Source organism: Loxodonta africana, chromosome 3 (genome assembly GCF_030014295.1).
Source record: "Loxodonta africana isolate mLoxAfr1 chromosome 3, mLoxAfr1.hap2, whole genome shotgun sequence".
Lineage (NCBI taxonomy): Eukaryota > Metazoa > Chordata > Mammalia > Proboscidea > Elephantidae > Loxodonta > Loxodonta africana.
Genome location: NC_087344.1, coordinates 50,985,463 through 51,055,522, shown reverse-complemented (window position 1 = coordinate 51,055,522; position 70,060 = coordinate 50,985,463). Strand labels below are relative to the sequence as shown.

General features: G+C 53.9%; 1 protein-coding gene across 2 annotated transcripts; it reads left to right on the top strand.

Moving 5' to 3' along the window:
* Nucleotides 1–22,226: 22,226 nt before the first annotated feature.
* EPHA2 (EPH receptor A2) lies at nucleotides 22,227–51,934 on the top strand. Of its 2 annotated transcripts, XM_003413448.4 has the most exons (17): nucleotides 22,234–22,424; nucleotides 27,087–27,154; nucleotides 29,030–29,699; nucleotides 38,100–38,255; nucleotides 38,375–38,707; nucleotides 39,917–40,032; nucleotides 40,470–40,623; nucleotides 41,384–41,483; nucleotides 42,011–42,066; nucleotides 42,327–42,452; nucleotides 42,546–42,731; nucleotides 43,291–43,352; nucleotides 43,464–43,673; nucleotides 43,894–44,043; nucleotides 44,895–45,088; nucleotides 45,687–45,842; nucleotides 50,938–51,934. In XM_003413448.4, the coding sequence occupies exons 1-17, from the start codon at nucleotides 22,334–22,336 to the stop codon at nucleotides 51,041–51,043; spliced, it is 2,934 nt and encodes a 977-aa protein (XP_003413496.2). In that variant the 5' UTR covers nucleotides 22,234–22,333; the 3' UTR covers nucleotides 51,044–51,934. The 2 variants fall into 2 exon arrangements, with proteins under 2 accessions (XP_010591384.2, XP_003413496.2); XM_010593082.3 differs by lacking the exon at nucleotides 45,687–45,842 and having other exon boundaries at nucleotides 22,227–22,424.
* The last annotated feature ends 18,126 nt before the right edge of the window (nucleotides 51,935–70,060 follow it).

Genomic DNA, 70,060 nt, shown 5'->3' with positions numbered 1-70,060 from the left:
CACAGGCAGCTCTAATTGTTTACTTGTGAAATGGCCTTGGACTTTGGGGCTCTCACTTCCACCAGCTCCGGGGTCCCGCTTGGGCAGAGCTGGCTAGTGCCCCAGGGATAGGGCACCTACATCAGTGAAGCCTGGGGTGTGGCTGGGGAGTGGGCACTGCCGGGGCTACTGGCCGAGTGTGGCTGGGACTTGGCAAAATCCAGCCTGTCAAAGAGGGCACTAGGCGAGGCTGCTCTGGGGAGGGCACTGCCAGGGCATCAGCACAGGGCCTGCAGGCTGGGAGGTCTGGCCACCTCTGGGGCAGCTCCGGGAGATGGCCCCTGGCCAAGGAGCCTGTTCTGGAGGCTTAGTGCCCACACCCTGGCTCTGGCCTTAGCATGTCACCCCTTCTGCAGACAGCTTCTGTTTGTTTTGTTTTGGGTTCTGGAGGAATTAATAAAATTGTTAGAGTAATTAGCAGCAGGATGGGTATTATTCAGGGTTGGCAAAGGGGGGCGGGAAGGCAGGGAGGAGAGGGCCTGGCACACGAGGATTGCTCAATAAATGGCTGGCAAAGAGGGAGGTGTGTGTAAGTGAGTGGTAGATTGAATAAGGGAGTGAATCAGTGAATGAATAAGTGACTGAGTGAATTAATGAGTGAGTAAGCTAGTCTAGTAATACTTTCAAACACTTCCGTAGCTCTCACTACGTACATAGCCTTGTTCTAAGCACTTGTATGAATTCATTCAGTCCTCACAAGATCAGCTCTCAAGAGCAGCTCTTGAAGTGGGCAGTTTTATTAACCTCCATTTTACAGATAGGAACCTGAGGCACAGAGAGGTTAAGTAACTTGCCCATAGTCACACAGCCGGTAAGCGAATGACTTAGGACTCAAACGAGGCAGATTAGCTGCAGAGTTCCTGGGTGCCTAGTGGGAGCATAGTCCCAGTTAATAGCCAAGAAGATAGGAAGATGGGACTCCTTTTTTGCAGTTTGTGCTGTGAGACTTCACATTAGTCATTCATTCATTCATTCATTCCATGTATCTGCTGTTCACTCACTCACTCACTGAGTGCTAGCTCTGGAGGAACAACATTAATAAGATTCAGCCCTGCCCTGCCAGAGTTTACCCCTGAAGGCTCAGCTCCAGTGCCACCTGCTCCAGGAAGTCTTCTCTGACTTCCTCTGCAAAGGGGCTTTCCTCAGTATTATCTGCCACTGTGCCTACTTCCCCCACCAGCCAGACAGTGCTTTTTTTCTCTGAATTCTTGGTACACTGTGGGTATTCAATAAATGCCTGATGAGGCATCCTGTTGGCGCTGGGCTTCCTCTTGGGTCCTCCCAGCTTTCCTTGCTCTCTGCCCCTTCCTCTCCTCACCCAGCCAGGGTAGTCTGGTGTCTGGGAAGAGCCCTAGGGGTCCCCACCTCCCACTGGCCTTCTTATCCCACCAGTGGAGTGGAAACTCCCAGGCGCCCTTTCCAGCCAGGGTCCACGGTCATGGGGCTGGGATTCACCCCTGCCTTTGGAGGGAGAGGATTGGGCCCGCCTGGGCTCAGCAACTGGCTCAGCAACCGACAACAGCCTCTTCCTTCCCTGGCTAAATGTTTGTTTTCAAATTCCTGAAGCCTGCGTCACCCCCACCCCATCCCCGCTGGCCCCTGGCCTGTGCTTCCTTCCTCCGCTTGCTTGACCAGGCTGGTCTGCTGGGTGGGGCACCAGGCCAAGCCTCTCCCTCCCTGTGCCCACCAGCTAGGGAGAGAGCCTGGAGCTGGCTGATGGGGAGCCTCAGAGGCTGTCGGGACATGGAATGGGGCACTCAGGAGCCCTCCTCAGTCCCTCTGGATAGAGCAAGGAAATACTATCTGTTTTTGCTCTCCAGGGAATAGGCTGGTAACGAACCATGGGCTGGTGGCTGGAACTAGTTATCTTCAAGGCTGGCTTAGCTGGACTGGGAAGTCCTGCAGGGTGGGCACACTCCCCCAAGTGGCCTGTCCAGGCCTAAGAGGCCCGAAGAAGGTCAGACCTGATTCAAGCTCTCTTCCTGGCTGGAAGCCTTGAACAAGTAGGGCTACAAACTGGACCTCTTGTGCATCAAATCACCAGAGGACCCTGATAAAAATGCAGACTCCCGGGTTCCACACTCCGAGGTTCTGATTCAAATCTAGGTGGAGCCTGGACACCTGCATTTTTAGCAGATGGGGTTCTAACCCCAGCTCCACTGTTTACCTGTCATGTGACTTTCTAGAACTGCACTGTCCAGTTCGGTAGGCACTAGCCACATTTAATTAATTAAAATTAAATTAAAGTCAGTTCCACAGTGGCACTAGCCACATTTCAGGTGTTCAATAGATGTGTGTGGCTAGTGGCCACCATATTGGACAGAGCAGATACAGAGCATTTTCATCCAGCCATCATTCCACCACAGAAAGCTCTAATATAATCACCATGAACGTAGAGATATTTATCTGTTTTGTCCATTACTGTATCCACAGTATCCACCCCATGCTTGGAACAGAGCTGGGGATCAATAAATATTTTTTAAATGAATGATCTTGATCAAGTCACTTCCTCTCTCTGGGCTTTAGCTTCCTTCTCTACAAAATGGGTATCATACTAGTTCCCTCCTCACAAGTTTGTCCGGAGGATTAAATGAGACAATGTGTGTGTTTAGCATAGGGCCTGGCACACAATACTTGCTCATCAAATATTAGCTGTTACTGTATTATTACCCCATCAGGAAGTCTTTCCTGAGTATCCCATACTTCCTTGTTCTCTGAACTCTGTAATGCCCAGCGTGTGCCACATTTGAGTCAACAGAAACAGACCGCTGAGTGAATCACACGGGCGTGTTCTGTCTCTGGGGCGTAAACCATTGCTGGTGCTTTGTGTCCCCAGCAGACTAGTAACCTTGATGACCATCGCTCCCAGCTTCCAGAGTGCTTTCACCAATGGCCTCCCCGGGATCCTGCAACACCCCCTCGAAAGGAACGCTTACGTATGATGTCATCGTACAGATGGGAAGACTGAGGCCCAAGTGGCATGAGAAGCCAATGGCAGAGCCAGGACTCAAAGCAGGGATCCTGATGGTAGTGTCTTTCTAAGACATCACCTGGCACGTAGGAATCACTAACTGAGTGAGTGGATGGATGAATGAATGAAACCGTCAGGTTGACGAGCCCCATTTTACAGCTGAGAAAACAGAATCGGGGAGGCTGAGGTACTTTGTAAATATTTATGGATTGACTGCAGTGTCAGGGCGCAGGGCAGGATGGCCAGGGCTTTGCACCCTGTAGTACCTTTACCCTGTCTCACTGGGGAGGTCAGGACAGTTTCTTGCCCTGGACTGGAAGTTATCATGGTGAAATAGAAAGAGTTGGCATTTTGAGGGAAGGAAGAAATTTTTTTGGCTTTGGAGTCAGACAGCCTCAGATTTGTCACAGGTCCTGAGACAAGGGAGGCGTCTTGCTAAGCTCTTAAATTTTCCAGGCTAGGGACCCTTCTGAGACACTGATAAAAGCTGTGGCCTGTAGCCAGTGGTGAGCTGGTAAAAGTTTAAGAACTGACTCTCTGAAAGGAAAAAAAAAAAAGCCCTGGTTTGTATCATTTGCCAACTGCCGTGGTGTAAATACTCTCACCACAATTGGTTTCAAGCTACTGAGGAGACCCTGGCTCATAAAATTCCTGAAAATTTAACAGTCTACTTACCTTGAGCTAATATAAGCCAGCTGAAACACACCACTAGGTCTGTGTAAACTCAGACAAGCCTCTTCCCCTGCCTGTGCCTCATTTTCCTCATCTGTAAAATGGGATGCTAATGGTTCCTACCCACAGGGCTGTTGTGAGAATGAGATGAGTCATGTCCAGGCTGATCCAGGTGGAGGGGCTCAGCTGAACCAATGGGAACATCTTTCAGCCTTTGACTTAGGCTGAGGAATAGGGGGTGGTCCCAGAGGGCAGAAACCAGTAAGGAGCATCAGACTGTATGGGGGCTGGTGCCTCATCACTTTCTTGGCACTGGGACCATGGGCAGCTTGTTCTTCCTTCCTGACTCCTGACCCAAGGGTCCCTGGGTTGCCCAATGGAGGTGACCACATAGCACCCCCAGCCCTTCCCTCCCCTCTTGACCACTTCAGAAGCCAAACTGGGGGTGAGGGGGAGAGGGCAGAACAGTGGGTGCTGATGACAGAGTTTGCCCAAACCTGGAAAGACAGGCACACCTGCCTGATCACACTCATCCCCCTCATTTACCCTGGCTTAACTCCTGGCACTGTGGTAGAGGGGAGGAATTCCCTTCCGCCTCCCAGGCAGCCCCTCCTATCCCTACCTGAGCCTGGGTATGACCCTGGACACACAGGGGAGCACGCCTTCGACAATGGGGGCATCCCCACTCTGCACCTCTCCTCTTGGTTGTGGCATCTAGGGCCCTTGCACCCAGAGGACAGGGTACCTGGGAGGTAAGGGGAGTTGGGCATATTGAGGAAGGTCTTTCTCACCTTGGGAAGGTCCTTCTCACCTTTTTGGCCAGATGTTGCAGTAGTTTCCTCACCTGGAAGGAAAAAGAACACAACAACATATTAAAGCAGGAAGGTGCTCAGTGCCAAAGGCAAGCCTTCTACTAAGAAGACGGGGAAACTGAGGCCAGAGAGGGGAAAGGTCATGCTTATGGTCACTCAGGAACTCAGAGGCTGAGCGGGACAAGGACCCCCTCCCTGGATGGTCAATGAGTGGTAGGAGGGCCTGGAAGGTGAGGGCCCAGCAACATGGCTGCACTGGGGGCTAGCCAATGGTGGAGAGTTCCCAGTGGGTCCCTTGTGCTGGGTGACCACCTCAAAGGAGGGAGTATTACCCGCTAGGAAGCAGACCATCCTTCTGGAAGTCCCAGGGCCTGAGAAGTCTAGGGACTGTGGATCTGGGGTGGGATACCCTCCTTCCCAGGGTGTAGGGATGGTGCCTGGGAGCTGGGGACGCGGTTCTGTCTGGCTTTGCCCCTCACATTCTGCGTGGCCCCCTTGGCACTGGCCTTCCTGCTTGCAGAATAGGTGGTTTGGACCAGATCAGTATTTAAAGTTGTTTTAAGCTGCAGAATTATGTTCTAGATGCCTGGTACAGAAAACAGACACAAGAAGGGCAAATCTGGGGTATGCTGGGGCTGGGGATGGGGGGCAGGGTGGGTTTAGAACCTCAGCTGCTCAGACACTCCCTTTCCCAGAGAGACTCCTAGGGCTTCCTGGGCACTGTGGGAGGACACCTGAATGGAGCGGTGACACCTGAGGACCTTCCCCCGCCCGCCTGGGCCCTGACAGGATTTGATCTCCAAGGAGGGGTAGGATCCCAGGGCCTGAACCATATCCCGAGGGAGGGAGTCTGGTACCACTCCTGACCCTTGAAGGCTGGGGAGAAAGGGATGTAAGAGAGAGACAGAGAAATGGAGAGACAGAAAGACAGAGGCAGAGAGAAACAGAACAAGACACAGAGAGAAAAATAAATAGAGAAACGGAGACCCCAAATGAGAGAGAAATACATGAAAATGAAATGGAGAAAGAAAGAAACGGAGAAGAGGAGAAAAAGAAACACATGTTTCCACTCAAAGTGTTTTTTTGTTTAAAATAAAACCGACCCAACAATCTCAGTGGCTGATGGTTGACCGGAGCCCAGGCCCCAGCCAAGTGTGACCACAGACCTCCTGGCCCCTTGCCTGGGAAACTCGAGTCATTGGCTGCCTGGGGCCCTGCTCTCAGCCACCTTAGACAAGCGCTTTGTCCCCTGATGCTGGCTCAGTTCTGAGGGTCCCAGGAGAGACCCAGGAGCAGGCGGGGGGCTGCACCCAGGCCAGGAGAAGGAATGCACTCAGCACCCCCCAGATGCAAAGAGGCCCTTGGCCCTCTTTATCCTCTCTAGGGACGTACCCAACTGCTGTAGCCCCAGGCTCAGGGCACTTGGCTGGGAGTGAGACGTGTGCCATGGGGACTGTGGAGGGTGTGTGTGAGGAAGAAGCAGGCATATTAAAGCATCAGGAGCCTTGTCTCCCTGCTCTCCTGGTCAGGCTTACTCAGAGCGCCCCATATCTCCCTTCCTTCCTCCTTTCCTTCCTTCCTCCCTCCCTCCCTTCCTTCCTTCCTCCCTCCCTTCCTTTCTTCCTCCCTCCCTTCCTCCCTCCCTCCCTTCCTTCCTTCCTCCCTCCCTTCCTTTCTTCCTCCCTCCCTTCCTTCCTCCTTCCCTTCCTTCCTCCCTCCCTTCCTTCCTTCCTCCCTCCCTTCCTCCCTTCCTTCTGACTTCTTTCCTTCCCTCCCTCCCTCCCTCCCTTCCTTCCTTCCTTCCTTCCTCTCTCTCTCTTACACACACACACACACACACACACACACACACACACACACACACACACATCATGCATTCATACCCAAGATTTGATCGGGCCTAAGCCCCACATATCCAGGCAAGAATGCAGCCAGTCTGCGGAAAACAGTCTGGCAGTTCCTCAAAAAGTTAAGCATAGGATTACCAAATGATCCAGCAATTCCACTTCTAGGTATAGACCCAAAAGACTTGAAAGCAGCGACACAGACAGACCCACGTGCACCAAGGTTCATTGCAGCCGTATTCCTAATAGCCAAAAGGTGCAAACAACCCAAGTGCCTATCAACAGAAGCATGGATAAGCAAAACGTGGTGCATACAATGGAATATTAGTCAGCCACAAAGAGAAATGAAGTTCTGATACATGCTATGACATGGATGAATCTGGAAAACATCATGCTGAGTGAAATAAGTCAGTCAAAAAAGACAAACATGTGATTCCACTCACATGAAATACCTAGGATAGGCAAGTGTCTACAGATCTGAGTTTATTAGTGGTTACCAGGAGTGGGTGAAAGAGAGGGGGAAAGAGGGACTCACTGCTTAGGGGACACTGAGCTTCTTTTATCCAAAAAAGCCCCACTGCCATTGAGTCGATTCCGACTCATAGCGACCCTATAGGACAGAGTAGAATGGCACCATAGAGTTTTCAGGAAGCGCCTGGAGGATTCGAACTGCTGACCTCTTGGTTGTAGCACTTAACCACTAAGACACCAAGGTTTCCGATCTTCTGTTAAAGGAGATGGAAAAAATGTGGAAACAGATAATGGTGATAATTGCACAACACGACGAACACAATGTCACTGAATTGTTCCTGTGAAGACTGCTGGGAGGGCACATATTTTGTTACGTACCTACACAGGTACATATGTACGTAAAAGGAACAAACCTCGTCTAAAGCGGCCATCTGCAGAGCACCTCCCAAGCACCAGATACACCGTCAAGCATCATCTCATTTAATCTTCATGCTCCATGAAGTTGGGGCTATTATAATGCCCACTTTACAGACAATGAAACTGAGGCTCAGAGAGGTTAAAAGCACTTGCCCAAGACTCATGGTGAATAAGATGTGGAATTTGAACGCAGGTCTGCCCACCCACCACAGCCCCACACCCTGGGGAGCCTCTGGGGTATTGGGCCACCCTCCCCCATATCCCAGGGCCCATAGAGGGGGCACAGCCCACCCCCGGGCCCAGGGTCCCGTCCCTTTTGGAGCTGAGAGAGGCAGCTCTGAGAATAGTCGATGCCCTAGTTTTGTTCTTGGCATAAAGGCACCCGGATCCCTGGCTTAGTGGTAAATGGCAGAGGCCCACACTGCCAGTGAGCCCTTGGTTTCCTATTCAGAGCCCTGGCTCAGCCACTGGCAGGAGTATCAAAGAAAGGTGGATCTGGGGGATTAAAGGAGGCAACGGGGAGGTGGGGGAGTGTTGGGACACTCACGTAGGACTCCCATTTCCTGAGGATCTACTATGTGCCAGGCACTTCATGGTCTCCCTCACGGCCACTTGCAGTGTAGGTAAAGATGGGAAAAAGAGGGCCAGGGAGGAGAAGGGACTTGTCCAAGGTCACACAGCAAGTCAGGGACAGGACCAGGGTAGGAATTCAGGTGACCTGGCTCTCAGTCAAGGGGTCTTTTTCTGAGTTTCCTCTGTGCTTAAGACTCATCTGTGCAGAGGACTATTCCTGGGAAGAAGAGACAGAAAGAGACAAGGGCTGACAGAGAGGAGAATGAGACACCAGCTGGCAGGGGCAGACACAGAAAGAGGGAGGTGGGTGTTGGGGCCAAGGCTGGATTGATGCAGCCCCTGCTCTCAGCAAAAGAGCAGAGGATGGCAGGGACCCCCACTTGGAGCGGGGCCAGAAAGAGGGAAGACGGAGCCCCTGACCAGGGTTTCCCCGCCCCGAGCCTCCTAGCCAGGTCTGCCCCTAGGCCAAAGTAACGGGGGGAGGGTGGGGGTCCTCACCGACCTGAGACTTAGATTTGTCCAGGAGGGAAGGCAGTGTGAGTCTGGACTGGTGAGGGCTCTGGGTGGGTGTATGGGACTGGGGCAACAGCACCACTGGCAGTTGGGTCCTGGGGTCCAGCCCGGTTGTGTGGCCTCAGAGAGGTGCAGTTCCCTCTCTGGACCTCAATCACCCTCTACAACCCTGGAGCCAAAAGAGTCCCTTCATTCTGTATTGGGGATGTGGGCTTCCTCTAAATCCTTGGCCTGCTTGCTTTCATCCAATCCTCACTGCAATTCCACAAGAAAAAAAAAAAACGGTTAATTCCTCTCCACTTTACAGATCAGAAAACTGAGATTCAGAGAGGTCTTGTCCAAGGTCACACAGCTTGTAAAGTGGGGGGTGGCTGGATTTCAGAGCCTGATGGCCTCTTCCCCTCAGAATACCAGGCACGGGCTATGGGATGGGACTTCGCAGGCTGCCCCCAGGGCCAGGGCGGCTGTGGGGCCAGGACCCTCACGTGAGGGCTCCCTCCTTCCCAGTGCCAAGGTGGCAGAGGAAGGTGCCTACCTGCCCCCTTCCCACCCAGTGGCAGGCACAGTGCCAGGACTCCCAGGAATGCCAGTTGCATTCCTGTGGTGGGGGTGTGGCTGCCTGTGGCTGTGTTTGCCCGAGGCCGCTGCTGTTGCTAAGGGAGCCCTAGCTCTGGGTGCTGAGTCAGCAGGCTGGGCAGCCCTGTCACTCCCAGCAAACCCCTTCACCAGGAAGGTGGTGGCAAGAGGGGAGCAGGAAGCTCTACTTCCCTGGTGAGGGGGCTCCTCAGGGTGCAAACATGGGGACAAAGTCTGCAGGTGATGGGGGTCTGGGCAGAAGAAGAAAGATAGCCCCCTTCAAAGAAGTTGGGTGGCACCGTCTTTGGAGGCCAGTCTGAAGGTTTCAGACCGGAAGGAATCCAACTGCCCTTGACTGAGCACCGTCTATGTGCCAGGCGCCGTGCTGGCTACGGTGCATGGCTCTCTTATCTCATATAATAAATTCGACTCACTGTCCTTGTAATCTGCTGTTTGTATGGGAAAACCGAGGATCATACAACATTTGTCCTTTGTGACCAACTTATTTTACTCAGCATATTTGCACTTGATTAGGGACAAGTGACTTCCCCTCGCTTGGTCTCACCGCTCCTGCCAGTCTTTGATCTCCAGCCGTGCCTCCACCTTCAGATTTCCTTATCTTTATGGGCAATGCCCTGATCGTCACCCTCACTCCCCCACCCCACCTTCCCTGACGCTGGCATCCAGAGGGCAGAGAGGGGCCTGACCCCAGGAGAAACAAGAGTGGTAGGTTAGGGGCCTGGGTCAGGAGGGGCCCGGGATTCAGGAAGGGGGGAGAAGGTAACTCTTCTGCTCCCCTCTGAGTCTTTCTTGAAACAGAATTGGTGGGTTAGTGAGGACTTGGTGCCAGGGGTGGGGCAGGTGGGGTGGGGTGGGGCGGGGTGTGGGCGTCAGGGAGCCAGGAGTCTCGATGACTGGTTTTGGTGGTTTTTTTGATAAGAGAACCAAGGGGCGGTCAGAGTCCACGGGAGAAAAGGCTGGGGGTGGGGTGGGGCAGGCAGCGAGCCTGATTCCCATAAGTCTGCCTAGCACTTTTTGCCCCACCGCCCGGAACCTCAGACCTGCTGCCCCCCTGCTCAGCTCCCCTTCTAGGTAGGGGAGACTCAAGCAGATGACAATGATTTGGGGGGTCAGGGCCAAAAGAGGCAGTGTCTGTTGTATGGTCTCCCCTCCCCTGGGATGCACACCCTAGAGCTGATGGGTTGGGGGAGGTCCCAGTCTGATGGGGAAGGCCCAGCCTCTGCCCTGGGAATATCTGAGGCGGGAGACCTAGCCTCGCCCTCAGGGAGCACCAGTCTGATAGGGTAGGCATGGCTTCTGCCCTGCCGAAGCCCCTGCTCTAATCGGGGAGCCATAGTGCCTGCCCTCGGGAAGCTCCTAGTCTGATGAGAGAAGTGGGTGTACACTCAGGTCCTGGAAAGCCCCCCAATCTGCTGGAGGAGGTATTACCCTTTCCCTTGGGCAGTTTGCAGTCTGAGGGCAGAAGCAACTAACTAGCAGGACAGAACAGAGTCCAGGCCCTTCACCCGCTGGGTCTGGTCAGGCCAGTTTGGAGTTGAGAAAGGCAGGGCAGGGCCCAGAGACCCCCACTCCCCCACCCCGGCCTTCCCTACTAGGGATCAGCCTGGGGTCAAGTGGCCTGGCCAGGCTGCCTGGCTGGGGAAGGGGCTCTCTGGTCAGACTGGCCCCAAGGCACATTTTCAGGCTCTGACATGAGGCGGATCCGCTGTGCAAAACAGTCATTACCACCCGCTCCTCCAGCCTGGCGAGACAGGGAGGGTCTATTACAGGGTTGGAGCTGCAGGCAGCCCTCCCTCCTCACCCCACCCCTCCCTCCTCACCCCACCCCTCCCTCCTCACCCCACCCCTCCCTCCTCACCCCACCCCTCCCCACCCTGCTCACCGCACATGCACACATACCCAGAGTCACAGACACACACACACCAGTTGCATGATTTTGAGCAAGTTCCTTTACCTCCTAAGCCTCAGTTTCTTCATCTGTAAAATGAGGATAATAATTGTACGCATATCTAGGTATACGACATCTGCATATACCAGCCCTTTCCTTGCTCCCACCCTTCCCTTGCACTGGAACACTCAGACACTCAGACATGGGCACACATGTGCCCAAGGAGCCCTGCTCAGAAACCCCAATCACTCACAGGCAACATATGTTCACATGACCTTGCACCTTCACACAAGTGCACACATGCTTGTATAAAGTTAGGGGCTATGCGAGGGTCCCCAGGACCCCAAAGGGGGCCCTCACCACCTCTCTCTCAGGGTGCAGCATTCTCTCTCAGGAAGGACCACAAAGTCAGCCACCCCCAAGTCACTAAGGTAAGGTCTCCAGGCTCAGTGCCCCTTGCCCTCCCTCCCAGGGAAATGCCAGTCTGGCCAGGAGGAGAACACAGGTGTGAGAGCCACGTAGATCTGGCTTCAAATACCAACTCTGCTCTGTACCCACCCACTCCACCCACTGCCGTCGAGTCAATTCCGACTCATAGCGACCTTATAGGACAGAGTAGAACTGTACCAGTCATATGATATTGAACAAGTCCCTTCATCTCCCTGAGCCTCAGTTTCTTCATCTGTAAAATGGGGATATGAATACTCATTGAGAGGCCACTGGGTGGGGAGGGATTTCCTATGATGATCTATACCAAATGTGACGTGTATAAAGTGTCTGGGACATAGTGGATGCTCAGTAAGGGCTGTTGGATTGACGTGGAGAGACAGGACCTGGAGTGTGGAAGGGAACAGATATTATTATCAGGTGCATTCACCAAACCTGTTATGTTCCAGACTCTGCACTGGGTGCTGGGTCCTCAGATTAAAAACAATACAAAACAAAATTCTGTTCCTCCCTTCCTTCAAGATGGTTGCCTGATACTGGGGACTGATGTGTGAAGAGCCAGTGACAAGTTAGTATTAAGTGTGCTGGGAGACAGAAAGACGGGGGAGAAAAGGGCTGCCACTTAGTCAAGTGACTTTCCCTTTTTGAGGCTCAGTTTCCCCATCCATAAAATGGGAGTGAAAATAACCACCTCATCGGGCTGTTGACCACATTTAAGAGGTGCCCGGCGTGTGGCAGAGCCCACTGATCAGAAGAGATGATGATTCTGGTGAGATGGTTCCTGGGCCCCCTTCCTCCTCTTTTGAGTTTACGCTGGTGTTGGGAAGGGGACTGGGGGACTGGGGAGATGTGGTCTGTTTCCATGGCACAGCCTGTGGTTTCCCAACCAGGAACCCAGCCCCCCGGAGCCCAGATCTCAGGGTGAGGGCTAGAATGGATCCCTGGGATGGGCTTATCCGTGGGCAGGTGTCAGCGACCTCAGGCCTGAAGAAGCAGCAGAGATGTACCAGCCCTTAGGAGCGCCCAGTCTGATGGGGGAAGCACAACCCTTCCCCAGGAGCATCCAGTCAGAGCAGGAAGGCAGTGGAGCAACTCACACTTACAGTGACCTAAGACTCTTGGGGATGTAAGAGTTGTGAGGCCCCTTAGAGATAGTCTCTTGAATATCCAGGGGCTTGGTGCAGAGGGACCCACTCGTCATCACAGGGGTGGGACTGGGAGGGGGGTGCTGAGTGTGATGCAGCAGGCACAGGGGCAAACTGTAGCCCGCATACACCAACTACCAAAGCTCACCAAACCCTACCAAAACCGTCATAACTCACCAAACCCAAACAAGCCTGCAGGCCAATTTCCAACCCTTGGTGTAACTCTCCCTTTTTACAGATTGGGAAACTAAGACCAGAGTGAGGTGATTTTTTGTAGCTGTGAGCTCTTGGGCAAGACAGCCTAATAGCTTTAGTTTTCTCATTTGTAAAAGGGAGAAGTCACCCCTCCATCCAGGGTTGGTAGAAGGATAGCAAAGGATGAATGTGGAGCACGGAGCCCATGCGCAGAGACAAAGCTTCAGCAAGTACCAGCAGTGACTGCTATTATTTAGTTATTATTATTATTACTATGAAGTGCTAACGGGGCGCCAGCCAGGCATGGTGATAGTGGCTGTAGGCTTGCTGCAGGAGGTGACTTGTGTGTGTGTGTGTGTGGTGAAAATATACCTAACAAAACCTTCACTAATTGAACATTCCCACACGTCCGATTTGGAGGAAGTGCCTTTTAAAGGCAGGGGGCGATGGGTTTGCGCCGAAGGGCGCAGAGAGGAATAGCTCAGTAGGGCTGGTTGCGACTATTGAGGAATCACCTGCAAACGGTATGCAAATACGCAGCGGGCGCCCCTCGCCCACCCAGCTCGGGGCGCCCGGACGCCGGGACGTTCTGTCGCCGCCCGCAGAGCCGCCCCTGTTTCCATGGCAACGGAGGCCGCCGCTTCCCCGGATCCAAACACTTTCTAGAGGCGCAAAGAACGCTTCTCGCAGCGGGGAAGGGGCTCGGCGGGGCTGTAAACTGCACGCGGCGACCCTCAAAGGCGGCACCTGCGGGGCCGGAAGCCGGGGGGGCCGGGGTGCGAGACGGGCGGGGGGTGGGCTGATCCGGGGGGAGGGGCGGGGGCAGCCCCCCCATCTCCGCGCACTCCAGGCCCTTCCTCCCGCTCCGCCACCACCAGGCACCGCCCTCCCGGGGACTGGTGATCCCCGACCCTTCCCGGGCAGTTGGGGCGCCGCCTGCCCTGCTCGGGGCCGGGTGCTCCTCTGCCGCCTCCTCCGCCCGCGCGTCCCCGCCGTCTCTGCTCCGAGCCGGCTCTTTGTGGCTCTGTTGCCCCGTTCGCTGTTTCTCTCCGGTGTCCCCTTCTCTCACCTCCACGTGGCCCAGGCTCCTTCCTGGGCTTTTCTGGACTCTCGAATTTCTTCTCTGTGGGTCTCTGTCTCTCCGTGTTTCTCTCTCTCTGCCTGTCTCTGGTCTCTCAGCAGCAGGCTGAGAAGGGGATGGCGATCGGGACGGGGACGGGGCTGGGGCCCCTAGGCCGGGACTTTCACGGCTGGAGGTGCCTGGGCCTCCAATACGCGCTGAGCCTTGGTCAGGCCCCTCTGAAGTTAATCAGGAGATGAGAATGGAAAACGGAGACTGGGCATTTTTTTCAAATTATGCATTTACTTTTTAATAGGTAATCAGTGCATATGCTGAAAAATGCAAATGGGATACAGGAAGGATACACAGGAAAACAGCCACCCCGCCAAGGTTCCCAGTTTCCACACACTGTAACACACGCACACACACACACACACACACACACACACAGGCACGCTCCTCAAGGCAGGCCTGTGTCCCCTGCTCAGCACAGGGTGCACATCAGATGACACAAAAGTACCTACAGATGTGGACATTGGTGTGCCCACACGAATCCCTACCCACGACTGGCTGAGGGGTACTTCAGGGGACCCACCCAGGGAACATGTGAACAGCCTGTGGCATGATGGATGGGCTGGCGGACAGACGTATGCATGGACTGGTAGACAGACGGGAGCTGCCAGAAGGTGACTACCTGGCTGGGTAGGGTTGTCTGGAAGTGATGGATGGGACACAGAGAAGGCTGAGAGAGGCCTGGTTGATGGAGGACAGCGAAGGAAGGAAGGATGGATGGATGGACAGACTGACAGATGAAGAAGACGGATGGAGGAGTGGTGATGGATTGGCTTGGGATGGAGGAGTGATGAGAGACCCTGCTGAGAAAGGAGACAGGGCCTTGTTGAGGTGGGCGTGGCAGAGATGGCTGGAGAGGATGGGTGAGGATGGATTGCTCACTGCTGGACTGGCTACACACAGACAGACGGACTCATGGATGGATGGATGGATGGGGAGAGGGGACCTGGGAGGGGGCAGCTGGAGCCCTGCTGAGACTGGTTGATGGAAATGGATGGACAGATAAAGGGAGACAGGCCAGAGAGGAGGAGCAGGGTGGGGTGGGAGAGGCACCCCATTCTGTCCCTCGGCAGTCCCTGTAGAGCCTCCAAGGCCCAGCCATCAGGAGAGTCAGTGTTTTAGGACAGTTGACTGGACACACGTGCTTACGTGTGGTCAGTTGTGTGTGTGTGTGCACACAGGTGTGTGCAGGTACTTGGCCTGTGGCTGTGTTCGCCAGCACTTCCCAGGTAGGGGCAGGACTGGTGACAGGCGTGGGAATAGAGGCCCAGAGTGTGGGGTCCCTCCCTTCTTGCAGGGGCTGAATGGGTCTCTGGTGGATTTATCCAGAGAGTGTGACAGACAGGGGCCTGCCCAGGGCAGATTTCCTGGTGAATGGGGCCTTGTGTGTCTGTCAGTGCTGTCAGGAGGGGAAGGGGCTAGGGTCCGATGTGGAGGCTCTCAGGGGCAGAAAGCAAACAGAGCAGCTTCCCTTGCCCCTTCCTCCCTTCTTCCTCTCTGCCTCCACCCAGGCCTGCAGCCAAACTGTCAGGACTCAGGAAGGGGGGCTGGTATGTGGCAGGTACTCTGCCAGCCTGGGGCCCCCAAATATGGTATCGATGATAAAAAATAATCACAGCTGACATTTATGAACTACTTGCCATGTGCCAGGCATTGTGCCAAGGGTTTGTCACGCCCTTATGGGCTCCCCCACCAGGTGAGTATTGTGTTATTTTTATCCCTACTTGACCGAGGAGAAAATAGCTCAGAGAGATGAAGGTAATTGTTAGAGTGGGATGCCAGAAATGTGTTCTCAGCTCCACTAACCGCAGCTCAATCCTCCTCCCCACATCTGCCCAGGGACCCTGGGTGTCAGTGGGCCATCAGGGAGGACACCAGGGTGGAGGAGACAGGAACGACCTCAAGAGGCCCTACAGTTTAACTGTGTTCACCCGTAAGTACCGTGGGCCATGGAGATGGATATACTTGGATTCAAATCCTGATTTTGCCACTTACTTCTTTGACTTTGAGCAAGTAACTTCACCTAAGTCTCAGTTTCCTTGTCTGTGAAATGGGGGATGTGCCACTCATAGGGGCTGTTGTGGCATCAAGCTTTGTGTTGGCATATGTTAACCTGTGCCATCTTCACACCTGTCTAGGAGAGTGAGCTACTGTTATCCCCTAAATTTGCAGATAGGAAAGTGATGGAAAGAGAGAAGAAGTAACTAGCCTAGATCACATAGCATGAGCCCCTCCCAACAACTCTGTGGGCAGGTAGCACCTTGGCTCATGCATTTAACAAATTATTTTTTTTTAGTTTTTTTTTTATTGGGATAAGGGAGTGAGGAGCCCCTAGCCTCCTAGAGCTTACACACTCACGGGGTGGGGAGAGGCAGGCAACAGACAAAATAAAAACAATAAAATGGTAGAGGGTGGCAACTGGTGATAAGCGTTATGGAGAAAAATGCTGCAGGGAAGGGGGACAGGGGAGTGTTGCTATTTTAAAAGAGAGTGGTCAGTAAAAGTGTCACAGATGAGCTGACCTCCAGGTAGGGGTCTGGAGGAGGTTGGGAGCCAGCCCTAAATGTATGTGGGGGAGAGCAAAGTGATCAGGCAGAGGGAACATAAGTGCAAAAGGCCTGAGACAGGGCAGCCCTATTTTTGTATTCCAAAGTGGCTTATTCCAAAGGTTGTGACTAAGCAACTTCCAAGCAGCTGAGAGTCATTGGGTGCTGGAATGGGGGGCGGGGGGCGGGCAGGCAATGGGGACCAGAGAAATACAAACTGAGAAGGTGAGAGCAGGAAGCCAGAATTCTAGTCTTCATCCCTTTTCTGTGATCTCCAGAAAGCCCCTTCCCTTCTCTGGGCCTCAGGTTTGCCCTTTGTAAAATATGTAGATTGGTGTCCTAAGATCTGTACCACTGTGACATGTTTCAGTGAAAAAATTCGCAGAAAAAACTGCGAGAGCCAGAACCTGTGTAAGGCAGAAGCCTGTCAGAGAGGGAACCTGTGTAAGGCAGAAGTCTGTCAGAGAGGGAACGCTCATTTTCTACTAATAGAGAACAATAGAAAAGTGGTAAGACTGCACACCCGTCAAAGGTGGAAAACTTGCGAGACCTGGAAAAACAAGGTATCCCTGTCAAGTCCCAGCTCTCACAGTTTCACTGTGTAAGAACCAGTCCCTGCTACATGCTGTCAGGGGCGACTTGGCACCTTGGGGTTCAGAGCAAGAGCTTTGGAGACAGTTCTGCAGCTTCTGGCTCCTGACGTTTGAGCAAGTGACTCCAACTTTTCTGAAACTCAAAGTTCCAGTCTGTAAAATGGGGATAGAATCCCGACTCTGGGTGCTTGTGTGCATGAGACGAGGCGATGCTACAAAGCTCCTAGCACAGATCCTGGCACGTAGCTAGGGCTCAACAAGGGCACACTGGTTTTATTCTGATTTTAAAAATATCTGCTTAATGACAGGAACTCAAAGGAGGGAGAAAAACGCCTATGGGATGGGTGGTCAGGAAGGGCTTCCCGGAAGTGGGGGTCTAAGCTGCGTTTATAAGGAGGAGGACGTGGAAGGGGAAGCCGCACAGAATGAGGGTCGCCAGCCGGGAGCCAGGGGAGGGAGGGGGACTGAGCGTCCCGGCGGGAGGTGGGCGGAAGCATCTCTCCAAGAGACCCTGGAGGCCACGCCTCCCACTCGGACCGACGCAGAGGCCCCGCCCCGCCCGCAGGCTCCGCCCCCTACCCAGGCCCGGCGGGCAGGATTTGCAAGAAATCTACTTCAAAGGGTCCCAGGCAGCGCGAGCGAGCCCCAAAGGAAGCAATGAAGCTTCTAGCCCACCTCCGGGGGTGGGGGAAGCCCCGCAATTATAATAGGGTCTTCCTCACGCGTCGCCCTCCTCGAAATCCAGGAGCCCACGTTTAAGCGTCCCCCTCCCCAGCTCAAACTGCTTCACTTGGCGAGGAACGCAGCAAAACTGCTCACGCAAGTTCACCCCGAAAACCTCACCTACACTGAGCATCGAGTATCACTTTGCGGCTGCAATTGGGGAATGTGTCCTTTTGCAAAAGATGGGGTCCTAGTAATTGCATATGTGTGCAAACCCACAAACATTTACTGAGCACTAGATGGGCTAAAACTGGGGATTTGCCCCCAGAAGCTCCCTGCCTACTTGGAGGAAATGATAAGGAGATAATTATCGTAGTGTGAGAGCTGAGGTATGTTCCAGGTGAAACTTTATTTGGCCTGGAGGAGCCCAGGCGGCTTTTCAGAAGTGACTTTGTTGTAAAGGTAACATGGCTAAGCTCGCACGCAGACTCTCTTGTGTGCCAGACACTGCTAAGGGCCTTATACCGATGATCTCATTTAATTCCAACACCAGTGCCCTGTAGGGTGGAAACCTTTGTTATTTTACCCATTTTACAGACAAGGCAGCTGAAATCACACGGCTGACCCAAGGTTATGCATTTGGCTAGGTGGCAGAATCCAGGTCTGCTGGACTCACCATTCATTCATTCAGCCATTCATTCACTGCATCTGTCTTGGATGCATCCGATTGGGGTACCAATGTTCCCTCTCCTGTGGTGCTCCAAGGCAGGTCTCGAAGGATGAGTAGGAGTTGCCAAGGTGGAAAGGGGATCCAGGTAGAGAGTACAGCTTGGACAAAGGCACCCAGACAAGAAAGTGCGTGGTGTGTTCAAACAAAAGCTGGTAGACTGGGCTCTCAGTGAGACTCACTTAACTTTTGAGTTTCATCTCTGCCCTTTACTAGCCATGTAACTTCGGGCAAGTCCATTCACCTCTCTGAGCCTCAGTTTCTTCATATGCAAAAATGGGGACAATGTTAGGTTTTCCTCCCAGGGCTCTTGGGAAGATGAGATGAGTTCACATAGGTGGATGTGGCTTGGAACATAGTAGGCCTTCAATAAATGTGAATTGAATGAGTGGAGGGGACTGATTCAGAGTGTCACCATCAAATGTGATTATTTATTGAGTGCAGGAATGCAAAGGGGTGCCAGGTTCAGCCCTTGTCTTGCGGAACTTACAGGCTAGTTGGGGAGACAGTTCAGAGGCTCCAGAAGACTAGGAAGAGTTGAGGTGGCTGAGGCCAGGGTCCTGATACGCACGCACATGGTATTGGGGGCCCAGGGGCTAGGGGGAGGGTCTAATCCTTGGGGGCTTCGTGAAGGAGGTAGTAATTAAACTGACCTTGGAAGGCCCAGGCAGCAGAGACATCATTCCAGGTTGGGGACCAGCTCTCTGGTTCCTGAGGAATTCACTGCTTTGACAGGCAATGGACCAGAGAGGTACTCACAAGAGCGTTTGCATGAGCCAGACTGCCTGGGCTAGCATCCCAGCTCCAACTTTTACAAGCAAGTTTACTCCTCTGCAAAATGGGAACGGTGCTGTGCCCACTGTTAGGAGGCACAAAAGGGGGTGTAATAAGAACTGAGGGGGGGTTGGTGCCTAAAATTGAGCCCAACACATAGTAAGTGCTTTATATCTGTTGGCTTTGATTATTTTTCTGACACTCTTGGACTAAAGGCAGGTGCAGATCAAAGGTGAGATGGTGGAGCCCAGGCTCAATATTCATCTTTCAGCCCCCAACCAAATCCTGGCAAAGGTCAGCGCGTGAGGTGGGGACTGGCATGTGAGGCCGGCACAACCACGCACAGACACACGCAGAGACTCCACCTGCCCGGACCAGAAGCCTGGCCTGCTGCAGTGGCACTTAGGCCCTGAGGGCTCTTTGGGGCCTTTATGGAGTAATTCCATCTCCATTAGGGCTTATTATGTCACTATAAATACCACCTTTCGGTACCGCTTTGTAAGACTCACCGAGAACTTTCTTCAGCTCCTCAGCTTCCACTCTCCCAGAGTGGGAAGGACTCTGGTTCCGGACAGGAAGAGAGGGATGGATGTGTCACTAGGTGAGTGAGTAAAGGCTAGGGAGCTGCCCCCACCCCACGCCCTGCTGCCACCTCGTACACCACCCCCTTCCACAGGCCTCTGCTTACATCACACGTTATAGATAACCGACACCCAACTCTGTACTCTCAACCCCTCCCTCAGGCACATACTGTGGGTGCCAGGCACACAACCCAGAGCTGGCAGGGCCTGCCCTCACCCCGGCATGTGGGTTCAGCCTGGCAGAGTCACACATGGAATCCCGCATGTGCCACTCAAAGTCCCAACCTACAAACACACAAAGATTTCCATGCAGCACGGAATTTGCCAACACTTCATTCACTCATTATTTCATTCATTTGGCAAAAGATTGTTGAATGCCTTCTAGGTGTCAGGTGCTGAGGATGCAGAAAAGGACAGACAAGCATCTCTCCCCTCCTGCAGTATGTCTTCTGGTGACACACCTAACATACAGAGCCTGCAGATGACATGCGACAACACACATGAAGGGTCCAACACAAGACACACTTATCCACACACACCCGTGTGTCTGTCCACCGAGCCTGTGCACGCCACATGCCCCGCCTCCACAGATGCTGCTTCCTCTCCCTGAACCACGTGGAACCGTAATAACAGCTGAGGTTTAATGAGCGCTTTCTGTAGTCCCGGCCTGTGTGGTTTACATGCATGACCTTATTTGATCTTCACAATAACTGTCTGAAGTAGCTCTTCACATTTCCCAGATGAGCAAGCTGAGGCTGGGAGAAGTGAAATGACTTGTCCAAAAACTCATAGGCAGTTTCACTCCACAGTCTATGTTCTCAACCATTGTGAAATACAACACACTCACACACACGGTGAAACACATACACCAATGCTCAGATCCACACACAAACTCACACACACACACTCAGGTACACACACTCTCATATCCACACATACACTCTCACACACTCATACATACATACACTCAGATTCATATACAAACTCACACACACACACTTGTATACACATTATTCTCATGTCCACACCCACACTCACACAACACATACACACACCAACACTCAGGTCTATACACAAACTCACACACACACTCGTATATACATACACCAATACTCTCACATCCATACACAAATACACCATTTATGTCCACACACTCACACACACACTCATGCACACATACATCAACAGTCTTATGTCCACACACATACACAAACACACTTGCACACTCACACATATTTGCAGAAGACCAAGGCTCCCCTCGTATCATCTCTGTCAAAGGCTTTAATCACACTTTCCTAACACCTGTAATTAACCTCCACCCCACACTCCAGGGGAGATGTCTGGGCCTGCTTCGCTTACCCAGGGCAGATGCTGAGGCTGGGAGGCCAAGATGTCCACCTCAGGCAGGGAAGACCTTGGTGCCAGAGTAGCCCAGCGTGGTTGCTGGGAAGGCAGGCCCAGGGCAGCAGGAAGCAGAGTGGAGGACTGGGTGAGAGAGGAGGAGGTGAGGAGAAGGAAATGCCTGGTGCAGCTGCTCCTCCCTGATTGGCCGAATGGCAGTTGGGCAACAGGCAGCTCCAGGGTGGCCAGGGAAGGCAGGGAGAGGACATTTCCGGTTTGTTTCACTAACAGAACACCTGCAGCTTCGGTCAGGAGGGGTGATGAGATTCTTTTGGAGAAACTTCCGGAGAGGCCCCTTGAATGGGCACGTAGGGGCAGGTGTCCACCAAAGTGTCATAAGATGCCATTCCAGGGTAGGGCGTCGTGGGTGCTCTGCACAGCAGCCTTTGCCTGCCCTTCCCCAGTATGGTGCAGTGGTTAAAGCAGAGACCACATGGGTTCAAATGCTGATGACCTTTGGGTATGTCCTTTAAGCTTTTAGAGGCTCAGTTTTCTTATCTGCCTCACAGATGAGAATTAAATGAGATAGTGTATCTACTTGAGGAAGGTAATCAATGTTACTGAATTGTACATGCAGAAATTGAGATGGCCTATGTTTTATTTATTTATTTAATTATGTTTTATTTATTTATTTAATTAAGTATCTCTCACCACAGTAAAATAATAATTTTAAAAAGATAGCGCACGTCGGACGTGTTCTTAGCCAAGATGCCGTTGTTGACTTCCAGCAGTGGCGGTTTGGTGCAGCCTTCAGTTCCCAGGAAGAGGGGAGGACCGGGTCTATTTCGGGGCTCCCCTTCCCAGGCCTGCTGCTGAAGAGGCAGCTGCTTCTGGAACTCCCGTCCCGATTCAGCCCGAGCCTTCAGGACAACTTGAGCCCATTCCGGGAAGGGCAAAAAGGCGAGCGTTGGGACGGCTCAGCGCAAACCATCCGCGCGCCTGGGGTCTGGGTCGAGGACTCCCCGCTCAGAGATCCTCGGGGATGAGCCCGCGAGGGTGCCGCCACTCTGAAGAGCTCTAACGCGGGGAAGCCTGGGGGTCGCCAGCGGGTCCACAGGGCCCCAGGTCGGCCCAACCTCCTTGGAACTTCCCCTCCCTCCCCTTGTAGTACCAGCCCAGCCCCTTTAAAGACATTCCTGAGGGCGTGGCTTCGGTGACGTCAGCGCGGGGCATGAATGAACAGGAGCCGGTTCTCACTCAACTTCCATTAAGCTTTAGGGCCAGAAGGGCTGGAAGTTGCGCGCGGCAGGCGGGAGGGAGCGGGTCACTGAGGCCGGCGGCAGGAGTGCGGGAGCCGGGCGCAGAGGCTCAGCTGGGAGCGCGGAGTGCGGCATGGAGCGCCGGGCGGCCCGCGCCTGCCTCGCCCTACTGTGGGGTTGCGCGCTGGCCGCGGTCGTGGCCGCCGCGGCGCAGGGCAAGGAAGGTGAGTGCGCGCGGCGCGGCGGGACCGGTCAGGACCCGGGACCCCGTGCCTGCCCCGAGCTCGGCGGCACCGACGCTCACAACTTTGGAAAGTGACTTGGCGCCGCCCAGTCCTGGAACGCTGGAGTCGGAGGGCGAGCGGGTCTGATCCGGACGAGCCTGGGAGCCCCATGCGGGCTTGTAGAGGCTCTACCGGCTAAGGTTGCGCCCGAGCGCGTGAGGCTCGGAGGCCGCAGCGAAGGGGGCGCGGTGCCGGCCATGCGGTTGCAGCCCAGGCAGCGGCTTCAGGAAAGCGCTACCGCGAGGGGCGTGGGGTCCCTTGGAGAAGTGTCTGGTGGCGTCTGAAAGGCTTTCCGTGAGCTCAGCTTCTTGCAGACCCGAGTTCACTAACCCGATCGTCCCCATTTTGCGGGGCAGGCATTCCTGTGGCGGCGCCTGATTTTGGGGAGGGCGATCTTGGGTAGGCAGGGAGCCCCATGTGGAAGCCTCTGCTCCCTGAGATTTTCTCCACACCCCTTTTGCCTCCAGTCCCCGCAGGAGGGCATGCAGCGAGGTTCAGGCCAATCCTTCCCACGCGCACCCTTCCCTGCTTCTCAACCCGCTCTCCAGGCTCGCGGGGCAGGTTCAGGGACGCGCGTGAGGACAGGAAGTCCCAAAGCCAAGCATTTTGAGCAAGGGGTGACTCAGAACGAGGAAATGCAGCTGGTGGGGGCGCGGCTCCTGAGGTGTGGAGCCGTCACCCCAGGGCCACCAAGGTGCCCGGGCACCTGGGGGTGGGGGAGCTGAATCACCCACCCCCGCCCCAGCGCTCCCAGAACTTCTCTGGACGAGGGGCAGCCAGCCTTGCCCTGGGCGGGGCGGGCGTGGGTTTGAGGGTGTTGTCCTTCAGCCGGGGTCGAAGAGAGGCTGGGGGACCCTGCACTTGCCCGAAGACCTTCCTGTCCATCAGCCAAGGCGGCTAGTTTCCAACAATGGGAACAAGTTTTCCCCACTGCCGAGGCAGAGGGAGTCTTCCGCAACTCTAGAAGGGGAAGTGCTGAGGAATCCCTGGGCAGGTGGAGGTTTTCTTGAGCCTTGGTTGCCTTTTCTGTCCCTCAGACTGGGGTTTGACGGCTTGCTATTACAAGTTGTGAGGAAGAGAGGGGAGGGCTGGGTCGCTGAGTGTGGAGCAGCTTAGAGGGTGGCATCCTGCCCCAAGTCCTGGAGCAGACAGTGCGACTAGTCCTGACTGGGAACTGCTTTCCCGAGGACTTTCTGCCATCCCCAATACCTCCCCCGCCAGCTCTGATCCTTCCCCTCCTTGGGGGACTGTGATTGAAGGGAAGGGAGAGACAGCTGGAAGAAGTACAGGCCTTTCTTGCAGGCTGCCCATGGGGGGCCACAGGATTAGGCAGGACTGACACTCTGCAGCGGTTGCTCTGCTGCCTGCAGCCCCAGCCTCTCTCTGGCCTGGAAACCTGGAGCCACTTCGACCTTATGCCCCTGTGCCGCTGTCTCTTGGCCTATGTAATTAACCCAGTCCCACCTATGGAATGGGGGGTGAGGGGGGCTGGGTGTGTACTGCCCAGTAAGGGATGAGGGAGCCTTTTTGCTTAAGCTCCAAAAGTCCCCGTGAAAACCCCCCTACAGAGGTGCGCCTATGTGGGATTTGATGGCCCGGCTGGCAGCTGCTGGTTTGTTATGCTCTTTGGGATTTAGGCTGGAGGTGGCAGATCCGTCTGGGGGTGGGTTGGAAGGCAAATAGAAGGAGATACTTGCCCTCCCATCCCTTAACCTAAGTTGCTGCTGACTTCTCTTCCCCTTTCTTGCCCCCACCTCCAGTGGGTAGAGGAGTTGGGCTGTATTTGGAGCCCCCAGATGGAGGCCATTAGGTTCTCAACGCTCACAGAATCTGCCCACCTTTTACAAATGGGGTAAACTGAGGGAGGCATGTTCACTGCAGTGAGTGGTGGAGTGGCTGAGCCCTGCCAGCCCTCTGCACAGAGGGTCAGACCTGGGCATCTGGCTTCTCGAGCTGTCAGTGCAAGGGCCCCTTGCATTGTGGTTTCATGGTAGATTTTCCTGGGAAGGGAGACTAGCTGGGCAGGGGTCCAGGTGGGTCTGGGCAGGTTCCAGGGGTTTCTGACCTGAAGCAGCTGATGGGAAGAGGGCTGGAAAGTGCCAGGAGGCCTGGAAAATTCTGGACTTCTTGACTTTGCAAGGGCACAATTTGCCTTCTGCCCCTTTCCCTTTTTCTTCATTTTTTTCCAGGATCCCCTGCCTTCCCTCCCCCCTTTCTTTAGGTATTAGCTAGTCTTGGTTGGGGGGGGGATAGGGAAGCGACAGTAGAGGAGTGGGTGACACTACTACATTTGAATAAAAAGCTCTAAAGCGATATAGACCCAGAAGGATGGCATTAATGGTGGAACTTTAGGCGGAGAGGAAAGTTGATTGTTTTCCCTGGGATCGGAAGGCCCAAGGACAAGCCTTGCCTAGACCACACCCGCTCAGGGAAGCCTTACGGGGCAGCTGAGGGGCTCCCAGGCCCCCTCCTCTTTCAGTGAAGCAGGAGCCTGCCCCTGGAAGAGCTCAGGGAAGAGCCGCACCCGCGTCTGGGTGGAGGGACCCAGGGCTGGGCTCCTGTTCCTGGTGGTTGGTTCTCGGGAATTTCCCGGGGAGGGGGCTGTGGCTGGAAGCCCCTGGGGGAGGCTCCTTCCTGTGTGAAGGCCCCTTTTCTTCTCAGATGGAGCCCTGTGATACTTCTAGAGCCAGGCCCAGGACTGGAAGGGGAGGGGACTCTGGGAGGGACAGTGTATGTGTGTGTGTGGAGGGGGGGGCTCAGTGCCAGGTTAACCCTTCAGAGCTGGGAGCAAGGAGCCCTTCCCTCTGAGGCACAGACTATGGCTTCTCACCTGGCTGGGGAGGGTGTGTGTGCAGAACTCACCAGCCACCTACCCACCCAGCTGGAGTCAGGAACCCTCAGATTCCTTCCTGTACAGCTGGAACATTCCATTTGCTAGTGGGGTTAGTGAGTTTTTCAAGCCTGGGCCTTGGGCATGTCTGAACAAATCCCTGTCCCCCCAATCCCAGCCAGCCTCCCCTACCCCCGTGGCCTCTGCCTGGGACCAGTGCCACATCGGATTTCCTCTTCCCTGTCTGGGCTGCCCAGTCCCTTCCTAGAGAGGAGATTTGGCCCAGGTCAGTGGTTGGTCAGGGTGGCAGGGCCTCACACCAGGCCTGGGGGCCCTCAGGTTAGGACTGGAGGACCATCTAACCTTAGGAGGAGGTTTCTAAGACTACTACTGAGAGCCTCCAACCCCTCAACCGGCTCCCAGCCCTCCCAGTCTGTGCCACCTCTGCACCCAGCCTGCCTGAAGTGCTAACATTCTTCCGAGTTCTGCTGTTTCTGGAGGCCCCATTCCACATGCTGCAGGTCCAAAGGAACTCATTACTTACCCCTCCCCTGACCTGAGACCTTTACTCCCCGAATTTGGGGTACTTGCATAGCTTTTGTGCCTCAGTTTCCCCAATCTCCTTGCCATCCTGGGAGGGTGGTACCTGTTGGCAGCTACCTGGACTGTACTTGGAAATGGAGGAAGGGGAGAACCCAGGGTCTTGTGTTTTAGATGCAGCCGCTGGGCCTGGCAGAAAGCCAGGGTGGACTATGGGAGGTGCCCAGGGGCAGGGCCAGGTGTGGGGAAGCCCCTGGCACTGTGCTTTCCTCCCATGAAGCCCGTTCCCCAGGCTGCAGATGCCCCTTTGGGGAAAGCATGGTCTTGGCACTTGGTCCCTTTGGGTCTGGAAAGTCCCCTATAGAGGTTTCCATCCCCGGTCCACCAGGCACCCCTGGAACAGCAGTGGTCAGGGTGTGAGGGCGCAAGGGCAGTGGGAGTGACTTTCCCAGGGAGGAGGCCTGGCCAGCTGTGTGTATCTTTGGGCCCCTCCTAGAGGCCCCTATGGGTTCAAGGCTTTATCCCGCCTGCTCTGTGGCTTTTGTGGCAAGCAGATCAGGTTCCAGACCTACTCCTCCCACAGCCTTGCCCCCTCCCCTCCCCAGAGCTGTTCCCACCTGGTAATAGCTCTCTCTTCTTGGAGGGCCATGAGCCGTGTGTGCACATACATGTGCATATGTGTGTGTTTCAAGGCCTGCTGGTGTTGGGGATGTTTTACGCTGCGGGGGATGTGGTGAGAGCAGACATGAGTGTCCCGACCCAGTGGCCCAGTGGCACACATGCTGTGAAGTGCTGCCGAGGGCCTGGTTCAAGGAAGCAGACAGGGAGGCCTGGTGTCACTTAATATCCCTGCTTACTGGGCCCAGCTCTCTACCCAGCTGCTGTCCTCCCGCTGGGCTTAGCTCTCTGTCCTGCTCTGCCCAGCTGGGGGCTGGCGGAGAGGCCACATGGCTAGAGCCCTGGCCTCAGAGATGGAAAGTCTAGTCCTCACCACAAACTGCTGCCTGATTTGAACTAAATTCTGTTCCTTCTCTGGGCCTCCATTTCCCAATTTGTCAAGGAACAGATTTCTTGGATGTGGTGACTCTATGTAGTGCGGCCTCTTTCTGAGGGCTAAGGAGGCCATCTGGGCCTCATGGGATTCCTGCAGGGACTCTCACCTTTTCCACCAAGGTCTGACCCATGGCGAGACCCCTAAGCTCACCCAGCCTCCTCTTCCATCTCTCTTCCAGTTGTACTGTTGGACTTTGCTGCAGCTAAAGGCGAGCTCGGCTGGCTCACACAGCCATATGGCAAAGGGGTAAGCCTTCAGGGTTGGGTGGCATATGGGAATGGGGTCACTGGTCCCCTGTATAGATGGGAAAATTGAGGTCCAGAGAAGGGATGGGGACTGACTTAGATCAAATAACTCAACCAGAGTTCAAACTCAGGATACTGCTTCCTAGACCAGACCTCCGAGTCAGCCCTCCTGGGCCAGAGCTGCTTGGGGCTTCGGAGGTAGGGGAAAGAATTGAGTGGTGGAAGGAGCTGGGGAGACAGCTAAAGGCCCTAGCAGAAAAGGGACCCTAGAAACACTGATGGCCAGAGGGACCCCCCTGGCTCCTTCCATCCACTTCTTGGGAAGGAAGGGGTTAAAGGCTCCCTCTGCCTTTGTGGTCCCAGCCCAGGAGGTGAGGGGTAGTGGAGAAACAGAACAGTGGCTCCTGGCTCCCAGCAACCTTGAAACCTCCAGAACCTCGCAACCTCGGGAACCGGATCAGGTTCCTTCCTGCCAGCCCCTCTTCCTGCCCCCCCAGCTGTTGCTTCCCCTTCCTGCTCAGGGCTGAGTTTGTTTTGCCTCGTTCCCACCCAAGTTTCCTCCCTCCTGCCCTGCCTTGTGTCAGTGGTAAGGGGAGGCTGTGACCAGGGCTGGTGGGCAAAAGGTTGAGGTCCTTTTCCTGGCTTTGTGTGTGACTGCTGTGTGATTTTGGAGAAGATACTGTTGTCTTCTGGGCTTTACTTTCCCTATCTGTATAATGGGCCCTTGCTGAGTTTGTCCTGGGGCACTAAACCAGGAAGAGGGGTGTCTCCAGGGGGCTACTTAGAATACTTCCCACTGCTAACCAGATCCTTGTGAGTCTTGTGCCTGTCCCCTGGCTATCCCAGCTCTGAGAGGTCAGGGCAGGAGCTGGAGGAGGCCTGGGGTATAGCTCTGAGCAGATTTCTAGGGTCCTGGAATGTCCAGCTAGGAGGGAACACAGATCATTATATTGAGTGGGGAAGTGACGCCCAAGGGCATGCAAGACCTTGGCCAATGTCACACAGTGCAACCCAGGCCTCTTTCCTCTGCCGTCATTTATTCGTTTGACAAATACTTTCCTGAGCACCTGTTCTATGCCAGGCAAGGAGAGAAATGAATTAGACTCAATCTCTGCCCCAGGGAGCTCAAGGTCTAGTGTGGGATCTAGACTAGGCATCATCATGCAGGTGCCAAGTGCTGTGATAAAGGGGACATGGAAACCATGGGAGCGAGAGATTGTCATCTGGCCCAACATGGGAAGGCTTCCTGGAGGAGGCTGAGCTGTGTTCTGAGGAGGGAAGAACATGTATTGGTCTGTTTCAAAGTCAAAATCTAAATGGTGGAGGATCATCCATTGTTTTGACTTAACCTCTTCCCCTGCCACTCATACATACACACACACACACACACACACAGAGTGAATAATAATCATAATGACAATATTATTTTTAGAATTATTATTTTAGAAGCCACCTTGCGTGACTGACCCTGTGCCAGGCACTGTGCTCAGCATTTTGTAGATGATATGTTATTTATCCTCACAGCAATTCTGTGAAGTAGGGGATCTTGCACCCATTGTACAGATGGGGACATTGAGGCTCAGAGAGCTTAAGTGACCTGCCCGAGGTCACAGAGTGAGCTGGAGACCCTCAGACTTCACCCCAGGCTCACAGCCTAGTGTAGAGGCTCAACACCCAGAGACTGGAGTTCAATCCTGGCTCAGCTACTCCTGGTTGTGGGTGGGTGACTTGAAGCACTTCTCTGGGCCTTAGTTTCTTTCCCTGTAAAATGGGGATAGCAAGAGCTCTAAAACATCTTCCTAGTGCCCAGCTCTGCCACCTGTGCCTCAGTTTCCCCTGTGCTCCTGCCCTCACTAACCTGTTGGCCTCTGTGCAGTGGGACCTGATGCAGAGCATCATGGACGACAAGCCCATCTACATGTACTCGGTGTGCAACGTGGTGGCTGGCGACCAGGACAACTGGCTCCGCACCAACTGGGTGTACCGTGGTGAGGCCGAGCGCATCTTCATTGAGCTCAAGTTCACCGTACGAGACTGCAACAGCTTCCCTGGTGGCGCTAGCTCCTGCAAGGAGACCTTCAATCTCTACTACGCTGAGTCTGATGTGGACTATGGAACCAACTTCCAGAAGCGACATTTCACCAAGATTGACACCATTGCGCCTGATGAGATCACTGTCAGCAGCGACTTCCAGGCGCGCCACGTAAAGCTGAACGTAGAGGAGCGCTCCGTGGGGCCGCTCAGCCACAAGGGCTTCTACCTGGCCTTCCAGGACATCGGTGCCTGTGTGGCACTGCTCTCCGTCCGTGTTTACTACAAGAAGTGCCCCGAGCTACTGCAGGGCCTGGCCCACTTCCCTGAGACCATAGCCGGCTCTGACGCGCCCTCTCTGGCCACCGTGGCTGGCACCTGTGTAAACCACGCCGTGGTGCCGCCGGGGGGAGAGGAGCCCCGCATTCACTGCACGGTGGATGGTGAGTGGCTGGTGCCCATCGGGCAGTGCCTGTGCCAGGCGGGCTACGAGAAGGTGGAGGACGCCTGTCAAGGTGAGTGGTGGTGCTGGGGTGGCAGGGAAGGGGAGCTGCTGGGGTGGGAGGCTGCGTTCCCGGGTTCTCTCCCCAGGTCTGCTGTTGAATCTTGAGAAGTTTGTCTCTGATCTGACATGCAGTGGTACTGTTAGTAGACGCTGCGGGGCCTTGCTGAACGCCAGTTCCCTTATTTCTGACTGGATCCACTAATTCATTCAGGATGAATGAATTGAGTAACAGTATAGGGTGGTGGTTATGAGCATGGATGGTAGGACAAGAATGTTGTTAGTTGCTGTTGAGTGGATTCCAACTCATGACAACCCCACATTTGCAGAGTAGAACTATTCCCTAGGGTTTTCAAGGCCATGACCTTTTGGAAACAGATCACCAGGCCTGTTTTCCAAGGTGCCTCTGGGTGGGTTTGAACCACTAACCTTTTGGCTAGTAGTCAAGCGCTTAACTGTTGGTGCCATCCAGGGACTGTTTAGGACAACAATGCTTGGGTTCAAATCCCTGCTCTCCATTTACCTATGTGACTTTAGGCCAGTTCCTTAACTTCTCTGTGCCTGGGTTTCCTCATCTGTAAAACAGAGATGACCATAATGCCTACCTCGCAGGGTTGTTTTGATAATCCAATGACTTAATACTTGTAAAGTGCTTAGATCAGTGCCTGACACATAAGTGCTTTATAAGTGTGGCTGTTATATTTGATTCAACCCACAAATATATCTTGAGCACCTACCACATGCCAGCACGGTGAACATATGGTATAATCCCAGGAACAAGGTCTGTCTCTGTTGTTAAATCACTGTGTGACCTCAGGCAAGCCGCTTAACCTCTCTGAGCCTCAGGGTCCTCTTTTGTGTGTGGAGGTGATTGATTTAGACCTGGGATTTGCACCCTCTGCTGCATATTAGAATCACCTGGGGAACTTTTTTTTTTTTTTTTATTGTGCTTTAAGTGAAAGTTTACAAATCAAGTCAGTCTCTCCTACAAAAATTTATATATACCACCCGGGGAGCTTTGGAAGAATACCCATGACCAGACCAATTAACTAGGCTCCTGACACATCGGGGAGACCGTACCTCGGTGCGGCCAGGGCCTGTGACAATGGAAATCCCTACAACAACAGGGCTTTTTCAGTGGGTGATTTTTCTGGAATCGGCTGCGGGGCAGTTGAACTGACCTTTGGAAGGCCAGTTTGTTCCCTCTCTCTGGGAGCTTCTTTGCCAAGATAAGTGGGTATTGAGAAATGAGGAGTTTTGTACCTGCTTTTGCACACACCTGCTGGGTGACCTTGGGCAAGTCGTCATCTCTGACCCCAGGTTTCCTGTCAGTAAAATGAGAAAGTTGAATGGCACGAGCAGACTCTGTGCTTGTTTTCAGCCATGGACCCTTCGTTAAAGCGACTGAAATGTGGAAGGAGCCCGAAGCCCTTTCTGATGGGGCCGCTTGCCTGTGAAAGCAAACCCTCAGAACCCTGCTTAACACAGTCTGTAAGCCCCTGGATAGCAGTTCCCTGAGAACCTTTCTGGCCATAATCCTGTGGGGCAGCCTCTGTTCCAGCCCTTCCCACCACCCCCTTGTCCTCCAGCTCCCCTTTACTGAGCAAGCCTCCCCCAGGTGGCCCCTGCCTTTGGTGACCTCAAAAACATACTCTGAGTCTCAGACAATGACTGCGGGGAGGAGGGGGGCATGAGGCAGCCCAGTGGGGTGAGCAGGCCCCTCCCACATGACATCCTCACAAAAGAATGCAGGGGTGGGGGTGAGGGGCAGCTGAAAACTTTCCACAGGCTGGTGATTCAGGCCCTGCTGAGATAAGTGGATGGTTGGGATTGGGGGGGTCTCTTTAGGAAGGGGGCAGCCTTCCCTCCTCCGGAGGTGGGGGGTCAGGGATCTGGCAGGCTTTGTTTGTAAAGAGCTGAGCAGGCCCCGGGTTGAGAGGATGAAGCCCAGTGGGAGGACTGGTTTTCAAGACAGAAATCTTCAGCTTCGCTTGTGCGACACTCTTGACTGCCAGCCACCTGTTGCCCTGACTTTTCCTCCTTGGGACCCCTACCCATCACCAGAAGTCCTATCCGTGTGGTTTGGGGGCGCTCTGTGTGGCCAGGCCCCAGTGAGTGAGATTCTGAGAACTCCCAGGCTGGCTATACTTTGCTTCCAGACTTTTCTCAGAAGCCCCTGACCATGATGCTGATGGAGGCAATAGCAGTACCCAGCATAGACTTAAATGGTTTCTAAGTGGCAGGTACTGAGCGAAGCTAGTGCTTTGCCTGGATGTTCTTGCTGAGTCCTTGCCGCCTTTCTATGACACAAGGACTGTTATTAATCCCATTTAACAGGTGAGGAAACTGAGGCTCAGAGAAGTGAAGGAACTTGCCCAGAGTCTCACATCTAAGACAGGGCTGAATCAGGATTTGAATCCGGGCTATGCAGTGGTGCCTGGGCCAGAGGATGGGTCAGGAAATGGGGCGGGAAGTGACCAGTTCCTTTGGAATCCCTGACTCAGCACCTGGCCCTGGGTCATGCTCTCTGGGCAGCCCTGAGATGGCAGGTCCTCGTGCAGGTGTCAGGGGCTCGTTTAGAAGTGAGGGTGATCGGGGACCATTGCTGAGCATGTCAGGGAGAGGTGGAGGGAGGGTCTGCCCTTCTGCCCGACCCTCCCTGGGGCCACAGACCCCGATTTTCTCGTTGGGGTTTCTGAGTCCAGAAAGGGAGCATGGATACGCCAAGGTCACCAAGCACCTTGCCTGGGTTATTCCCAAAGTTCATTTCTCGTCAGAGTTTTTTCCCTAGGAAGCCCAGAGCTCAGGAAAGAGTTAAGCGGGCAGCGGAAGGAAAGCACCTCCCAGGTGGTATGTGCGGACAGGTGGGCATGCAGCCCAGGAGAGCTCTGGGAGCTATGTCAGGAATGAGCCAGCTTCCCTTAAGCTCATTCTCCACCCTCACCCCGCCCCCCACCAGCCCTGCCCAGGGGACAGTGGAGTCACTCAGGCTGACCATCTCCCCCAGGGTGGCTTTGTCTCTCTGTCTGTCTCAGCTTCCTGTGTTGGCATCGGCAGCAAAGCTGGTGGGGCCCTGGCTGGCGCCTCAGCCCATGGGGATTGCTGGCCAGGTGAGCAGGTGGTCAGCGGCCCTGGCCAGAAGCTCAGCCCAGCAGCTGGGAAGCCAGAGCTGGAAGTAGGGCTGTGGGGTTGGGAATTCCCTTCTTGAAGACTCCTGCTCCCTCAGTGGGCCTGGCCCCTTGGGGATGCCCCCTCCCCACTCTAGTTTCATTGTCCCCAAGTTCACAGGGACACTCCCTTCTAGGCACCCTGCTAAGCATTTCACAAGTGAGGTTTCCTTCAGTCTTCACAAACAGCCCAGAGAGACTGAGGACTTTTTATCCCTATTTTACACATGAGGAAACTGAGGCTCAGAGAGAAGAAAGGGTGACCAGAGACTGAAAGAGCTAGGGCTCCTGGCCCATGCCATGTGTCCTTCTACCCACAAACTGTGTGACCTTGGCGAGTCCCCCTCTGGGCTTTACTCTTCCCATCTGTAGAATGAGTGCGTTGGACCGGTGACTCTTAGGGACTCTTGCTGGCCCAGTGGATGTGACTGTGACTTTCTGAGCTGGCTTAGTCTGAGAATTCGGTTGCAAGCTATTGACAGCAACCTCACCATGTGTGGTGAGGAGGGGGTCCCAGCACTGGTGTCCTGAGTGGCCCAGGCCCACCTGTGGGCCCATGGCTGAAGGTCCTTAGGCAAAGTGGTCTCGGGCCAAGGCAGGGCTATTGGCAGAAACCCGGCTTCACTGGGACATGGCTGATCCCCAGGGTGGCGGCTCTGGCAAGCTGTTGGCCGTGACTCTCAGGCTTGTCCAGGCCTTAGTTCTGTGGGGCTTCCTCTGGCCTGGCAGAAGTGGGTGATGTGGGGGGGCAGCTCACACTATAGGCAAAGTCAGGTCCTGGCAGCCCTGCCGGCAGGCACTGGGCCTCTCCCTCCCTCTCCGGAGGTAAATGGGTCCCCAGAACGGAAGGAAGGAGGCAGGGAAAGCAAACAGGAGATAAAAGGCGGGTGTTAGGGAGAAAGCAGGAGGTGGAGGCTGGGGGGAGCGGTGCTTATCTCGGCTTGGTGAAAGAATGTGCCGGCGTGATTCCCCAGGGTGTGTATAAAAGGGGCAGGGTGCTGGCAGCAATTGGCCATGGGCACGGGCCCCCACTTCTGTGAGAAGCCACCAGGGCCTGAGTTATCAGCTCCCCTCTTTTGTGGGGTCAGTAACTTGCAGGTCCCTGCTTGTGGCCTGTCAGGTGGAGACAAAGTCCAGGCTATGTGTCCTCGGGCTGGGGTGACAAGCCATGATCACTAGCTGGGCCTGGCTTGGGGAGGTGACTGGCCTCAGGTGAATTGCCATCATGACCTCTTGACCCCACGGCCTCGCCACCACCAGCCAGGGAGGTGGTTGGCCCTGGGAGGAGGGATTTTGCCGGGGGCTGAACTTGCATCACAGCAGAGAGTGTCTGTCCCTGAGTCACTCCAAGCTGCCACCTTAGGGCCGGGCATCAGGAACTGGAAAAACTGGGGTGCAGCCCTGGGTGCAGCCACAGTGCCCCAGTTCCCTCACTTGGAATTGCCAGGCCTGCCAGGCACCTGGGGCCAGGGAAGTCTCCCCAGGCATGCCAAAGCCAGGGTTTTGTGCCAGGCAGGTGGGTGTCCTGGTGCACTGTGCCCATGGGGACCCATTAGGCACTGGGACACTGCTCACTCCATGGCCCTGGAGCATATGTCTAATGTGCACATGATAGTTCTTGCTATTTATTCATTCATTCAACAAACATTTGCTGGGCACCTACTATACGACCGATTCTGTCCTGGGCCATGGGACCCAGAGGACTTGGACGCCATTCCTGCTCACCAGCAGTCCTCACAGGGAAGCCTAATATGTGCAGAAATAATTTCAAATGGAGCACGAAAGCCAGCCTGTAAGCTTCTCCGGAGCAGAAACGGTGTTTATCTGTTTCACCACTATATCCCTAGCACCCAGAATTGTGCCAAGCATGTAGAAAGTGCTCATTTTCTATTTGGTAAAAACAAGATTGAGTAATAGATGCCCTAAGAGACACAAGGGGTCCAGGAATCGGCAGTATGGGATGGCCTTGTAGAGGAGCTTAAGCTGGGTATTGAAGGATGCATAGGAGTTTGCTGGGTGGCTAAGGGGGCACGTGGGTATTTGGTGTAAGTGCGTGTGGCCTCTCTTCCCTACTTGCCTGCCCAGAATGGAAATCCAACTAGGTAAAGTCAGGAAGACACAGGGGCTTGCTGGTGTCCTATGCAGTAACTTTGGGACCCCCAGGCCATGGCACACTCTAGCGGGACCCCAGGGACCAGCCCCGTGTCGTTCTGTGGTAGGAGGAGGGGCTGCACAGTCTCGTCAGGCAACTACATGCCCTGTTGATGCCGCCTCTTCGCTGCATTAACTGGCACATCCGCAGCGGAAATCTCTCCAAATTCCCTCTTTCCTGCCGGCAGCAGGCGGGCCGCCCCCGGGCTCTGGGGCCAAAGAATGGAACCTGTTTCTTCCCCCACTTCCTCCTCCTGGCACAGGGTGGGGGGTTTGGGAGAGACCACGCAGTGGGGAGTAGGAGGTGGGATCGTGGGGGGTTGTAGGCATCTGAAGCTTTCACTGGAATGAGCCTGAGTTTGGGCTGCAAAGGTGTGATTGGTTCCAGAGGCTGGGGCCTGCTTCCCCAGAGTACCCCAGCTCTGTGGGGTCTGGACCACCTGCAGCTGGCACTTAACCAGGGCACAGATATGCCCCTGGGTAGACAAGTTAGGGCATCTGGGAGAACTGAACTCCCAGGATAAACACAGCCTGGCTTTCTGGAGTCTCATCTTTGCTTGGAGATTTGGGGGAGGAGAGAGCTATTTTTGTCCTATAACAGATCTGTAGAGGAATGCAGAAGACACACAGATTTCTTAGCTGCAATGGGAGGCTTGGAAGACAGTTAGGGTTTGAGGGAGACAGCTCTGGCTGCCCCAACCTCCCTGGTTTAGTTTCTCCTCTTTTCTCCCCAGAGAACGCAGATGTTCCCCGTTTGAGAAGACCTGTGTGAAGGGGTGCCACACACATACACACGCCGATGCTCTGAAATCAGTCTTGAGATTTCCTGGCTGTTGAAGGGGTTTGGGACTTACCACCCTTCTCTTCTGGCTTGTTTTAGGATATCAATTTCCCTTCACTCCAAATTGAAGTTTTCCTGGGAATAGAGGTGACAGAGCAGAGAGGTTCAGGGTTGGGCATCCTAAAGACCTGGGTTTCAGTTTTGATTTCATGTCTATGTAGCCTGGAGACCTTGGACTAATTGTTTTCCCTCTCTGAGTGTCAGTTTCCACCCCTCCAAAATGGAATTGATGAAGGTCCCCAGGTGGTACAAGTGGTGTGTGGCCAGCTAATAACCAACAAATTTGGCTATTTGAACCCACCCAGTGGCCCCACGGAAGAAAGGCCTGGCGATCTGCTTCTGTAAAGGTTACAGCCCTGAAAACCCTCTGGAGCCGTTTTACTTTGTAACATATGAGGTCTCCTAAGTCACAAATCAAAAACAAAATCAACAACAAAATGGAATGACTGATATCAGAACCCATGTCCAGCAGGTTTATTGTGAGGGATAAATGGATGTAAAGTAGCTGCACACAGTAGGTGCTGGACCCGGGGTCACTGTTGATGATTCAGACTCTGGGCTCTCTCCACTGGAGGACTGGGGTCCGGGACCTCCTGTCCTGCTAGGTGGCCCTGGGCCAGCCCCCTCCCCCATAGTGTGTGTGCCCCAGCCCCTTCAGTGCCGTGCTGAGGTTTTGGTGGGGCAGGACGGAGGAGGGGGTGGGAGAGACTGCTCGTGTGGCCCCTGGGCCAGGACGGGGGTGGGGCTGGGCTGCCCAAGAGGTGCCTAAGGGCAGGGACGCAGCCTGACTCTAAACAGAGTCAATGACAGAAGCTGGGTGTCCTCTAGAGTCCTGTCCCCCACCTCCCAGACCCCCTTCCTACCTCTACTCACACAGGGGACTGGGCCAAGAGGGACTTGACAGTGTGTGTCTGACTGCCATCATTCCCTACTTTAAGCCTTCACTGGCTCTCCGTTGCCCCTAGGATAAAGTCCAGGCTCCTTGGCCTGGCCTGGAGACTCCTCAGCCTTGTTGCCTGCTGCTCAGTTTCTGTATTAACTACGCTCTTTCTTACCCCTAACTCCCTCTTCTAGTTATTTTGCCCTGCTGAACTCCTACTTAGCCTCTGAACTCCAGCTGAAATATCCCCTCTTTTGACTCCCCAGGCTCCTGGCAAAGGTAGTTCCCCTTCACTTCCTTAGCCCTTTGCCCACGCCTTTCTGGTGGACATTGCCACGTGCTACTCAGCCCCCTGCTCCCAGAGTTCGGGGGCTTTGTCTGTCTCATCTCAGAGTCTAGGCCCAGCCTGGGGCTGGGGACAGAAGAGGGTCAGTGAGTGATGAACTGAGTCATAGGCATCCGAGGACCCTCTCCACAGCCTTTGGCTGTGCTTCCTCCCAGGGAATAAACTAAAGGGGGTCACCCCACTCTGGCTACTTAGCAGCTGACCAAGGCCTGGGCAGTGCTGGATACCCCTGCACCGGGGGCACCATGTCTGGACAGCTTCCTGCCTATGGGGCCAGGAAGGGGCTTGGGGCAGGAGCAGGAGCAGGATAGGGCGGTGTAAGGAAGAAGCCTCCGGAGTCAGGTGCCTGAGCACCCAGCCAGCCGGGCCAGCATAGAACCTGCTACCAGGGGAGGAAGAGCAGCTTCCTGGCTGCCCTTGTAAGGGGCGGAAATGACTCGGCCCTGGAAGCAGATCCAGAGAAAACACTGAGGGGCTGGCCTTCCTGTTTCCTGGTTGGCCAGCCCCGGAACAGGAAGGTCCTAGGTGGGTTTTAAGGTGGGGGAAGAACCAAGAGAGCACCTGTAGGAGTGGTGTCCTGAGCAAGTGCGCTGGCTCATCAGCCAGGGGTGCTGATAGTCAACAAACACAGTGAAGTCACTGACCCCGGCAGCTCACAACCTAGGTGGGGCCCTGCTGGGCAAGCAGATGGGGCAGGCAGGGAGCAGGCTGTGCCAGACACACAGTGGGGTTCTTCAGAGCTGAAAGGGGAAATGTGGTCTGGAATGCCAAGCTCAATGGCACGGCACTTCTTTCGAGAGCCAGTGGGGAGTGATGGAAAGGTTTGGAGCTCCTGGGTGAGGCAACTTCCTGAGCGCCCGGTGTGTGCTAGGTGTTCATGCTGCATTTTCTCATCACAAGCAAACATTTTCCAATAAGAAAACAAGCCTGTAGGGGTTTAATGCCTTGCCTGGGGTCCCATGGCATGTGAGTGGAAAAATTGTTTGGGGTGGGAATAGATTCGCCTGAAATCCCTGTGTCTCCTCTAGCCTGCTCACCTGGATTCTTCAAGTCTGAGGCATCTGAGAGCCCCTGCCTGGAGTGCCCTGCACACACGCTGCCCTCCCTTGAGGGTGCCACCTCCTGCGAGTGTGAGGAGGGTTACTTCCGGGCTCCGCATGACCCACTGGCCGAGCCCTGCACACGTGAGTCTTGAGAGGGTCGGGGAGGGTGGCTGAGGAGGGCTTGGGGTGGGGTGGATGTGTCCAGAGCTACCTGTGCCCAGCTAGGCATTGACCATGCCCCAACCTCCCCCTCTGTGTAGGCCCGCCCTCTGCCCCACACTACCTCACAGCCGTGGGCATGGGTGCCAAAGTGGAGCTGCGATGGACGCCCCCCCAGGACAGCGGGGGCCGTGAGGATGTTGTCTACAGTGTCACCTGCGAGCAGTGTTGGCCTGAGTCAGGCGAGTGCGGGCCTTGCGAGGACAGCGTGCGCTACTCGGAGCCGCCACATGAGTTGACCCGCACCAGCCTGACAGTCAGTGACCTGGAGCCCCACATGAACTACACTTTTGCTGTTGAGGCCCGCAATGGCGTCTCGGGGCTGGTGACCAGCCGCAGCTTCCGCACAGCCAGCGTCAGTATCAACCAGACAGGTAAGGGCCGTAGACAGTGGCTATGCCCTATAGGACCTGCTTGGGTAGGCGGCCACCCAGAGCTGCAGCTCAGCTGTGTTCAGAGAGAGCCAGGAGAACAAATGGTTAAAGGCACAGACTCCGGAGCCGCATGTATATGCTGACTTTGCTACTTTGAGGTTGTGTGGCCACGGACAAGTTACTTAGCCTATCTGGACCTTGGTTTCCTTACCTGGAAAGGGGGATAATAATAGGGCTGTTGTCTTCCTAGTTCACTGTATAATGCTTGGGGTCTTAAGAGCTTGCAAGTGGCCATCCAAGGCACGACAATTGCTCTCTATTTGCCTGGAGCAACTGAGGAAGGAGAGTTAGGAATAGGAGGAGGATATGGAATGTGTGGCTGATTGCCTCCTTTGCCATGAGACCAGAAGAACTGGATGGTGCCCGGCTACCATGACTGAGCACTTTGAGAAAAGATTCCATAGCATAATCCTGATCAAAACGGGGAAAATGCAGAACAGAATTTCAAATTTTCATGGACTCCAGAATTTCTGAGCCACGGGGGCTGGATGAACCCCTGAAACTATTTCCCTGAGATAATCTTTAAACTTTAAAGCAAAAATATTCCCCAAGGTCTTCTTAATACCAAACAATAGTTTAGCTTAACTAATAAAAAATATATGCCTCGAGCATTACGCTCTTTTAAGAACTATCTATATGGGATCAAAGTGACAACACCAACTGGAAAGCTTAGATAGGAACCTTAGGGGGCAGTGAGTTTATGTTAATGGTGAGGAACAACTCGGAAAAGGAGGGCGTCACTGAAATGTACATGTAGAAATAATTGAATTCATGTATGTTTTGTAGTGTTTATTAACAACAGCAACAAGAACAAAAGACCTAAAAAATAGTAATAGAGTTGTTGAGAGGATTTAATAAATTATTATATGTCAGGCTGTTAGACCAATGCCTGATATTTAGAAAGGCTTTAGCAAGCGTCAGATTATTTTATTTGTATTATTTATGCATTCATTCATAGATACTCACCAAGCACTCTGATGTGCTAGGTGCTATGGTGGGGCTGGGCTGTTGGAGCTGGAAGTTAAGGATCCCAGGTTGGGATCTAAGGAGCCTGGCCTGCGGAGTTGTGGGTGGGACTGGGTCCATGTCTACTTGCCCCACCCCAGAGGTTGCTCCTCACACCCATCCCCTACCTGCTGTTCTGCCCAGAGCCCCCCAAGGTGAGGCTGGAGGGCCGTACCACCACCTCGCTGAGCGTTTCCTGGAGTATCCCCCTACGCCAGCAGAGCCGCGTGTGGAAGTACGAGGTCACCTACCGCAAGAAGGTAAACTCACTGAGGGTCAGGGCTTACCCCAGCTGGGCCGGAAGCAGGGGACATGCTGGTCGCGCAGATGCTTGTCACACCTCACAGCTTGTCTGGGGAAGCTCTGCTCTGCAGATGGGGAAACTGAGGCCTGGGCCTGCCTGGAGAGTTGCCCCTCCCTGGCCACCACAGCAAGGATTTCTGGGAGAGAAGACACAATGTTCTGAAATTCTGGGAAGAGGCAGTAGGGAGTGGGAGGAAAGAGCAAGGCCTTTAGGATCAGACAGCCCTGGCTGTGACCTTGAGCAAGTCATTCCACTCCTGAGCCTCAGTTTCCTCCTCTGTAAGAAGAGCATCCAGTTTGCTAACAGGTGAACCACCTTGCTGAGCAAGGGGATGGTCTCTGGAGGGCTGAGCTGATGCCCTGCCCCCCGTTTTGGCCTGTTCTCTACCCACAGGGGGACTCCAACAGCTACAATGTGCGCCGCACCGAGGGCTTCTCTGTGATCCTGGACGACCTGATTCCTGACACCACCTACCTGGTCCAGGTGCAGGCACTGACACAGGAGGGCCAGGGTGCCGGCAGCAAGATGCATGAGTTCCAGACGCTGTGTGAGTAGGGGGCCGGGCTGTGGGTAAAATGGAGCAGTTGGGACATATCAGGAGGAAGGGGTGGATGAAAGCCCTTGGGAATGCCCCCCCTCCTGTATGATAGAACTTTCTGGGGTGATGGTAGTGTTTTATACCCTGTTAGCAGTTTGGAGTAAGTAGATGTATACACTTGGCAAAGCTGATCAAATGGTACCCTGAAGATTTGTGTATTTAAGTTTTACTTTTAAAAAATCCATGAACAAATATTGAATTCAAGTAAAGTATTTGAATGCTAGAGTGTTTATGGGTGAAATAAAAAAAAAAAAAAATCCTTTTCCCAGTCAGCCAGAGCCTGAGACAGCTCTGTGTGGGCTCGCCCCAAGTCTGGGCTGGGGCAAAATTGAGGACTGGGGGTTGGAAGGTCAAGGACGTGCGCTCAGGGCAGTGTGGTGAGAAGGAAGGACATGGACTCTGGCATTGGCTGACTGAACTTCAAATCCCCACATTGTGGAGAGCCGGAGCTTTGCGTCCCATACGCCTGGAAACACCTACTGTGAAACCTTAGGGAAGCCATTTCCTTGAGTCTCTTATTTAGTCATCTGCGAAATGGAAATAATATTCCTCCTCTACCTGATATTCATGAGCCATCACAAGTAAAAGCCCCCACCACAGAGTAGATGCCCAGGTGTGTTGGTCCCCAAAGTGGGCCTTGGCTGCAGCAGGAGCGGCCATGGTTTGGGGTGTGAAGGCTCCTTTGTCATCAGATGGTCTCCCCCGACAGCCACAGAAGGATCTGGCAACATGACGGTGATTGGCGGTGTGATTGTTGGTGTTGTCTTCCTTCTGGTGCTGATTGGAATTGGCTTCTTCCTCCACCGCAGGTTCGTCAAAGCCCATGGCCCAGCTCCCCAGGGGCTCAGGTGGGACACAGAGGGGCGAGAACCTCAGTTTGCTGATCCGGAAAATGGGACTGATAGTAATCTACTCCCTGCCTCCCGGTGGTGTGAGGACGTAATGAGCTGTAAAGTGCTTAACACAGTGCCTGGCACACGGTGGGGCCTGGGATATGGCAGTCATTATCTCTGCTTTTGTTCTGAGTGATGTGTCCACACTTCCTCTGGACACGCAGGCAGGAAGTGCTGGGAAGCGCGAATGAGGGAAGCCCTCATTACGGCTGTGTACAGGGACCATTACGGGGTGGAGAACCCAAGGAGTAAGCCTCGCGCTTGCTCATTTCCTCTCCGCCTCTCCCCCTGCCTTCCCCATGTTCTCTGTTCCCATGATGAGTCTGAGCAGAAGGCTGAGCCCACTGATCCCCCTCAGGACACAGTGGGGTGCAGGTGGCTCCCCTAGCCAGAGTGGGCCTTGCTGACCTCCCTGTGTGCTTGTCCCCACGGGGTCTTTCCAGAAGGAGTAATCTGCGAGCCCGTCGGTCCTCGGAGGACGTGTACTTCTCTAAGTCAGGTGAGATGCAGCCCTTATCCACTCCCAGCCTGGTCCCCGCCATCCTCACCGCCTCCCCAGCTCTGGGCAGAGGTGGGGGCAGCAGGGCGTTCCAGGGCGCTGGGTGGGCCCACAGGCTTCCTCGGACAGCTGTATATCTCACAGCCTGGTCCAAGTCTCCAGAGGTCCCTAGTAATGTTGGCTCGTCCTTTCCTAGAGCGCTCCCCCACAGGGACCCTCCCCGAGCTACCTGTGACTCTACCTCTTTTCCCTTCTTCCAGAACAACTGAAGCCTCTGAAGACATATGTGGACCCCCACACATATGAGGATCCCAACCAGGCTGTGCTCAAGTTCACCACTGAGATCCATCCATCCTGTGTCACGCGGCAGAAGGTGATCGGAGCAGGTGAGGCTGGCTTGCTCTGCTGGGGGCCTGAGGAAGAGGGTGGCGGGCACTGGGCTGACTGGGGCACGCCTTCCCCTCCGTGCCTGCCCGCAGGAGAGTTCGGGGAGGTGTACAAGGGGACACTGAAGGCATCAGGGAAGAAGGAGGTACCTGTGGCCATCAAGACGCTGAAAGCCGGCTACACGGAGAAGCAGCGAGTGGATTTCCTCAGCGAGGCCAGCATAATGGGCCAATTCAGCCACCACAACATCATCCGCCTGGAGGGCGTCATCTCCAAATGTGAGCTCCACTGGAGATGGGCTGGGAGAGCCTCAGGGACCTCATCCACAGGGTGGGGTGCAGAGAGCTGCCCATGGGCCACCGGACAGAGCGCTGTCCATAGCTGTGCCCACAAGCACACCTATAATTGTGCCCACCTCCTTCCACACCTGTCCTGTATCCACCTCCCTCCATACCTGTGCCTACCTCCCTCCATACCTGTGCCCACCTGCCTCTACACCTGTACCCACCTCCCTCCACACCTGTGCCCACCTCCCTCTACACCTGTGCCCACCTGCCTCCATACCTGTGCCTACCTCCCTCCACACCTGTGCCCGCCTCCCTCTATACCTGTGCCCACCTCCCTCTGCACCTATGCCTGCCTCCTTCCACACCTGGGCCCACCTCTCTCCACACCTGTCCCTACCTCCTGCCCCTGCCTGTTCCCACCTCTGCGCACATACCTGTGTTCATGTACCCCCAACTCTTGTGCCCATTTCCCCTGAAAGCTATGCCCGTACCTCCCATCTGTGCCCCCCTCACTCCTGGCCATTCCTTAACCTGTGTTTACCCCCTGCAGACAAGCCCATGATGATCATCACTGAATACATGGAGAATGGGGCCCTGGACAAGTTCCTTCGGGTGAGCACGTGGGCTGGGGTGGGCAAGGGCAGGGGCCAGGGCTGGGGCCAACAGCTTGGGGTGCCCGGTAGGCCCTGGGCCAGCCATCACTGAGGGCCTGTGCTCTGGCAGGAGAAGGACGGCGAGTTCTCCGTGCTCCAGCTGGTGGGCATGCTGCGGGGCATCGCGGCCGGCATGAAATACCTGGCCAACATGAACTATGTGCACCGTGACCTGGCTGCCCGCAACATCCTCGTCAACAGCAACCTGGTCTGCAAGGTGTCTGACTTCGGCCTGTCCCGTGTGCTGGAGGACGACCCCGAGGCCACCTATACCACTAGTGTGAGTGGGAGGCTGACACCACTGGAGGGTGGGAGCCAGGAGGGGCCCGAAGCCTGAAGGGGTGATGTCGCCTTCGTCCCACTCCAGGGTCTGCTCCCCTGTACACCTGGGGCATGGACCTCAGAGGCAAGAACACCTCTGGGGAACACAGGAGAGGGGCCCTGAAGTTCTGGGGCTGGGCCAGAGGGGCAGTGGTGACCAGCTCTAGGTCCCCCTGCAGGGAGGCAAAATTCCGATCCGATGGACAGCCCCGGAGGCCATTTCCTACCGCAAGTTCACCTCGGCCAGTGACGTGTGGAGCTATGGCATCGTCATGTGGGAAGTGATGACGTATGGCGAGCGGCCCTACTGGGAGCTGTCTAACCACGAGGTAGGGACCCCTGCTGCCCAGGCCTGCTCTGGGCCTGAACTAAAACTCATTACCAAATCCCAGGCTGGGCAGAGAAGAGGCTTGGGGGCCAGTTTCAACTGGTATAGACACCATTCATTCCTTCATTCAGTTAATGTTTGCTGAGGGCCTGTTATGTGCCAGGTTTGCGCTGTGTTCCAGGGACCTAGTCCTGTTTACAGTCCAGAGAGTGAAACCACAAGGAAGCAAGCAGTGGGGTGTGTATGCACATGCGAGTGCATTTGTACGCGTGTGTACATTCTTATGTGTGCCTATGCCTGTGAGCATGTGTGCACACATGTGTGTGTATGTGTGTTCATTTGTATGTGCATGTGTCCATTTGTGTGCATGCATGTGTGTGTGTGTGTGCGCACACAGGTGCCTGGTGCCTCATCCAGCCTGGGTGCCTCCCAGAGAAGGCTCCGTCTCTGCTGAGACCAAGGGCAGAGTAGCCAGCCAGGTGAAGAGGAGGAAGGGGAGACATGCTCCAGCCAAAGGCAGCCGCATGTAGGGAAGTCTAGAGGCTGGAGGGAGGCGGGGCTGCAGGGCACACAGTGTGGCTGTCACCTGAGGTACCCTGTGAGGGAGCGGGCTCAGGAGTCCCTTTCTCCTTAGAACTCAGGAAACTGCCCCTTAGCCCTTGCCCTTTGTACAGCTCCAGAGGTTGTATGTCGGGCTCAAGGAGGCCCATTCCATCTGTTTCCGGATAGCCCTTCCTCTTCCCTGCCTACCTGTACGCACTGGGGCCCCCAGAGGGCCTTCATGGGCTTGGAGGCCATGAGCGCTGTCCCAGATCTCCATGGCTGCCTCCTGTGACCATCCTGCCCCTCCAGGTGATGAAAGCCATCAATGACGGCTTCCGGCTCCCCACGCCCATGGACTGCCCTTCCGCCATCTACCAGCTCATGATGCAGTGCTGGCAGCAGGAGCGTGCCCGCCGCCCCAAGTTCGCTGACATTGTCAGCATCCTCGACAAGCTCATCCGAGCTCCCGACTCCCTCAAGACGCTGGCTGACTTCGACCCCCGGTGAGTTCCATGCTGCCTGCCTGGGGCAGCCTCAGTTTCACTTCCGTAGGCTCCCGAGCCAGTTCAAGATGGTGGTCTGCCAGAGGGAGACCCAGAAGTTATGCACAGGCTTTCCTTAGAGTGGACAGGGGATGGCAATGTCATACTAATAGAAACAAGCAACATCTTTGTAAAAGTCCCAGCACTGCACTCAGACCTTAGCATGTTTTAACTCATTTAGACAACCTATGAGATGGTCCTATAATTATCCTCATTTTGTAGATGAGGAAATCAAGGCACAGACGGATTAAGTAAGCGACCAGGCAGGATTGCACATCTAGGAACCTGAACCCCTGCTCTTAACATTTTGCTATTTTGCAGTTACGGGTGATGGTATTATTAGTGGGTGCAGAAGTGGAGTAGTAGAAATACTTCTAGAATACTCCAGTGTGCGAGGCTGTCTCACTGAACCCTGCCTGACTTGGCTCCCCAATGCCCAGGTGGGGAAACGGAGGCACAAGACCGCTGGATGAACTGAATGTCAGGGAGCAGCAGGCATAGGGCCCAGGGTGGGCTAGCTGCTGCAGCTCCCCTCAGTGATGGGCTGGTCCTGTCGCAGGGTGTCCATCCGGCTGCCCAGCACCAGCGGCTCTGAGGGGGTGCCCTTCCGCACCGTGTCTGAATGGCTTGAGTCCATCAAGATGCAGCAGTACACGGAGCACTTCATGACAGCTGGCTACACTGTCATCGAGAAGGTGGTGCAGATGACCAATGAGTGAGTCGGCCCAGCCCTGTGCCCACCCACCCACCTGCCTCCCACCCTTCAGGGCTGCCTCCAGCTCCATCCACCCTCTGCCCTTCTCGCCACCCTCCCAACACTCCATTCTTCTCACTCACTCTCCTTCTCTTTTGGGGAGAGAGGCTCGATGGGAAGGGTAGGAGGCAGGTCTGCAGCCAGCATTTCTGGGCACCCACTCTCAGCACCTTCCTCTTCCTGTGTCTTTTCCAGAACGGGAAAATAATTAGTAATTACAGTCGCTACCATTTGTTGAGCTCTGACTATGTGCTGGCTCTGTGCTTGAGCACTTTGAATCAGCGCTCATGATGTGGGTGGGTCCTGTTGATACCCTTACTGGATAGGTGAGAAACAGGTGCAGAGAGGTGTGGTGACATGCCACTAGGGCAAGAGGAAGACTCCAGCTCTGGTCAGCAGGCACCAGAGGTCCAGGACCTTAGTGGCTATCAGTGGAGAAATTGAGGCTCAGAGAGGTTATAGGGCCTACTTCAGGTCCCACAGTTGGTAGGAGGGAATCATCGTCTGAGTGAATCCCCTATTAGCCTTGTGAACAGGCATGATTATTCTTTCTCCATTTAACAAATGGGAAATTGAGGCAGAGAAAGGTTACATAGCTTGCCTGAGGTCACATAGCCTGTTAGGGGCAGCATTCCTCCCCAGGATGCTAAGGAGAAATGGGCACAGTCCTGAGATCTCTTGGCTGCCGCCCAGGAGAGGGAGCCCTGGTCCAAACCTCACTCCCCTCCTCCCGCCCCCTTCCCCCGGGCGCCTCTCCCTACGTGTTGACTCTCAGCCCTGTGCTCCATCCTGGCAAGAAGCGCCACTCACCCCCTGCTGGCCCTGGGCTTGACCTTTTGTCAGGCTGCCCCGTGGGAGCATGTCTTTCCTTTCCAGCTCCAGCATGGGGACCTTTCCCGACACAGCTTTGGTGCAGACACTTCCTCCTGTCCCAAGAGGGAGAAGACATTATCCTCTTAGCCTTTTGTCCTTCTAAAAATAGTGGTAGGTCCCAACAGCCCAGCCCAGCTTGTACAGGGTCCAATGTCGTCATGACAGGAATGGGCCCTGGGGCCGGGAGGTTTTGGGAACCACATGGAAGGGCAGCCCGGGTGTCCCACAGTTCTGGGTCACAGAAGTTCCGGGATTTGGGCTGGTGCGTGATTATTCTCTGGGGCCTCTGGAAACCACTCAGGCTTCTGACCTGCTGGCCAAGGCCTCTGGGACCAGGCCATGGCCCACCCCAGGGAACAGCCAAGGATGGGAATTAGGCATCGGACAGAGTGACCAGAAGGAGGCGTGGGTGGGGGGTAGGGTAGGGTGTGCACTGAGCGGAGGAGACAGGTCCCAGGACCTCTTGTTGCCAGCCAGCTGCAGTCATAGCTTGGCCTCTGCAGTCACACTTGGGTTCAAGTTCACATCTGCCGCTTCCTAGCAGGTAACCTTGATCAAATCAGGTTTGCTTTTTGAGTCTGGGTCTTTTTTTTACCTGCACACCTGATACACAGTTGGGGCATAGTCCATGGCACTCTCTTGTCCTCCACTCACTTGCTCTCCAGCCACCATCAGTGGGTAAATGCCAGGGTCCCTGGGCTCCCTCCTTTTCCCTGAAACCCTGGAATAGCACCCTTCACCCCTCCCACCTGACAACGCAGCTTCTCTTCTGGGTGACCAGAGCTGAAGGCAAGGAGAAATGCTTACAGGAAACACATGTTCTTAGAAACTTCCCGGAATAGCCCGGGGTGCTCCTCTGCCAATTCCTTTCCCACGAGCAGGGACGGGGCTGTCTTGGATTGATGGAGGCTGTGTGTGTGTGTGTGTGTGTTTTGTTTTGAAAAGGCCTGGATAAACGCAGGAAGTCATTCATCGCTCCCTCCACCTCCCACTGGCCTGTTGGTGCTCGGAGCCGGGGCCTGAGTAACTCACAGCTACCCCTACCTCCTCCTTCACCTACAACTCTTTCCACTTAAGTGGGGAATCTCAAAGCACTTTTGACAGCTGAAAGCTGTGTCTACACATCCCTTGGATCCCAGCCAGTGGCTCTGAGATAGTCTTAGGATAATTCAGCTCCTTTCCCAGAGAGGTCCTCGTTCAGCGGTGATATAGGCTCCAACATCCAACCCCTTCTCCCCTTGTCCCTCTGCCACCTTGGGGCTGGCTGCACGCTCCCCTATGGCCCCACAGCCACCATCTTGGTCTCAGCTTGAGCTTTCGCCATGTAATTTTGGAGTCAGTTGGGTTTCTAGCTAGAGTAGTGGTTCTAACCTTTTTTTTTTTTTTTTTTGAGAAGCCAGTGAAGATGGTGGGTATAGTATCCCAGGCAAAACCCCACCCAACAGTAGGGCCTGACAGCGTCCTCTGAGGTGTTGAGGGCACAGGCCAGTGCTGAGGGAGCGTTTGCTGGCAAAGTGAATAACCATATGCGTGAGGCTCCGGGAGCCATTTCTCACTCTCCTTGTGTCCAGGACAAGCACATAGTAGGTGCCCACTATGTGCACATGGCCTTTGAATTTTCCAGGGCCAGGGCTGGCAATGTGTATGCTCGGGAGAAAGACCAGGCAGTGTAAAGGTGGCCTCTCTCCTCTGAGGAGAATTGATGGGGATGACCGCCCTGACCCCTGAGGGCAAAACAGCCTGGGGCAGGGGCAAGTTTGGGGTGGTCTGCAGTAGACCCCAGGAGCCTGACCTGTCTATGACCCTCTTCCCAGTCTGTCACTCTGTTTGTGGTTAGGAAATGAAGTGGAGAAAGGAAGGAAAAGCTTTGTGTTGAAAGAGGAGGGGGCTGGGCAGGCTGCTCTGGAGCATATAGTTGAAGCCTCTCATTTTATATATGAAGAAACTGAGGCCCAAAGACAGACTTCTTGTTCTGTGCCATCAAGTCAATTCCAACTCATAGCAACCCCATGTGACAGAGTAGAACTGCCCCATATCGTTTCTAGGCTATAATCTTTATGGGAGCAGATCACCAGGTCTTTTCTACCTCTGAGTTGCTGGGTGGGTTTGAACCTCCAACCTCTCGGTTAGCAGCTGAGTGCTTAACCATTATGCCACCAGGTCTCCTAAAGACAGACTTGTTAGTTGTTGTTGTTAGGTGCCGTCGAGTCGCTTCCGACTCATAGCGACCCTACGCACAACAGAACGAAACACTGCCCGGTCCTGCGCCATCCTTATAATCGTTGTTATGCTTGAGCTCATTGTTGCAGCCACTGTGTCAATCCACCTCGTTGAGGGTCTTCCTCTTTTCCGCTGACCCTGTACTCTGCCGAGCAAAGACAGACTAGACCTGCCCAAAGCCTTGATGTGAGTCCAAGGCAGAGTGAGGACAAGAATTCGACCTCCTCCCTCCCAGCCTAGGACTTTGGCCTTCCACGTGGGCCTTGGTAGCCATCTCAGTTCCCATTGTATCAGATTAACCTGGAGGAAGGGTGGCTCAGTCTCTACTAGAGTATTCATTCATTCATTCACTAGATCCTTCCTGAGGACCTACTGGGTACCAGGCCCGTACTGGATCCCGGTGGGGTAGGTGTAGGGGATGGTTCTGAGGAGACAAGGGCTCAATCCTTGGCCTCATGGAGCCCACATAGCCGACTGATTCTTAAACTGTACGGCCAGGATCTTCTCGGGTCTGATAAAAATGCAGACTCTGCCGCACCTTCAGAAATTCACGTTCAGTGGGTCTGGGGTTGGGCCTTTTCAGTAAGAGCCCCCTTCCTTGGTGGTCAGAGTAGTTGTCTGGGAGCCACACTTTGAAACTTGTAGGTGTGGGGAAAACACTTCTTTTTCAATAGCTTCCAACTGCCCAACTGCAGGTGGTAGGTTAGGAAGTTCCTCCAAATGTCTGACCTCTGGTCTTCCTGCTGCAGGAAGCTGCCCAGCCTCTGGGACGTCCTTGAGCCTACCCTTCCCGTGCACCTGGGTCTGCCCTTCCCTGCTCAGCACTTCTCCAGAGGCTCCTGAGCCTGTGGGAAAGCCATGTCTCCAGAATTGCAAATAGGAGCTTGCACCGTGTAATTAGCCAGGTTTACAGCCAAAAGAAGGCCCATAAAAACCTGGGTGTTTTCATGGGTTTGAGCTGGTGGGTGAGGACGGCAGAGGAAAAAACTCCCAAAGTGGGCAATAAACGTCCTGCTCCTGGGCTCCTGGGAACATAAGTGGTTTTACAAGGGAATGAGGGGCAGGTAAGGGGGGAGCCCAGGGGAGCCTGCACCTCTTGGGAGGTGGGGGAGGCAGGGCCGTGGGCTCCTGGGAACATATTTCCATCTGGTCCTGATGCTGCCTTTCCCCTCTGCCCCCAGCTTCTAGGGGCACCCACTCTCTAGTTGGGCACTATTGTCCCATTTTATGGGTAAAGAAATTGAGATTCTCTTAAAGCAAGAAACTTGCCTCAGGCGATCCAGTCACCAGATCTGGAAGCCCCTCCCATTCGAGACCAACAGAGCTTTAACCCTTGATGGTCCCTCAGCAGGTGTTTCCAGAGTCCTTCCTCAGTTACTGGCAGTAAAAACTTGGAAAGGGTGAGGGTGAAATAAGGTGATGGTCAGGAGAGACCTTGAGCAAACAACCCTAGGGAGTCTCGAGCATCCAGGCACCTGGTGACAGCATAAATGCCACCTGGGGAGGAGGCCTCACTCAGCTGGGGGCATTAGGGACAGACTCTCTTGCGGGGAAGAGATGTTTGATCACAGCTGGTTTGGTTTCTACCTCTTGGCTGAGTGACCTTGGACAAGTCACTTCACCTCTCTGAGCCTCAGTTTTCAAACCTACAAAATGGGAGTGAAGATGGCACCCATTTTACCAGATTATTGTGAAGATTTGATGAAAAAGCTTCTCGCAGGGTTTATGATTTTCCTAACTTTGTTGATGTTGGAGCTTCTTAGCAAGCTGTTGGGAAGTGGATCCTCCTCTGAGGCCTCAGGCTAACTGGACCTCTCTCACCTGCAGGTCCCCAAGGCCCCCTCTCTGTCCCCTTCCTCTCCCCACCTCTGCCTCCCTCTCACAGCTGCCCACCACCCCCTGTCCAGCCCAGCCCCTCCCCTGCTCTGGCCCTAATTCTCCCTCTCTCCTTCGGTGCCCTCAGCGACATCAAGCGGATTGGGGTGCGGCTGCCCGGCCACCAGAAGCGCATCGCCTATAGTCTGCTGGGGCTCAAGGACCAGGTGAACACGGTGGGGATCCCCATCTGAACCCCACGAGTGCCGCTTGCCCCCCTTGGCCAAGAATACTTGAAGAAACAGAGTGGCATCCCTGCTGGCTCAGCACTGGGCCACCAGAGATCTTATTTATTTCTAGCTGTTCCTTATCAATGCCACCCTGAGGGCTTTGCTGGGGGGGAGGGGAAGGTGGGCCTAGGATGACACCCTGGTCTGAACTGAGGAGTCGCTCAGGGATCCCCTGCTGGGACCTCTTCCCCTGGAAGGAAGCCAAGCACTTAGCAGGCACCACCATGTTCCAGAACCCCTGGAGAAGGAGCCCCCCAAGGCCTTTGGACAAAAAGGGGAACATTTCCAAACCGACTGACTTCCTCTTTGCCTTCTCCCTTGAGACGGTTTTGGGAGATGGGGGGATTAGTCCTTGCCATGTGAACAGGGTACCTCATCACTCTTTACAAGAAGACAGACGGTGAACTCTGCTCGGCGTGAAGATCCCAAAAGCCCCCCTGCTCTACCCAGTGCCTTCTTTAGACCCCCAGGCCCCATCCTCAGCCCCAAAGGGCCAAATTCTTGCTTCCCAGGGCCCTCATGGATGCTTGGTTGTGTTGAGATTTTTTAAATATATATTTTGTACCTTGTGGAGAGAATGTGTGTGTGGCAGGGGCCCCTCCGGGGCTGGGGCAGAGGACAGCCTGTGTCAGACATTCCCAGGGCTGGGGGGCCGGTGCTGGCAGGCCTTTCCTGCCTGTTCCCCAGTTCACCAACCTCTTATCTCTTAAACTTTATGATTCAGTCAGTGTTAATGATTTTGTTTTGTTGTGTATTTTTTTCGAACCTTAATTTATTATTATTTTTTTTTATATTTATTGTTAGAAAATGACTTATTTCTGCTCTGTAATAAAAGTTGCAGATGATTCAAACTGATCTTGGCTTTGAGTCATTGGAGCAGCAGTGGGGTCAAAGGGGCCTCCTGTGCCAGGAGTAGTGGGGAGTGAAGGGCTCACTCCCACCTCGAGTGTTTGAACAGCTTCTTGTGTGATATAGATGTGTCATGTAACCCTGGAAGTTGGGGTGGATGAGGGGTGGACAGGGTGCCTGGGGAGCAGACCCCACGGAGCCCAGCCAACATGCCAGCAGGCCCCATCACCTTTGATCTAGAAGCTTCTGGAGAGAGTGGTTAAGAGCAGCCATTGGCTTCCCTCCCATGTGTCTTCATGGAACTGTTGAAATAGATTCATCGACCACTTGTGTAGGGCTCTGAGGTTTACAAAATCTTCTCACATGTTTAGGCTTGTTGGAGCCTCAGTCGTCTGTTACGAGTTTTATGGGCACCCCCATTTTACAGAAGAGAAAAACTGAGGCTGTGCCCAATGACTGGGCTTGCCCAAGTCCACACAACAAGTTAGGGGCAGAGTCCAGAACTGAAAGCAGGGCTGGGAATCCCAATTAGACTCTCTGCTCACAGATGAGGGAACTGAGGCTCAGAGACGTGCAGTGACTTGTTCAAAGTCACACAGCAGAAGTAGCAGAGTCCTTGTGGGAAGCCAGATCCCCAATTTCAAACCCAAGCATTCTCTGCTATACCAGGCTGCTGCCTGGCAGGCAAGAGGTTGTTCACAGTGGGGCTTGGGAAGGTGCATGGGCACCAGGGACACAACAAAGCAAGCAGAGATGATCTGGGGCATGGGTGGAAGTCTTCCTGGAGGAGGTGACCCCAGAGCTGAGACTCAGGGATGATTAGGAATGATGCAGGCAGAGTAAGGTGCAGAGGTGTGAAGCTGCATGGTTGTGCAAGGGAACCACAATTTGGTGTGATTAGGGTGTGATGTGGGTGTTGGAGAGGTCTCCAGGGCAGGTCCAGGAGTGGGGATTTTAAGTTGAGGGCAATGGGGAACCTCTGAAGGTTGTAAGCAGAGTGTGGCTTGACACTATGGTCCAAACAGAAGTCACTAGTAGAGGCAAGCCCAGCACTCAGGCTTCCTGATTCCCAGCCCTGAACTGCGGGGAGACGGGAGAAACACTGGCAGCACTGGGGGAGTGCTCAGCCAGCTCAGGGGTCTCAGGGCTGGCCTTGTCTGACCTGACTCCCTCCTGCTGCAGGATAGCTGTCTCCAGGGGGAGCTGGCCCTGGGTTTGGCCCACCCAGCATCAGTGAGGCCCTGCCAGTGTTGGGTGGGGCTGGGTTTGGGTGAGGCAAGGGAGTGGAGGGATCAGCTGGCCAGGACTTTCTCCCATTAGCACTGGGCTGCCTGGGTGTGCTGGGCTATGGTGGGTGAATTAGGCCTTCCTGGTACCCAGCCCCTGCCTGGCCTGGCCCAGGTGGCTGCAGTGGTTCTATGGCTGAGCTATGCCTACTGCCCCCACCACTGACAAACCTGTCAATCCAGAAGAGAGTGATCCTACAGCTTTCAAAACTCACAGAAATCTGGGCTGGAAGGGTAAGTCGAGGCCAGACCGGAGACCGGAGCCACATTCTCAAAGTGGTTCAGCTACCCAAGGGCCCCACTGGAGCAGGATTGACTGGATATATGAAGTGGCTTGGCATGGGTGGGAGAGTGGTCCTGATGTGTGCTCTCTCCCTCGGAGTCCTGATAGGCACGTATGGCCCTCTTAAGGGTCCAGAGGATGCACAGGCCTGTGGGCCAGTGCTTAAAGGCCAGAGAGCCATGGTGACAGCTGTCCAGAGCCTCTGACAGACCCCACAATTGGTAGGAGGGGCAGCTTTATTTTTAAATTAAAGCAAACTCAGATCTGTCCATTGAGAGTGCCTGGGAGCAGTGACATCCCAGTACCAATGAGCACACATAGTGCCCAGATCTTGGCTCCTAAATACCTCTCTCCATAGCTCCTTGGAGAAATGACTGATTCTAGTGCTGAGACAGGGAAAATGTAAAATGAGCTTGTAGTGCTAGGAAGTAAGGAAGTTCTCAAAAAACAAACAGATGGGGGCATGGCAAACAAACTCAGGATCTACCCTGAAAGAGCTCCCAGTGATCAAAAGCTAGAACAAGCTGAGCTACGAAAATAACATAGTATTAGATTACAACCCAAAGTATAACATAAATATACACGAGTTCATACTGATACAAAAATAAACAATTGAATAAATAAATACATGGGGGAGACTAGACAAATCTTCCTTACAGAAGAATTCCAGATAGTTTGTGTAGCTGCTCCCATCTCCCAATAATAAAAAAAAAAAACCAATAGGTGGAGCTTAATTCCCCTACTGCCTTTAGTGTCGACTGGACTTAATGTCTCACTTCCAAAGAATAGAAGTAAAGAAAGGGTTAACAAAAAGTAACTTTACAGTGGAGAAACCTGGCAAACACTACCAGTAACCAAGTGATCAAAGTTAACATGACCAGTGCAAAAACAAAGAAGCCAACTCAGAGCAGAGGGGAAATTTTGCTGGAATTGAAGATCGGGTATCAGCCAACACTCATACAAGGTTTATTGTGTGTCACCCATTGTACTGTGTTTTGCAAGTGTTGACTGGTTTAATCCTCACAACAACCCTGTGAGGTGGGTACTATCATTATTCCCATTTTACACATTTGAACAGGGAGGTTAAGCAACATGCCAGAGCCACCCAGCTCATGAACGGCAGGGGCAGGAGGCAAGCCCAGGCAGTCCATGCCCATAGTCCCCCGCCTGCGCCATGCCACAGGGCCCCTGATAAAATGGTTTCCATTTTGCCGCCCTCAACTGCTGAGGAAGAACATTCTCCACTCTGCCATAATGGGTACATCCTTAGACATGGTCTGAGAAGCACCGGTTCTAGTGAAACTGAGGCCCCCTAATCCATCCAAGGTCCCCAAAAGCCACAATGCCCTGTGCCCCACGCATCCAAGTGGCAGACAATGGAAAGATGGAGCTGGGTTTGCTGCTTTGTTCCTTGTCTTAGTGGACATTTCCTGCTCTGTGCCAGGCCAGCACTGGGCACTGGGGCCACAGAGGTAGGTCAGGTCCTGTCCTGTCCTCAAGGCGTTCTCAGTCTGATGGGGGAAGCAACGGCTCTAGAGTGGGACCCCGAATAAGGGGAAGGAGTTGGAAGCTGGAAAGGGCACTTGACCTGGCCTAAAGATTCAAGCAGGCTTCCTGGAGGAGGCCAAGGACAAGTGAGGAGAGATGAGGCGTGTCCTCAGAAGTGTCTGTCTCTAACCTGATACCCCCTACCATGCTCCAAACCTCTGTGCAGCGGAGGGTGTGGGGGGTCTGAGTCCTCCTCCAGCCCCTGGGCCCCATTCTGCCTCCATTATCCCCAACCCATGGTTGTAGTACCACAAGCGCCCTAGGAACCAGCCTCTGCTTTCACTCCCACCCCTGGCAGAACCTTCACTTTGACCTCAGTCATCTCAGCTGGGAAGTGGGCTCCCAGCTGCAGGATCCTTGGCAGCCTTTGATGTTCTCAAGGAAGGCCTGCAGGAGATGAAGCCAGCAATTACAGGGTATAGGGCAGGAGTCGTCCTCCTCTCCACTGCTCCCAGTCTGGGTGGCAAGTTAAAACAGTGTTGTCGGGCCCCTGCCTGGTTGTCTAATTAGTTAGCAAATCCTGGAGGAATGGGCAAGCCCTCAGCCCTCCTTCCTGCCCACACCCTCTCAGCTCCTGCTGTGGCCCAGTGTCTGAGACAGGGCCCTGCACAGTAGGCACTGCTAGAAGAGAGGCTGAATGAACTCTCACAGGAAGTGTGTGAGTCCGCAGCTCGGCCTCTCCATGCCTTTGCCCAGGCTGTGCTCTATGCCTAGATCACCCTTTCCCAGGATCAACCTCTAGCACCCAGTTGGCCCTCAATAAATATTTGCTCAATAAGCAAATGAGTGAGAGGGCAGGGGTTGGGTTTTTAGGACCTGAAGGGCCCAGTGGAGTCATATGGAAAATCTCTCCTCCCTGGAGAGATATTCAGATATTCAATATCTCAAGACCTGGTTGTATGTGGGGGTAAAAATACTGTCACTATCAAGTCAATTCCAACTCATGGCGGCCCCATGTGTTACAGAGTAGAGCTGCTCCATAGGATTTTCTTGCCTGTAATCTTTACAGAAATAGATTGCCAGGCCTTACTTCCTTGGTGCCCCTGGTTGAGTTTGAACCACCAACCTCTAGGTTAGTAGTAGAGAGCAAGCCATTAGTGCCATCCAGGGACCTTGTTTGTGGAGTAAGCACTGCACAGACGCTCCAGCTCCCTCTGGCCAGCTGGAACATGCAGGCTGTGAAAGAGAAGCAGTCAAGTATTTCTAAACACCTACTATGTGCAATGGATAAGAAAGAGTGAAGAAGAATTGACGCCTTTGAATTTTGTTATTGGCGAAGAATATTGAATATGCCATGGACTGCCAGAAGGACAAACAAATCTGTCTTGGAAGAAGTACAGCCAGAGTGCTCCTTAGAAGCAAGGATAGTGGGACTTTATCTCATGTGCTTTGGACACGTTATCAGGAAGGACCAGCCTGGAGAAGGACATCACGCTTGGTAAAGTAGAGGGTCAGCAAAAAACAGGAAGACCCTCAGTGAGATGGATTGACACAGTGGCTGTAACAATGGGTTCAAACATAGCAACAATTGTGAGGATGGTGCAGGACTGGGCGGTGTTTTACTCTGTTGTACACAGGGTTGCTATGAGTCGGAACCTACTCAACAGCACCTAACAACAACGACGTGCCAGTCACCACGCCAAGCCTGAGACACTCATTGTCTAATTGAAGGATCACAGTGTATCTATCTGCAAGGCATGGATTTACCCCCATTTTACAGATGGGGCCACTGAGGCTCATAAGGTTATAGTAATCAGACCAACAGCCCACAGGTAGGAGGTGACAGAAGAGGATAGCAGTGGCTTCACTAGGGAGATGCGGTAGGCGCAGATCACACTGGGTGACACTGTCAGAAGACGTGACACCAAAATGACTGTCTATAAAATTTTTGTGCAGCTGTTTCAGCAGAAATTTAATATTTTTTATAAAAATATCCCTGTAGTTAGCTATAACAACAAAATTTTTTTGTAAGCCCAGCTTACATGTATCAATATACTTATAAGGCTAGAACTCTGTGCTAATTTCCTTCTTGAACCTTCTAACGCACTCCAGTCAGAGCTGTCATTATTACCCAATTGCAATGATGCTTTGAACCACGTGGTTTCGTCTGCACATGCTACAAGCACGCGCTGTTGTTTTCGAGCTGGATTTTGTCAACTTTTCTGGTGTTTTAGCTAAAATATTGTGGTAATTAGCACTGGGGATGGACCATGAGTTACAGCACTGGGTGACACCAACCCTAGTGACACTACTGCGGGATAGGAAACAAGGGTCATCTCTTTCTACTCTCTGGCGCTGAGTGAAGTTCAGGGGTTTTGGGGATTCTTAGGGAGCAGGGCAGTGGGAAGACTCCCGGACAAGAAAATGAAGTCGGGGTTCTGTTGGGCACCTCCTGTTGGCGTGTCTCTCAGTGTCTCCGGTTCTGTTTATCTATCTGTAGCACGGAGGGCTCAGAGAAGTCCATCTTGGCTGGGATGAGGGGTCCCTGCCCACCCCTCACCACAGACTTGCCCGCTCCCAGTTCCTGGCGCCCTCACCCCAGGCAGTCCAGGCACAGGCCTCACTCCAGCCCCTCTCGGGTCTGGCTTTCCAATCCAATCCCTGGCAGCAGCTCTCTGTCGGTAGAACTAGGCCCCAGTTTCTGGGAAGCAGCAGCCGCATTCCGCCCCTGCTGGGGTGGGGGCCCCTTTCTCCCGCTGGGCCGGGGCCCTATTTCAGCAGCCTCATCACATTCCCAGCGGTCTCAGCAGCCCAGATAGACGGATGCTGTTTCCACACTGGTCTGGCAGAGCCAGGCAGTTGCATGACCAGGTATCCTGCTGGGGGAAGGGGCCTTTCCCCAGGCCTCAGGGGCCAAGCAGACCAAGCTCAGCATCTGGGCCCAGACAGGCACACCCTAGCAGCCCCCCGACACTCATATGCTATGCCCACTCCCCCAAACTCCACACCCACCCGTTGCACTCTGCACCCCACTCAGCCTCCCCAGACCGCCCTTCAATTCTCCTGACGCTGAAACTGCTCCTCCACTGGGCCCCTCCCCCGCATCCCCACACACAGTCCCTCTCTTATTCCTGCCTGTGGCAACTGTACCACCCTTCCAGGTCCAACTCAAATCCTGGTCCTCCAAGACACCTTTGCAGAACCACCCTGCTGCCAACCGGTGGGGAAAAATCAACCTGCCCGCCCGCCACCCGTGCCCCTCATCACAGCTTACAGATCACAGCAGGGAGCCAGCCTGTTTGTCCCTGGCACTCTACTCTGAGCTGTCCCACTTGTTTCTTTGTGTGTGTGTGTGTGTGTGTGTAATGAAGTGATGTTGTTGTGTCGTTAGGTGGTGTTGGCTTGGTTCCCAGTCATAGCGATCCTATGTACAACAGAACTAAACTCTGCCCAGTCCTGCACCATCCTCACATTCGTTCCCATGTTTGAGCCCGTGGTTGCAGCCACTGTGTCAATCCATCTCATTGAGGGTCTTCCTCTTTTTCGCTGTCCCTCTGCTTTACCAGCCATCATGTCCTTCTCCAGGGACTGGTCCCTCCTGATAACATGCTCCCTGACAACTAGGGTCCCCTGGTGGCACAGTGGGTAAAGCACTCAGCTGGTAACCAAAAGGTCAGCTGTTGGAACGGCAGATGTGGCAGTCTGCTTCTGTAAAGATTGCAGCCTTGGGAACCCTCTGGGGGAGTTCTACCCTGTCCTATAATATCACTATGAGTTGGAATCGACTCAACGCCAGTGGGTTTAATAAAATGATAATAGCTAACAATTATTGAGCACTGAGCACGTGCCCAGCACTGATCGAAGTGCCTCACATGGATTGAGTCACTTAATTCTCCCAATAACTCTAGGAACTGGCACTATTACTATCCCATGGGGTGGGGCAGGGGGGCTATATATCCCCACTTGCCCAGGACAGTGCTGGTTTAGGCTTGTTATCCAGGCATAATTAGTAATAACACCTTCTCTTTCCCTCTTTGTCCTGTTCGGATAATAATTTATTCGGCTGCTCAACTATGAGGCACAAAAGAGTGAAGGGCTTGCCCAAGGCCCCACAGCTAGCAAGTGGATGAGGCAGGATTCAAACCAGCACCATGCCCCAGAGTACTGCTCTACAGTATCGATTGATTTCTGAGTAGATGAACCCAGGCCTTCTCACTCCCCCTGCCCTTCCTGCTTTTCATTTGACAACTTTCTCCAGAGCCAACTATGTGTGTCCCTGCCTGGGGCTCTTCTCCACACCCTTGGCATGACAGGTGTCCTCTTACCTTTCAGCTCATGGTCAGAGAGGGTCTGTGATCACTCATCTTAAAGGTGCCCCCATGTTTTCTTCATGGCACTTTAAAAAAAAAAAAAAAAGCTTAAATGAGATAAAATTCACATGTACCGTTCACACTTTCATTTTACTTGGATCCACAATCAACGGCTATGGAAGAAAAAAAAAATGGAAGAAGCAGCTAAGAAATCAAAAGATGTATTGTATTGGGCGGATCTGCTGCAAAAGATCTCTTTGAAGTGTTAAAAAAACAAAAATGTCACTTTGAGGACTAAGGTGCACCTGACCCAAACCATGCTATTTTCAGATGCGTGCAGAACTTGGACAACGAATAAGGAAGCTCGAAGAAGAATTGACATCTTTGAATTATGGTGTTGGCGAAGAAAATTGAATATACCATGGACTGCCAGAAGAACAAACAAATCTGTCTTAGAAGAAGGACCCTCCAGGAGATGGACTGACACAGTGGCTACAACCATGGGCTCAAACATAACAACGACTGTGAGAATGAAAGGGCAGTGTTTCGTTCTGTGGTACCTAGGATCACTAGGAGTTGGAACCAACTCGAGGGCAACTAGCAACAACTACAATGACCCACTTCAAGTGTACAATCTCACGATTTTTAGTATAGTCACAGATTTGGGCAAACATCACCTTGGTCAATTTTAGAACACTTTCACCTGAAAAAGAAACCTTACATCTCTCAGCTATCACCGTCCCAGATCCCCCTCACAGCCAGCTTAGGCAACCACTTAGACTTTCTGTCTCTGTGGGTTTGCCTACTCTGGACATTTCATATAAATGAAATCATACACCATGTAGTCTTTTGTGACTGGCTTCTTTTTCTTTCACTTAGCGTAATGTTTTTGAGGTCCTTCCACGTCGTACCATGTATCAGTACTTCATTCCTTTTTATGGCTGAATACGATTTCATCGTCTGGACGGCCCACATTGGTCTAGCCAGTCAACAGTTGGTAGATATTTGAGTTATTTCCATCTTTTGGCCGTTATGGATAATGATGCCATGAACATGAGGGCAGAAGTTTTTGTGTAGAGGTATACGTTTATTTCTCTGGGGTAGATACCTGAGAGTGGACTTGTGGGTCATATGGTAACCCCATGTTTGGCCATTTGAGGAACTGCCAGACAGTTTTCCACAGTGGCTGCACCTTTTTCCATTCCCAGCAGTGTGTGAGGGTTTCCATTTTTTCCTCCTTAGCACTTCGAGGCAATTTGACCCTTGCTGTTATGGGCTCACACGATATGATACTATTTGTCATTGACCCCCACCTCCATCTTGGGTGCCTGGTTTGTGGCTCCTGGATCCCCAGGTCTGACACACAGTGGAAGCCCCAGCACATTTGATGAATGAGTCAATGATGGTGCTCTGTGCCAGGGAGATGGTGGGAGAACCTGGGCGGTACCTTCCCATGCCACCCCGTCTGCAGGGAAAGACCCGTGAAACATCAACAACACTCAAAAGGTAAATGCTGTGGTGTCTCTCAGGGAAGACTTCCTGGAGGAGGTGGTGTCTGAGCTGAGACTTGAATGGTGAGGCTGGAGGGGAAGAATGCAGGGTGTTCCAGGCTGGGTAAGGCTCAAAAGCTGACGGAACGCCAGAGTGGCTGGAGGCTCCCAGGGTAGCAGAGAGAACCAAGGTTAAAGTGGTGAGCAGGAGTCTAAACCTTGCTGCCCTGCTAAGGATTTGATTTTTACCCTAAGGTTGGACACAGGCGAGCCACTCATGGTGCTTAACTGGGAGAAAGGGGCAAGAAAAACTGAACATTTTTTTTCAAAATTATGCTGTCCCCTTGTAAAAAATTCTCTAAGTGTTCGAGTCATACAAAAGAAAAGTTCATTTATTTGCCAGCCTTTTGTGGGGACACGGCCACCACTGCCTACCTGGACCTGCTGGGCCTGCTCTTCAGAACTGCTAAGGGGCTGAGCCCCTCAGGATGCAGATGACACCCCCCACAGCCATCTGTCCCTGCCCGGAGGCTAGGCATCTGGGAAGGTCCATTGTAGTGGCCTCTGACATCACAGCAGGAGGTGGTGTGATGTCACAGGACCCCATTGTGGCCGCCAAGGGAAGGAGCCCCCATCAGAGGACTGCTCCCCACCCCCACCCAATACTATTAAGCATGGGCTGGGGACAAAGGAGGGCACTTTGTCACAAGGCCACAGAGGGAGGGGACAGGCAAGAGGCTGTGCATTCCAGAGCCAGCCCTCTGCTTCCCCTAGCTGGGCCTCCCAGCCAGGCTGGAGGCCCTGCCACCTGCAGTCCCTGTTTCCAGGCCGCCAGCCCCCATGCTGGGGTTAGCTCCTTGCTGGGGCTTCCCAGCAAAGGGGGACAACAGAGCTGAACAATCTTCAGGCTCCCCTTCCTCCCTGAGTGTCACCCGTGAAACTAGGTCAGGGCCTGGGGTGAGGGGGTTGCAGACAGAGCCTCACCTGGGTCCCCTACATTCCACCTGCAGGATGAGGAAGGGAAGCCCTGGGGGACTCCGGGGACCATGGGCTGGGGAGTAGGAGGCCAAGAGTCCACTGGAAGCCGGAGAGACACAACCCCCTGATAGACAGGCCTGGGGAAGCAACCTCGGGGCATGATGGGGTACTGGGGAGTAAAGAGGGAAAGGCACTTGTGCCATAGCACTGAGTAGCATCACTGAGCATTTATTAAACACCTGCTAGGTGCCACACAGGAGTTCTTGAGTAGTGCAAACAGTTAAGTGCTCGACTACTAACTGAAAGATGAGCAGTTCGAACCCACTCAGAAGCACCTTATAAGAGAGGCCTGGTGATCTGCTTCTGAAAGTTCACAACTTTGAAAGCACTATGGAGCGCAGTCCTACTCTGCAACTTGTGGAATTGTCATGAATCAGAATCGACTTGATGGTAACTAGTCAGGTTTTTTGTTTTTCTGGTTTAGGTGTTGCATGAGTCTATGCTATAGTCACTTGTGGGTCACCTTTCTCAAAACCCCAGAAGGTAGTGGCCAGCACCAGCCCCAGGCCTGGCCACTCTGGGCGGGCACTCAGAAAGGAGGCCTCAGCCTGAGCACAGCTCTGCTGTCTCATCTTTACCCCACTGTCCTTGAGTCTCCCCCGTGGCTAGGAGGAGGAGGCAGGACTCCCCCGGGTACAGGCTCTGGCATCAGATGACCTGAGCTGCAGTTCCTCCTCCGCCATGAACTCTTGTATGCTCCCTAGCCTTTGAGCCTTTGTTTACACATCTGTAAAATGGAAATAACAATACCCACCTCACCACTCACAGAGCTACTGTGAGGACTGGGCAAGAAAATGTGAGCCAAGCACCCAGAATGTTCCTCCAAGTCATTGCCCACCCACGCCCCCACCCTACTTGAGGGAGAGGGCAGGGGCTTTCCATAGGCCTGGCACTGCTCCTAAATCTCCATCTCTCCTTGGGCTCCAGCCCTCAGACCAGCTCTCTCCCAGGCTGCCATCCGCACCTTTGGATTGCTCTTTCTCAACCCAAGACTAGAAGGAGGGTGCAGATGACTGAGGAGACCCAGGCTGGGGTGGGGGGCAGGGGCTTCAATAGGCCCTCGTGTGGTTTTCTCTGTCCTTGGCGGAGTGCCCGGGCATGTGAGGAGGCTGAGGGTGGCTCAGTTTCAGGCAACAAAGTCCCCTTTCTCCCCAACCTGAGGAATCCCTGTCGCCATCTCCCACCCCCACCCTGATCAGTATCTGCTACCCAGACCCAGACCCCAGTGTTCACTCTTTGGGGCCCAGGCTGGGCACTGGCTCTGTCAGAGCCCGTGAGGCAGACCTAGCCCTTTATGCAGAGGGAGTGCCACCTCTACTTCTGGCAACCACACACACACAGACACACACACAGAGACACATGCACGCATGAGTGAGTGTGCACAGGCAAGCACACACACAGGCATGCATACACACACAACATACATGTATGCACACACACACACACACACCTGAACACACGCACACACATCCACGTGTATGCACACATGCAGACCCACACATGTCCGTCAAACCAGCCCAGCCCTTGGGAGCCTGTGCCCCATCCAGCAAGCTGGGAATCAAGGAAGTTCCCTGCAGCGCCATGTGTTCAGTGCCTGCCTCCCTGCTGCGGCCCCTGTGTCTTGTGGAAAAGATGATGAGAGGAGACAGACGATGTTTGCAAAAACATCCAAACTTGGCAAAGCAAAACGTGGCAGCCCCACCCATGCCGGGCCCCCCACTTCAGGAATTGTTATTGGCTCATGAAATCTGAGTCTGAGCCCCTGCCTCCATTCAAGCCTCTCATTTAACCAAGGGGGACTTGGAGGCCTGGAGATGACAGGGGTTGGCCCAAGGCCATGGGGCCTGGTAGGGCTGGGACTAGGTGGCTGGGGCTGGTGACAGCCCCACAAATGCTCGGTAGGGCCTCACCCCAAGACCAGCCCAGTCCTGAGGTGGGCAGAGAACCAGCCTTCCTCGTGATGGTTACACCCTTTGTGCAGATGAGAACACTAAGGCTCAGAGAGGAGAGGCCCTAGGTTACCCAGTAAGGAGCAGAGTGAGGAATTGAGCTTGGGCCCTGGGTCCCCATAGACAGGAAGGATGGTCAGAGATGCTGAGCCCCCAGGTCCCCTCCCAGGCCACTGCATACCCTAGGATGGGTGCCAAGTCTTGCCTGGGATAGATCTAAGCAGAAGGCGGGTGCTCAGGCGGCTGCCCTGGTCTTGACCCCTGAGCGGGGTCTGCCCCTCCTGCCACAACTCAGGCCTGGCTCTGCCCAGACACCTCAGGAATGTGGGAGGAGGGAGACTCAGTAAAGCTGGAGCCTGGGGTCCAGGGGTGGACAGAATATAGAAGCCACGTGTCTGGAGTCCCCCTGCACTCCAACCGGACCACAATTGGCAGAGGAGGCCCCAGGAGGCTCAGGCGTGTGGCTCATATGCTGTGCCATCCTTGTGTGCGGCTGCCTGTTTCTGGTTTCCTGGCCTGCAAAATGGAGTGCTGGAGCAGCGGGGCTGAGGCAGGGAGCCTGTTAAAGGCCTGGGGGTGGGGAGAAGTGGGGGGCCAGCCCCTGGCGGCTCCTCTAGCTGCCTCCTCCTGCAGCCTCTGGAATTGCCTTAATTACAGCATCAGCCTCGCCGCGCTTCCTGCCATAAACCCAGGAATCTAAATTAGAAGGCAGCAGGCTGGCTCCCCTTCCCTTCGACCCCCCAAGTCTGCTGGGAAGTTCCCCTGGAGTCATGCCACCAACGGGGGGCTAACTTCAGGGGTGCCCCAGCACTTGGGGGGCCTGAGAGGCCTGGGCATGGTGGGCAGCTGTCCACAGACAACTCTTGGCCGTCACTGTCTCTGAGTGCCCGTTCAATCCTCCCAGCAGTTTTGCAAGATTGCCATAAAGATGCCCATTTATAGAGGTGGAAACTGAGGCCTGAGAGGGTCACCCAGGGTGATGGTGGCTAAGCCTACTGAACCTGGGTCTGCAGGGCCCAGTCCAGGGCTAGCAGCCTCTGTAGAAGACAGAAGGTAGGGTGGGGGCAGAGATGGGGGGTGTGTGTGTGTGGAGGGACCCAGGCACCCTGGCCCACTCAGACATGGGCAGGGGAAGAGGGTAGCCCCGGCCCAGGAGGGGGAGGTGGGAGGAGGGTTGATGCGAGAGGTTTTGAGGGGCTTCTGCACAGAGAGCCAGGCAGGCAGTGGCAGGGGGTTTCTAAGCAGAGTTTGTCCCTGCAAGCCTGGCCTGGGCCCCTCACCTGTGGCTTTGCTCACTCTGGCCCCCCTGGACCTGGTCAGATGGACCAGGGTGCTGGGCTTGCTGGGGCCAGGGTCCCATTAGATTCAGAGTGAAACCCAGCCACAGATCTGTGTGTGTGTGTGTAAGATTTTGTGTGTGAATGTGTATGCATGAGTGCAGGTTTGAATTCCTGTGTTTACATGTGAGTGTGACTTTGTATGTATGCGTATTTGTGTATGAGTGTGTTTGTGTCCTTGTGTGTTTACATGTGTGTGAGTTTTCGTCTGTGTATACGAGGGTGTTTGTGTTTGTTTCCATGTGTATTTGTGCATATGTGTTGTGTGTGTTTGTGTCCCTGTGTATTTACGTGTGAGTGAGAGTATGTGCGAGTTGTGTCTGTATGTGTTTGCATGTGACAGTGAGTGTCTGTGCGTGCATGTGGTGAGGAAGTGAGGTCATCTGGACAGGAGGGAGCCGAGCTTGTCCAAACCACTGGAGCCACTGAGGGAGAGAGAGACAGAGGTGGGGGGGAGGTGGCGGGAGGTGGGAGAAACTGAGACCAAGGGAGAGAAAGAGATCAAGACAGAGAGGAGAGGGACAGCAAAGGACAGAGACACGGAAAGAGCCAGAGAGGCTGAGTACGAGAGACAGGCTGGGGGTAGGAGGCAGACAGACAGACAGGAACAATGGAGGACACTGGGGTGGTGGTGGGGAGACAAGGAGAGGCTCAGAGACAGGATGAGTTTGAGAAAGAGAGAGGAGGGACCCAGAAACAGGGCTACCCACCCTCCCCTCACCTGAGCAGGGACCTGATGGAGGACCCCTTCCGCCTATTTTTCCTTCTGGTCACTGAGTCTGGTGGCGTAATGGTTAAATGCCATGGCTGCTAACCAAAGGGTTGGCAGTTCGAATCCCCCAGGCACTCGTTGGAAACTCTATGGAGCAGTTCTACTCTGTCCTATAGGGTCGCTATGAGTTGGAATCGATTCGAAGGCACTGGGTTTGGTTTGGTTTTGGCTGAGTCTGAGCATGCTCGTCCCTAAGCAGGAGGTGTCTTGTCCCTAGGGCAATTTATTATTATTTTGTGTGTGTGTGTGGTGAAAATATACACTGCAAAACATCTACCTAAAGCAATTTTTTGAGGCCCTGTTACATGCATTCCAGCGGTGGGACCTGCCTGAGGGAGCAAAGAGTCAGAGGCTGCAGGGCCAAAGAGGTGATCCCGGTGCGGCCGAGAGCATGGGTGGAGGAAGAAGGGGCCTGGGGAGCACAAGCAGGAGCACAGGGGAGTAGCCGCACAGAAGGTGATGATTGGAGGGGAAGCTGGTTGGGCCCACACCCTAGCAGGACTAGGTAGGGGCCAGGGCCACGGGTCAGGGACGCACACTTTCTTCTCACCTGACCCTTCTTGACCCTCCAGTGACTTCCTATCATCTGATTCCTTAAAGTGACTTACAAGGCCCCACCAGCCCCGTATCCCACCCACCTCACTTCCCATCATCCTCTCCCTGGCCGAGTGGTTCTCAGATAGGGGAGATTTTGCCCAGCAGGAGACATTTCCCAATGCCTGGAGATATTTTTGGTTGTCATGACTTAGAGAAGGGGGGATGTTACTGGTATCTGGCAGATAGAGGCCAGGATGCTGCTAAACATCCCATGCTCAGGATGGCCCCCACAATGCACAGTAATCTGGTCCAACATGTCAGTGGTGCCGAGGTTGAGAAACCCTGCCTAAACCATTGCACTCCAGTTCACTGACCTCCCTTCTGTTCCCAGAGCATGGCAAACTAGTTCCTGCCCCAGGGCCTTTGCACTTGCTGTTACCCCTGCCAGGAATGTTCTTTCCCTAGATTATCACACAGCTGTCTCCTCCTTGTCCTCTGAGAATCTACACAAATGTTCCCTCCTCAGAGCTGCTTTTCCTGACACCTCACTGCCTCCCACACTCTGTATTGCAAACCTCTGATTATTTCTTTCCTAGTACTTCTGCCTTGGAAGAAGTACAGCCAGAATGCTCCTTAGAAGTGAGGATGGCGAGACTTCGTCTCACATACTTTGGGCATGTTACCACAGGGACCAGTCCCTGGAGAAGGACATCATGCTTGGTAAAGTAGAGGGTCAGCGAGAAAGAGGAAGACCCTCAACGAGATGGATCGACACAGTGGCTGCAACAATGGGCTCAAACATAACAATGATTGTGAGGGTGGTGCAGGACCGGGCAGTGTTTCATTATGTTATACATAAGGTTGCTGTAAGTCAGAACCGACTCAAACAAGCCTAAAACAACACCTATCCCCAAACTGTGACAACCTTGTTTTTTTAATTCAAATCTTTACTTACAGGTTTTCTACCCTCCACTCAACTGTGAGCTCAATGAAGGCCAGGGACTTTATTTTGCCCTCAGCAGTACCCAGACACTGAGTACTGGGTGGTAAGATTGAGCGCTTACTTAGCAAAGTCAGAAGAAAGACCTGGCAACCTACTTCCCCAAAACCAGCCATTGGCAACTGTATGGAGCACAGTTTTACTCTCAGACACATGAAGTCACCATGAGTTGAAGTCAACTCAATGGCAACTGGTACTTGTGAGAATAGTCAGACGCTGTTCTAAGCACTTTGCATATATTCATGCATTTCCATCCTATGAGCGAGGCACTGTTGTTATGCCCATTTCACAGATGGAGAAACTGAGACCCAGAGATGTTATATTGACAGCTAGTCAATGCCTGAGCTGGGATTTGAACCCAGGCAGGCTGGTTCCAGAGTTCACACACTTAACCACCATACTTACTCCCTCTCTGCAAATGCGAGTAGAATACATGTATAACTGGGTCATCAGGAAGAATGTCATGGCAACCCAGGCCCCTGTTTCTCCCTCTTCCTGAGAAAGCTGCCCCTGCCCCCTATGTGGTCCTCCCTCCTCTGGAAAGGAGGAGACAGGCCCTCTCCATGTGGAGGTCAGCAGAAGCCCTTTTTGCCAGGTCCCTAGAGTGAGGAAACTTGGATCACCACCACCGCCCTGAGTCTGTTGACTCTCCCAGGCACTGGAGGCCACTCCGGCCCTTAGCAGCCCTTGCTCCTCTTCCAGACTCGGAGCTGGACAGGGGATGGGGGAGGATGGAGGGAGCTGGAGGTGTGGGGGTGTGGGGATGTGGGAGGTGGAGGTGTGGGGGTGGGAGTAGGGAGTAGGGGTGGGGAGGTGGGGGGCAGCCATGACTAGGGGGAGGCACTTCCCTTTCTCAGGCCCCTCTGGCAAGGATGGGTGGGCTGGGCACTAAGGTGAGTCTGAGGCCTGTGCTAAGCCCTGCCCTGGGTACCGGGGACACAGAGTGACTAAGGAGAGCCCCCTCCCTCCCCCAGCAGGCAGCCTGGTCCGTGGGCCGGGAGGACAGCCTCTAATGAAGATCCACAGCCAGTAGGGATGGTCACAGTAGGGACAGCAGGAGGCGTTCACCAGGAAGCTGTGGGTGCAGGCCTGGAGCTCTTGCCTGTTGGGGACACGGGGAGAGGGTTTGGGAAGACTGCCCAGAGCTGTTGCTGCCCAGATTCCTGGCCAGGAAGCTCCCCTCCCAGACCAGAGATTGCTGGCTACCCCTCTTTCCATATCCCTGTGCCCTCTGCCAGGCATTGGTTCCTCTTTGACTAGCCCACCAGCTGCACGGGCCTTCCCAGTCTCCCCAAAACTTCATCCTCTGTCCCTATCCCCTCCCCCAACATCTGTGGTACCAGTCAAGTGATAGTCTGGGCCTGGGATCTGCCAGGGAACTTCCTAATTCTCTCTCCCTCCCTTCTTTCCTTCCTTGTTAGACACATTAAAAAAAAACACATACAGCATCTAAAATTAATTATCTAATATTAATTAAGTTAATATTTTGGCTTTACCACTTTCTTGTTATATGACCATGGGCAAGTCCTATTGCATCTTTGAGCCCCCACTTTTACAGCAGATAAATGTGGGCTTCGGAGGATTCACCAGGATGAGGCATTATCTTGGATTGAATTGTGTCCCCCCAAAATATCTGTCAACTTGTCTACGCCATGATTCCCAGTATCGCAGGATTGTCCACCATTTTATCATCTGATATAATTTCCCTATGTGTTGTAAGTCCTATCACTATGATGTAAGGAGATGGACTAATGGCAGTTGTATTGATGAGATGTACAAGACTGGGTAGTGTCTTAAGCCTGTCTCTTTTGAGATATAAAAGAGAGAAGTGAGCAGAGAGACATGGGGACCTCACACCACCAAGAAAGCAGTGGCAGAAGCAGAGTGCATCCTTTGGACCCAGGGTCCCTGTGCTGAGAAGCTCCTAGTCCAGGGGAAGATTGATGACAAGGACCTTCCTCCAGAGCCAACAGAGAGAGAAAGCCTTCTCTGAAGCTGACGCCCTGAATTTTGACTCATAGCCTACTAGACTGTGAGAAAATAAATTTCTCTTTATTAAAGCCATCCACTTGTGGTATTTCTGTTATGGCGGCACTGGATAACTAAAACAGGCATACAGAGTGTTGAGCATAGCACCTAGCTTATAATAAGTTTTTAACCAGTGGGAGCTGATCCTATTTTTATTTTCCACAAACACTTTCCTGAGGCTTCCAGGGGACAGAGAAAGGAAGGGCTCTAATATCCCGGACAGAACGTTAGGTTCTGACCCCTCGTAGCAATCCTTAATCCAAACAGAGTCTGATCCTGAGGGCCTCCTGAGGGGAGTGGCCTGGGAGGCAGGAGCCCTGGGTTCCAGTCCTGGCTTTACCACTGGGTTGCTGTGTGATCCAGGCAAGTCCTGACCCCTCTCTGGGCCTCAGGCTCCCTGGCTAAACAATGGCCGATTTTTAGATGATCTCAGGGAATCGATGGTGCAAAGACTGCCTGGGTTTGAATCCTGACTCTGCTACTTATTAACTGTGACCTCAGGCTAGTTACCTCTCTTTGTCTCAGTTTTCATCTGTAAAATGGGATCATAATACCTCATATGGATGCTGAGAGGAATAAGTTGGTTAAGACACAGAAAGCATTTAGGGAACAAG

Excerpts from the sequence above, each read along its gene's own strand:
- EPHA2 (XM_003413448.4), top strand. The coding sequence starts at position 22,334 with ATGGAGCGCCGGGCGGCCCGCGCCTGCCTCGCCCTACTGTGGGGTTGC. Across the intron at positions 43,353-43,463 it reads CCCTGGACAAGTTCCTTCGG|GAGAAGGACGGCGAGTTCTC; the intron begins GTGAGCACGTGG and ends GTGCTCTGGCAG. Across the intron at positions 44,044-44,894 it reads GGGAGCTGTCTAACCACGAG|GTGATGAAAGCCATCAATGA; the intron begins GTAGGGACCCCT and ends CTGCCCCTCCAG.